The sequence below is a fragment of the Pinus tabuliformis genome, chromosome X (assembly GCF_031772625.1).
Source record: "Pinus tabuliformis cultivar Carrire ecotype Pingquan chromosome X, CPIR1, whole genome shotgun sequence".
In the NCBI taxonomy this organism is placed as follows: domain Eukaryota; kingdom Viridiplantae; phylum Streptophyta; class Pinopsida; order Pinales; family Pinaceae; genus Pinus; species Pinus tabuliformis.
In genome coordinates this window covers 914,684,657-914,756,745 of record NC_142308.1, presented here as the reverse complement: position 1 = coordinate 914,756,745, position 72,089 = coordinate 914,684,657, and positions in this window count along the sequence as shown.

Genomic DNA, 72,089 nt, shown 5'->3' with positions numbered 1-72,089 from the left:
TCAATCATGCACATCAGGACAGAACTTATGATTACAGACCCTTTGACGAAAGGGTTACAACCAAGACAATTTAAGGAACATGTTCAAAGAATGGGTCTTGGTTGTATTAATGATAATTGATGTGTGACATTCTGAGCTCTTTTATGTGTTTCTGATATACAATCATGTGTTTCTTGTTTTAATGTAGTAATACGTATTTTATGTAATTTTAAACAAGAAAGAGTCTTATAAAGATATTATGTTTAATCATTATGATATAAGACATTATGTGGACCATTATGCTGTTTTATATAAATTATGAGTATGAATTGATGGATTGCTGGTATTGTAGTATATGGAAGGGAATGCATTGAATTAATAGTGCACAACCGCCATAACTCTCAGCAATTTATCATAGTATGATGTTCAACACTTAATATTATGAATAGTCGGGTCAAGTGGGAGAATGTTAGAAACTGCTATTAGAAACAGCAAAAGGCTCATTGCTTTTTAACGTTAAAGCAGTTTCTAATCTTAATGTGACCCGATCTAATCTTAAAGCATTTAGATTTTATCCTAAAGCAGTTTCTAATCTAAAGCATTAGATCTTAAGCGTTGAATTGGTATATGATGGACGTACCAGATTAGAGTTAAATAATATATAAAGGATTGGGTCCTCTCTCTCCCATACACAAGAGTTGCATTCTTTAAGAAGCACATAAAGAAAGTGAGGGCAAGAGGAGAGAAACCGAATTCTGAAGAAGAGGAACAGTCAGGAGTCAGATCAAAGTAGATGGCAGCCATTACATCTTCCGCTGTTGATCAAGGTATGTCATCTCATATAAAGTTCTGATTGTGAAATATTCGGTATTGATGATCTTTGGGCTGTAAGTTAAGACTTTTACAGTCCACACAGCTAATTTCCTTTTGAAATTGTTTATCAGCCAATCCAAATCATGTATGTCATAGTTATTAGGTTTCAGATAGAATCCAAGATACTGGAAGCCATCATCCATGTGAATTTGATTAACCCCGAAGATACGGAAAATATCAATTCTCACAACCTCATTCCTAGAATCCGTGATCAATGCAGATTTTATTTTTTTCATGTAAAGTCCTGAAGCCCCCGAAGGAAGAAAGAATTAGGTGAAAATGTCTCTATTCTATAATTTTCACCTCGAAGAGTACATCGTCCATGAACATGGGATGAGTGATGAAGGATCATCTCATCATTCTAACTCTCTTTATCAAGCCTATGGATCGTGCTTTGCCAATCCTCCTGCTCAATTCATCCATAACAAGTTAAAAAAGTAGTGGAGACAACACACAACCTTGTCTAAGACCCTTAAAGCCTTGAAAAATGTTGTTGGGAGACCATTAATGATGATGGCAAAATTAACAAGGATAATACATGCCATAATCCATTCAATACTCTGTATCCCGATGCTAATGTTACGTAGATATTCCCAGTCCACATTGTCAAACGATTTCACCAAGTCAATCTTCGTCAAGTATGCCTCCATCTTCTGAACCTTAATGGAGTGAATACATTCTTGGGTAATCGTAACGACATCCTGAATCTTCCTCTATTCAAGGAAACTAAATTGCTCATATGAAATATGCTTCGAAAGAGTAGCTTTAAGTGTGTTAGCAATGACTTTTGAGATCATTTTGTATTCAGAGTTACAAAGTGAAATGTCTCTGTAATCTACAAACACAGAAGGCTTAGAGATATTTGGAATTAGAGCTATAAATGTAGCATTAATGGATCCACAAACGTGACCTTGTACCCTAGACTCTTTTGCAACCACCAATAGATCAGGGATCATGAACTCCGGGAAATGAACATACAGTTCCACTATCTAGCCATCATGGACAGGACAAACGTGACCTTGTACCCTAGACTCTTTTGCAACCACCAATAGATCAGGGATCATGAACTCCGGGAAATGAACATACAGTTCCACTATCTAGCCATCATGGACAGGACTTTTTTCTTTAGCACATGTCTTTAAAACCTTTGAGAGCTCTTCCTTCAAAATCAGTCTCCTTGTTCATTATCTTCTGCTTCAAACATGTATGGCATAACAGAAATAAACTCCATCTTCTTTGTGAAGTCCTGCTCCTCTTGCTTGAATTGGTTATTGAAATGTCTAATTATTGCTTGCTCGATGTCTGACTGGGAGGAGATATAATTGTCGGCATCGCCCCCCGATACCCCAAAGAGCATTTTATTTCCCCCTACATGTAGCATGATTATGGAAGAATCTGGTGTTTTTATCACCCACCGCCACCCAAGTGGCCTTTCTCTTTAATCTCCATTCCTCCTCCTGCATCATATAGAATGCATCTCTTTCTCGCTTCAAATTCCAGGATTTTTTTTATAGGATTCAGAGAGATATAGAAGTTGCATGACAACATCAATGTCAATCAGTTCCTGAACATTATCCTCCTTTTCTTTCTTTCCCACTTTCGAACCTCATACTTTAGGACACGGAGCTTGGTGAATATAGATTCCATATAGCTACGTCATGGCCAATGGTCTGTTCCAGCAATCTCGAACCAAATCCTCAAACTCTTTATGCTTCAACCAGCAATGGTTGAATTTGAACGGAAAAACCCATCGTTCAGACTCTCCCCCCCACGACAGAAGAATCGAAACGTGATCAGAACAATCCAATCTGTATTCGTTGAAAACTTCAATTTAAAATTATTTTTTAATTGAAAAACATGTGTTAATCGAAAATATTAACTTCGTTGCGCTATAGGCAAAATAATGAAATCATATCATTTTTTCGGAAGCGTAAGATGATCATATCCAACCTTGTTTATCCTCACAGAAAAAATAGGGATTTAAATTAATCAATATAGATCTACTAAGATCATAATTATCCAACCTCAAAAGACATGGTTTTTAATTAAGCAGCATAGATTTACACCTTTCTTTGATGTTTTGCAATATGTTACTTCAAATTTTTTAGAAATTTAAAAAAACAAATATCCCAGTCATTTTAAATATTTTTTAAATATGTAAAATTAAATTTGAAAAGTGTGAATTACATTCTAATATTGTTTTTATTTGGCCAAAAACTAGTCTTTCTAATATGTAAACATAAGTTAACTAGCCAAAGCTGAAAGGTATCTTGCAAGAGTGAAAGCATGTCTTTTAAGGAAACATAAGTTAACTAGTCAAAGTGGAAAGGCATCTTGCAAGAGTGAAATCATGCCCCTTATAGACCACCACCTAGTATTTGGCACAAACTAAAGCGTGTCCTTTAAAGACCACTAGTCGGTATTTCTAAGTGGTGTGGGTTTTATTGAATAATAGAGATGGGTCAATTTGCATAAGTTGATCGTTGTTCCGGGCTCTGCAGTCTTATATGGAAGAGATGTCCCTTAGAGACCTCTAGCCAGTAAATCCAAGGGGTGTGTTTTTTATTGAATAATAGAGATGGGTCAATATGCATTAGTTGATCGTTGTTCCATGCTCTGTAGTCTAATATGGAAGAGATATCAGCATTGATCTATATTAAGTACCAATCTAACATGAGCGTCCAAAAAGATCAAATTTCTCCATGTACAAACTTTTGTAGAGTATAAAATACAATGTGTTGTTTTTCATTGTTTAAGTTGTATTTTTAAATACTAAATAAAGTTTATATAGGACCAAATAAACTTTTTAACCATAAAATTTTAATTTTTTCTTGATATATACATAAACAATTTAAATGATATAAATATATATATGCAATTGATACTAAAATATTGTATATAACATGTAAATGGTAGACATTTTATGACCCAAATTAAAATGGTTTTTTTAACATATTTTTAAGTATATGTCAATATTAATTCCTCTTAAAATATTTTATCAATAACCAAATTATGAGTTTTAAACATTTTACTCACACATCTTTTTACTTCTAATTACTTTACAACATATTTATTTATTTTTTTACTATAGTGAGCATTATTTTTCTATTTAGAACATAATTTTTAACTCTTTTTTTTTTTTGAAAGGGGGACTCCGTCAAATTACATAAAAACTAAATTAAAAAAATGAAATAAAATAAAAAAAAATAGAAGTAGGGAAGAGAGGTAGTCATGTCATGTAAAGATTATAGATTTTCTGGATCCATGGTTTTCTCCATCATATTCTTAATCATGGTTTTTTCCATGGTATTCTTCTCTAATTTAACATATTTAAAGACATAAAATTCTAATGATTTTCCTTTTTTTCCAAAAATAAATATTTAGTATTGGGTTCGAATTAGATAAATACATTTTTCATAAAACACTAAATTCAAACCACTTCACACAGCAACAATAATCTCAACATATCCAAAAATTACTTTAAACTTAAAAACCCAACTTCCAAGCCCTCCGTCCCACAGCACTAATAGATTCAACAAATCTCCTCTAAATTATCAATCTACAAACAAAAGGCCAGACTATCGAAAGAGTCCTATGTCACTGAAGGTTTCGAGCCAAGAGCTTGCAGGTTGGGATTTTAACGAAAAGATATACTAAACCAACCTCTTAATACATGGTGCATAGAATTATCTATATAGACATATAATCATGCTATACGATTGATTCATTATTGTTTGAAAACATTTGCATAGTATGTTATTTGACAACAACCTTATTTGAGGATAGTTTTTTGGTTTACGAGTGTTGATCATTCTGGCCTTGAAGATGCGAAGAGAATGTTTGAACTCATTTTGAAAAAAACAAAAAAAAATGATAACTATTTATTTCTTTGAAGAAATTGGTGGCAATGTAAATGAATGGAAACGTGAAGGGTGAAATAATCATATTCGTTATTTTCAGAGATGTGAGTCTCATTTGGGAAATCTTGTGGAAACAGGAAATGACCAAATTTCGTTTTATGAAATCATGTGATAACATGAGATCAAAGAGGTACTTGTTTGAATTTGTTTTGCAAAGCATGAGGATTTTTGGCGAAAATCTTATAATTCAATATTAAAAGAGTACACAGGCAAGAGGATAAAACCCTAATCTAATAAAATATATTTACACCCACAGTGTTTTATAAGGGAGAGTTTTCCCACTGACCTTCGTTGTAGGTTCAAACCCTATCGAAAAAGGGCACGTGTTTGCACTTTTTATTTTCATCATAGTATTTTGCCATGTTAATCAATGTTCAAGAACGAAAATCGATGTGTGTATTTCATCAACCTATTGCAAATTGGCATGTGTAGTGGAGCAACAGTGTCTTGCAAATTCAATTGACATGTGTACATAAAATTCTATGTGGTTTTTTTGCAATTGCAAGTCAACACACCATACATTTACAATCCTCTGCGGTCTCTTTACAAGGTTTCAGTGGAAATGGAGGAAAGAGAGCTCTCGGATGCAACCAAGAGATATGGGGAACAATAGACAAGTCCTTTCGAGCAACATAAGCAGTTAAAAGATAAAGAATAGTACATGTTTGAAATTTTGAGTGTGTGTTTAACGCAGGGCTGAAGCTTACACTAATGCTCTACAAACACATAGATGTGTGTTGCCTTGACAAGGATGAAACAATGCTATGAAAATTTTTCAGGTAGTCGCAATAGATGCTTGAAATTATGCTTCCCCAATGTCAAGTTATAACGATTTAATCTAACGGATATTGGTGGATCTTATAATAGCACGATTTAAATGAATATATGTTTTGGACGTGCTAACTTTGAACAATATAATGTATATAGGAAGAAAAGAGTAAAATAAAGTGAAGCTAAATGCTTTCTATTTTATGGAAAAAGTGTGTTACTTTATTTCAATGCAGCAAGGAAGTTATAAGCAAAAAAAGCACCACACATAACTAGATGTTATAGGATAATGATGCTAAACAGAGACAAAATAAGAGCTAGGAACCAATATTGTTAGGGCCAACGCGTGCCCGTGATTGTCCATGAGCATGTGGAGAGGCGAATGAATTCAGGCATAGCAAGCATGTTTAACCAAACTGAATTGGAGAGCGCCTTCACACATGACTTATAGTGGCGACCAAGTTGGTGGACCTGTGCACGTTGTAGTGGCCCGCACCATGGGCGCATCTGTACCATGGGGTGCCTGGGCAAGGATGACACGACTAACTTGTGACTGGCAAGCGTTGAACGAGCGATAGTGTGGCACGATGTCCGGAGCAAGGGACATGCCAACTACAGTGACGAGAAATGCGAAGTAAGGGAGCAACTAATGGATGTAACACGCAAGTGAAGGAATAGGCGAGGCATGGGAAAGAGGCATGCTCGCCTAGCAAGGGGCACCTACCTAACTCCTGGCAGGTCGGCCCAAGGGGCATGCCCGCCGATTGATTTGAAATTGGATTATGTGATTTCTTCCTCTTTTCCAAAATCAAATAAAACAAAACTTGGGACTGTGTCAATGCTTTACAAGGTTAAAAAATGGGTCTTGAGACAACACATTTATTCAATGTCTCTTCAAACATGAATTAGTCTTCATATGTAACTGAACATAATGAACATAACACACATAATCCATGAAGGCATAAAGAAGATCAAGACAAAGGTTTGTTGACGTATTTCACCCCTCATGGGCTACATCTCTGGGCTTATCAACATGACTAGACCACTCATATATTCAATATCAAAACGAAGTACATAAAAATTTTATGCAGGTAAATAAGTAGCTATTATCCCTACAAGGTAATGTTCTCCTACAAAGAACTCTCACAACAACAGCAACTTGAAAACATCTCCTTCAAAGATGACTTACTTCAACTAAAATGAGCTAAAAACATCATGTGCATGCTTCAATTCCACATTGAAACATATAATCAAAACTCCATGATAAGAGAATTTGAACCTAAGCTTAACCCTATTGGTTTTAGCTGCTACAATAGCCTTTTGGAAGTGAGAATACACCTACAAGGTCTTCTCCATGCCCAAATACTTTTGAGAACTGCTTCCAAATCCTGACTGATCCATACACCTTTAGTCTCAAACCTGCAAAAAAAACCCTGTAGATGTGCTCAAATCAGAAATTAGAGGTTACCAATGGATTCATAACATCCAAAAACCCCTAAGTAGCCTCTTTCTGAGCTCAATTTGGATAAAAACTCAAAAAGTTATGAGCTTCCAAGCTCTCTCATGAACTTCACTGTTATCCATCCTACAATTTGACCTAAACCTAACTTGAGCGCCCCAAACCTAGAACCAGTGCACAGAACTGGCCTACAACCAGACCTGGTGGGAAAAATTATCGGACACTTTAAATGTCCTCTAACCCCCAAAATTCTGAAAATTATGGTCGTATGGGGGCCACGTGCCCAGTGGTTGGGGCTAATCACCCGCTCCCGTCAGTCGACCCCCAACAAAACTGGCACTTGGACATGTCATGGCACATTGGAGACCCCAAAACCTAAAACTAGGGCCTAAAATTATTCACGCCCAGAAGCTTGAGGACTCGATCATGTGAGGGCACATATCCCTTAGGGTTGGACCACACTATGCATGCCTACGGGCTGGCCCTCACTGCGCATGCCTAGGGGTTGGCCCCCTCTACTACCTTTGTTGCAGTTATATGGCGATGACATGTGACAGTGGTTAGGGCCAAAGCCTAGTGCCTTTTGGACTGAGACCTTAATCCCCGCATTATGGTCACATGAATGGTAAGGTGACCAAGGGTTAAGACCATAATTCCGCCCTGTTCCAACCTGTAAGCATCGAGTTATTTGAACCTTGTTCTGGTGGAATTGTAATGTTGTGTGTTTTGGGACTAAGCGTCAAGGCTAAGCCCTAACCCTTGGCTCCCTCGCCATGGTCCTATGATGTGGAGTGGCCGGGGGCTAGGGCTTAGCCCTAGCCTCTTCCCCCAAATGCGAATTGTGCACCATTTTAAATGTAAGTCAGGTACTATATGGGTTAAGTCCCAACGCGATGGTGTAGTGGTATAGCTCATTCCAACTAGGTGGTAGGTCATATGTTCGACTCCCTGGAGGCCTGTTCACCCATAAACAAATTTTAGAATGCCACGAGGAGGCCACGTGGCAACCATTCATTGGCCCACATGGCTTCTAACAATTGGCTCCCATACAAACATAGTCAACCATTAAAAATATTAATTTAAAATTTGAACTAATCAGATTCCAATATTTTTGGACCAACCTGGAGTGGCTAAATGGAAGCATGTCATTGGCCCAAAATTACAAAGTCAGCCTGTCACCTACAAATTTTTTTACTTGTTTGGGGAAAAGGTCAACGGGTGATAACTTGAGCTCCCGGTGTTGGATTGAGGTGAAATGAATGTCGTTCGATTCAGAGAGACGAATACTTCGATTTGGCACCAGTTTCAATAGATTCAGGGTACTTTCATTTTCGAGCAATAAATTGATCACCTGATCACACCTCCCCACTCGGACCTTTTGGACTCCAAAATTTACTTCGTTATTCAATATAAAGAGGCTAGAACTCAAAAACACAAAAAAACTCAATCCAAACTACAAAATTTTCAATTGGTTCCCTTTAAGACCCAATCAATGCACTTCACTTATCATCCTCAGGAAGACCATTGTCCTATTAAGAATTGAGCCAACATTCTTATCATTGTTGTAGGAACAAAATATTGATGAATGGAATCTAAACATTCTCTTGAATCTCATCTTTGCACGGCTCCAAAAACACTTCATATTGAATTTTAAATATTTGAAGATAAACTTGACTCCATCTTGAAAATCATAAACAAATAAATTTGCTTTAACGTTTTCACGTTGAGCTTGTACATGAAAAGGACACCAGTGCAAAATTTTCCATGATATGATTGACCTTGCCTACAATACATAGTCATCTTATACAATCTTAAAAAAAAATATTCAATTCACACAAGTTTCAAATTGAATACTTATATCAGTGAACATATGACAATTTGTAGATAACTTTGAATGACAATCTTGTACATTCAGAAAAGTCCTTGAACATTTGGGCATATAACAAGTCAATACATGCATCAATGAAAACATCTACTTGTTGAACATAGTGACAATAATTTTCACTTTACAAACGTACCTAATCAGGTATGACAACAAGGGTTTACAAAATTTTACAAAACAACTTTACAATAAGTCTACCCAAAGTTTTCCTCTCCTGGTCTTGTGGGTTCTCTTCTTGCAACTTCTTGTCTTGAAGGTCTCTTAGGATTATGGAGTGTTCTCTTTGCCACTTTTTATTTCCCTTGCATTATGTAGCATAATCTCTTTACCTTTCCTTACACAAAGTTCTGGATGCAACTTGTTGAACCTCAGAATTACCCTCCCCTTAACAGCTTTTCTCACCTTTCTCCCTTTCTTTTCCATAAGATTACAGATCCCAATCAATGATAAATAAGAGGTTTTGTCTTAAGGAAGGTAGTAAATTATTGACATGTTATATTTTTATGTTTTTTCTATTTGAATAAATTTTTGCAAATTAGCTATAGAACGCAGCCTATTCTGCAGCTAACTGTGTATTCCGTAGCTACTTCCATTGTCTAGCAGGTTCTAGATGTCAAATGAAGAATCTGGCCACATGGGCATCTCTAGAATCGTCTCCACATGGATTCTATCCTATTCACTCAACGCAGATCGACAAGAAAGCAAGCTCAAGATCGTAGTCAAAGGTGAGTCAAACGTATGATACCCAGAAGCAACAGGACTCTTCATCTGCTCTTTCGTGGTTAATTACTAAATCTAACAGTTTTGCTGCAAGCATTAACTCAGATCAGACACCTGTGTTAACAATTCTGTTGCAAACATCTCGCTAGAATTTAAGCCACCTGTAGTTGATCAGACATTTACACAATTCTGTTGTAATACGTATAAGCCACCTATAGCTAGTTTTCTTTAAAGACGGTTATGATTATTTCCTTTTAAATATTGGTTGTACAGAACTGAGTTCGGTTCGGAGAACTTTATGTATTATGTTCAGAATTTCAGCTCTGTATTTTGGACTTCATTCTTTTCTATAATATAAGTCATGTGTTGACCAATGATCGTTTAAGAGAGCATTTTTAATTAGTTAGCAGCTCAACCAAGTCAGTTGCAGAGGGCCCCTGCACTGAAGGAGGTTTTCTTTCCATTCATTTTCTGTTTAGTTTTAATTTCATTACTTTTCTTTTAGCAATTTTTCTAACTTAGGTTGATTTATTTTAGTTTTGATCAATAGCATAATGTTAAAACTCAATTGTGTAATCTTGTTCTTCCAACACATTTCATGAAAGGAAACGATTTTGTTTCTAAACAGAGTAAGGTTGAAGTAATAAGAATGCACTGTTGTCTAGCTTACTCATTGTTTTGTTATTTATTTCCTAGGACAAATTTGTCAATCCTCTGTGTTAATGAATGTTTTTGAACACCATTTCAAGTTGATACTCATCCTAAACTAAATGGTTAAACATTCACTTCACACAATGGTTGAAATCAATCAATTACCTTCTGCAGGTTTCAATGATTTCTCTAGATCATAAAGTACAGAAAGTTGCTTGTATCCCATCTCAAGAAGGTTATCTTTCAAAATTGAAGGCTAGAGTAACTAGAAGTACTTCAGTTGATTTCATTCTCTATATTTATTTCAACATGCATTACAACTTCACCCTTAATTTTAAGAAATAGATTCATGACTTGGGATTAATGATGAGATAGAATAGATGCTCTGTTTTTCCTTTCTTTAAATTAGATTTTGACTAGCTTTAGCTCTGGTTCACCTTTATGAAGTTAGATTAACCTAGGAACATTTTTCCCTTAAAAAAAAATCCATTAGATTCATTTAAGTTTCTCATAGTTCAGATTGTACATCATTAGGAATAAAAGAACAGAAACCCCCAAAACAATATAAAATACAAAACAATGAAGTAAGAAAGATTAAATAAGCACATATAGTGCACTACACTTCATCAGCTTACAAACCTCAATTGATAATTTATGTAAGAAATTTAGGACACTAAATTGACTAAACATTTTTGCGCCACTACCGAGGAAGTGTAAATTAGGTAACCACATCTCTTACATCAAAAAAAAAATGATATGCATAGAGAGAGAGACTTTAGGGGTAGATTTATAGCTAGAGGCAGGAGTTCAATTCTTACAACACCACCTACTCCACCAAGACTAAGAAGAGATACACCTCCATCTCAAGCTCATACTCCTAGCCATAGACCTCTTGAAGTTCTAAGGTTAGAAATTCAATCAAGAGGATCTCCTACTTCATCTACTAAGGCAGTCCTAGAGGAGAAAAATATTGGATCTCCAACAGAAGGAGTAGCCTTTCTCACCTCCACAGGGGAACATATTTTATTTTAAGAATTAAGAATACCTAGTGAGGAAGAAGAAGTAGAACCTCTCTCCCACACACCATTAATAGAGGAACTAGAGGAAGAACAATCAACCTTGCATGTTGAATCTTATATTGACTCTGAAGAAGCTCTAATGGTAGAAGAAGGAGAGGATGGAGAATTCACACTGTTTGGGGGAGGAGGAGGTAGAGGAAATAGGAAAATTGATAATTATTTTGGATTCCCTATAGTTGATGAAGAAACAAATGCCACAATGAAAAATATCTCACCTTCTGTCCTCCCAAATTTCCATGGTTAAAAAGTGAATATCGTGAAATTTTTTTGTTTGAATTTGAAGCCTTCTGTAGAACCTATGATTATTTAGAGGACTCTCAAAAACTTAAGTTGTTTCTTTCAACGTTGAAAGGAGCTACTTTATAGTGGTTCATGGGGTTGGTCACTTAGTCCATTAGAACATGGAATGACATGAAGAAAGTGTTTTTGGAGAAGTATTTGGATTATTGCATGCCCATCAATCACAAGGATGAAGTGTTCAAAGTGATGCAAAGAGAGGATGAAAATTTAGAGGATTTAATTGAGAGATTCAACTATAACTTGAAAAGAGAAAAGATGGATAACTTATACGAATATACCTTAAAAGCTCTTCTATTAAAAGCCATTAGAGACGAGTGGATAGATATCCTTAACATGATGGGGAAGGGAGATATCTCTCAACTCCCATTAAGTGACATAGGAGAATTATGTGTTCATATCTCAAGAGGAAAATCCAAAACTTGGAAAGGTCCAAAAGATCCTTCTCTTGTTAGAGTTAATAAAAATGCAACTGGATCAATGAGTAGGGTAGAAATTGGGAATATGATTGATGAAGTCAAAACAGATATTCTAGGGAGCCTTAGTGAACAAAAAGAAACCCTTAAGTTACAAAACAAGCAGAAAACTGAGGCTGATGCTTTAGCTATTTTATGTTCCAAATGCAGAAAAAAACACGCTTTAAGAGAATGCCCTTTGGATGAAAAAATCATAGAGAATTGTGTGATTTTTTCAGAAAACCATGAGACCAAGGGTTTTCCTTCAATTCGAGGTCTTAAGGATGTTTTTCAAGAAGAAACAATTCTAAATCCAGCAGAATCTCTTTGCTTTGTCTCTAGAAGACCTTGGCAGGGGCCACAAAATCAAGGATTTAACAATCAAATGTATATCCAGCCCCCAACAAATTGGAATTCTTGGCAGCAACCTTGGCCTCAACCTTAATCCCAATCTCAATCTCAACCTTGGGCTCAAGGAATACAAAATCCTTATGGAAGATTCTCTCAATACTATCAATATCCTCCATCATATCAGAATTATCCTCCCCCACAAATTCTACAACAAAATCAACAACCACAACTTCAAAATCAGAATCCTCAACTTTCACTACCATTCCCACAACAAAACCAGCAGCCTCAACTACAAAACCAAAATCCTCAACTCTTACTACCATTTCAGCAGACACCAAATCAGCTACCTTCCCAACCATTACCAAACCCCAACAATAAAAATCCTCAGAATACTTACATGGTGGAAGGACAACAATTTCCAACCTATATGATTACTCATCTAGATCTCAATGATGTTCAACTAAGATCTGGTAGGATATTAGAAAAGGAAAATCCTTCTGTTGTTATTCAGGAAAAAGACAATTCTGAGGAAAATTCTCTACAGCCCAATAAAATTTTTGAAGGAACATCTCTCCAAAACCAAAATACTAAAAATGAAAAACAGAAAGAGCCAATGAACTCAACTCCTATCATTGAGCAACCAATATCTACTTCTGCACCTCCTTTTCCTGAAATATTACAAGTTGATAGAGGGGTAGAAAAACATATTATGTTGCCTAATTATGATTTTCTAGATGAATTGAAAAATGTTTGTATCAAAATCCCTTTGTTACAAACCATTAAGGAAATTCCAATTCTAGCTAAAACAATAAAGGAGTTGAGCATAAAGAAACCAGGAAGAAAAACAAAAGAAACAAAAAGAATTCACCTGGTAGGAAAAATAGCAAACATAATGATGGGAAAAATTTCCATACAAAAATATGTAGATCCAGGAAGTCCAATTGTAAAAACACATATCAATGGAGTTGAAATTCTGAATATATTGATTGATTTAGGAGCAACAATAAACATCATGAGCAAACAAACCATGGAACAACTCAAGCTTCCTAATCTTCTTTACACACCTACATTACTGCAATTAGAAGATAGATTTGTAATCAAACCAGATGGTGTGTTAGAAGATATTTCAGTGTCCTTAGATTCTTGGGAATACCCTGTTGATTTTATGATCTTAACCCCCAAGAACAATCTAGGAGGACATCCACTTATATTAGGAAGACCTTGGTTGGCCACAGCTGATGCTTTCATTAGCCGTAGATCTGGTGACATGTATATTTTTTATGGTAATTCAACTAAGAAATTCACTCTATATCCTCCAGCAAGAACAATCACAGAAAGACATGACAAAGAATGGATTGATGATGAAAATGACATTCAACCTCTCTTTACTATTTCAGACATTAGTAAAGATATTCAAATCTTGAATACGATGGAAAATTTTGAATCATCTCTAGAATATGAACATGATCAATTTCAAGAAAAATCCAATATTAAATATTTTTCAACCAGGTAGATGTATCTTTATTCAATGGAAGAATTTGGTAGCTCTACAATTAAAATCTTTCCAGGGAAAAAATTGAACATAAACAATAACTTGGATAAATTACAATGGGAAAAGCTAATCAAAACATTATAACAACATTCTGCTGCATATGCATGGGAATATACTGACATGAAAGGAATTAGTCCTAAGACTTGTATACATCACATCTACATTGAGGAAAATTGTAAACCTATCAGATAGCATCAAAGAAGGATGAATCCAAATCTTAGGGAAATTGTGAAAGAAGAGCTGCAAAAACTGTTGAACGTAAACTTCATTTACCCAATTTCAGATAGCCAATGGGTTTCCCCTCTAGTGATTGTGCCTAAAAAGAATGGTAAATGGAGGGTATGCATTGATTATCGAGAATTGAATAAATATAACCTTAAAGATCATTTTACTTTTCCCTTTATAGATCAAGTGTTAGATACATTAGCAGGTAATAAGTATTTCTCATTCTTGGATGGTTTTAGTGGTTATAATCAAATTCAGGTGGCACCTAAAGATCAAAATAAAACCACATTTACTTGTCTATGGGGAACCTATGCCTACCGAGTACTTCCTTTTGGATTGTGTAATGCACTTGCAACATTCCAAAGAGAAATACTAGGAAATTTTTCTGATCTAATACATGAATGTGTAGAGGTATATATGGATGACTTTAGAGTCTATGGGAATGGATTTGAAGAAGCTTTAGAAAATTTGGAAAATGTTCTTAAAAGATGTAAGGAAGCAAACCTTTCATTAAGCCATGAAAAATGTTTTATGATGTTTACAGAAGGGATTGTTTTAGGACATCACATTTCAGGAGATGGAATTAAAGTTGATAAATCTAAAGTTGAAGTCATCTCTAAATTATCAATTCCAAATTGTCAAAAGGATGTTAGAAGTTTTCTAGGATTTATAGGATACTATAGAATATTTATAGAAAATTTCACTAAAATAGCATCCCCACTCTTCAAATTACTCACCAAGGATTGTGAATTCAATTGGAATCCTGATTGCCAGTTAGCATTTGAGACTTTAAAAGCAAAAATTTCTGAAGCACCCATCTTGAGAGGTCCAAATTGGAAACTACCTTTTCACATTTCAACAGATGCTTCAGATACAGCTCTGGGAGCTGTATTAGGACAAAAAGATTTGATTCCCTATTCCATCTACTATACAAGTAAGAATTTGACTCCCACTGAGTTAAATTATACTGTAACTGAAAAGGAATTTTTATCTATTGTTCATGCTATCAATAAGTTAAAACATTATATAACATGCTATGAAACCTTTGTTCATACAGACCACTCTGTAATTAAATACCTAATGAATAAACCTATTATTAATGGCAGAGTTACAAGATGGTTATTACTCTTGCAAGAATTCAACATTACCGTGCTAGATATATAGAACTGGAAAACAAAACACAGTTACTAATTTCTTGTCCAGAATTCAAAATATCAAAGATGACACTTCAGTTGAAGATAAGTTTCCAAATGAATATCTTTTTGCAGTGACTACTCAGACCCCTTAGTTTGCAGATATTGCCAATTACTTAGTCACAAGAAAATTACCTTCACATTTGTTTCCTGGAGAGAAAAGAAAAATCATTCAAATAAATGCAAGATACTCATGGATCACTAAAGAATTGTATAAAACAGGTCCAGATCTCATGATTAGAAGATGTGTTAGGGAAGATGGAATGCATGAGATTCTTAAGACATGTTATGATGAACTGTGTGGTGGACACTTTGTTGACAAGAGGACAACCTATAAAATCCTTTCTTTAGGATATTATTGGCCATCCATCTTCAGAGATGCCAAAGAATATGTCAAGAGGTGTGACAGCTACCAAAGGGTAGGAAAACTTGCTTCTTCAAATGAAATGGCACTACAAATTCAGGTACTCATTGAACTTTTTGAAAAATGGGCCGTGGATTTTGTTGGATCAATTAATCCCCCATCTAAGCAAAAGAAGTATATATTGGCATGCACTAATTATGTCACTAAATGGGTAGAGGCTAAAGAAATACCTTTTGCTAATGAAAAATTTGTAGTTAATTTTCTTTTTGAGGACATCTTCACTCATTTTGGTGTTCTAAGAGAAATTGTGATAGATCAGAGATCTCAATTTACATCTAAAATGGTGAAAAGTCTTGTGGAAGATTACAAGATCAAACATAGGAAATTTACCCCCTATCATCCACAAGAAAATGGTCAAGTTGAATCTACCATTAAGGTGATTGAAGGAACTCTCACTAAGAATGTGCATCTACATAGAAGAAATTGGGTATAAAGGCTTCCTGAAGTCTTATGGAACTATAGAACTACATGGAGGAACATGACAGGACATACACCCTATGAACTTGTTTATGCGAAACAAGTCGTTTTCCCTATAAAGTTTCAAATCAAAACCTTCAATATGGTAGTCCAATTGGGACTAGATTTATCAGATGCACAAAAACATAGATTGGAGCAACTCAATGAGCTTGATGAAATCAAGAAAGATGCAATTCAAAGAACCAATATAGTCCAATAGCAAAGGGATAAATGGCATGATAAATATATCAAGGAGAAGAAGTTTCAAGCACGAGATTGAGCACTTTTGTTCGATTCAAAATTAAAATATTTTCAAGGGAAGTTTTAGATTCATTGGCTTGGGCCATATGAGATTGAAGAAGTGTTTAATAACGAAGTAGTAAGGATAAGGACAATAGATGAAAAAAAAATACCTCTTCTTGTGAATGGTCATCGATTGAAGATATATCAGAAGCCAATTTCAAGAGAGGAGTTTATGAATATTTTCCAGAATAACACTGAAATGAAGCTAGTGAAGAAGAATTCTTCTTCTCCACTAACTTAGCCTTTATTTTTCCTAGAAATATATATATATATATATATATATATATATATAATATATATATATATATATATATATATATATATATATATATATATATATATATATATATATATATATATATATATATATATATAGTATAAGTTTGAAAACCAATCATTTATTGGCATACTTGTACCAAAAATACAGGGTGAAAATCAGAGATTTATAACATCCTATATCTTCCATTTCCTTTCTGTAATAAGTACTGACAAAAAGCTACATCCATTTGCAGTTCATAGTCTGCAAATTCATAGTCTCATTCCATATCATTCTGTTTTCATTTTATTTTACAATTCCATTTCATATCACTATCATATTCCATTTACATTTTATTTTTGCAGTTTTTCTCCATCTCACCCTATTTTCCATTTTTATTTTATGTTTCATTCCATTTCACTATCATAACCCATTTCCATTTCATTTTTACGCTCATATTCCATAGCCATACTTCACTTTTCCTTCTTTTCATATTCTGCAGCTAATTCCATTCTGCGGCTAATTTGATTCTACAACCAGAACTTATTTATCAGCTTTGGTACAATTGTACAGCTCACAAATAAATCATGAATGCAGGAAATGAAGAATCCATTTTTGGGGACCAAACATGCTAAAAGGTACCTATGGATCAACACCAAACAGGAAGGTTAAGTTCTAAAATTAAAATGCAAAATTTACTTCAAACAGGAAGTTAAAAACATAAGGCACGTATAATATGGATAATCGTATGTCTCCTTAAGAAGTCATCATTTGATTTGATTGCCACTTCATCATACCACATCTCTGCCACATCCTCCATACTCTATACCAAATGGTCCATAATAACTTCATCATACAACATCTCCACCACACTCTCCATACTTTGTACCTGAACAGTCCCTAATAACTCCATCTGTTAACGGTCATGGCTACGATGTGACCAACTTGTCCACGTCTCTCCAAACCCTCACCATCTACTTATTCCACGTAAACTCGTAGTTCTTTTTCACCATACTCGCAGTCAATCCATTTCATAGACCAGGAGAGTAATTCTGAAGGTTAAGAAATTTTGCGAAACATAAGCCATGGGACACATTGTCAGGATATAGCCAATAGGAGCAAAATATATGGAAGGATACCCACAACTCAAGGAAATGTTGTAGAAGGCTGGATGGCTCAACTTCATTGAAAAATTTGATGGTTTTCATAAAGAGATCACAAAATCTTTTGCTAGATTTTTTGATGGTACAAAAGTAGAAATTGGAGACATTAAGTTTGCAGTAACAGAATCCTTCATAACAGAGGCTACAGAACTCCCAAGACATGGTGAAAGATGGTTCAAAAACAAGGAATTCCACAGTGAATCATGGAAAGTAATCCTTAGGAACCCAGGTATGGATGTTTCTGTGTTTAGAAAAGGAATTCCTATTTCAGCTCTTAAAAATAAATGGAGAAGCATGCTTTTGATATTACCGAAATTTATCACCTGTGAGGGGAGATTCAAGTGCATGTATGTCTACCATATACGTTTATTGATGAATGTTCTAGAAAATGGAGAAATCAATCTTCCTTTCTTCCTACTAAATAGTTTAAGGATGGCTTCAAATGTGCAGAAGAAAATAGAATTCATAGACACAACCATGTACCATCATGGGTTGGTAAAGATAATGATTGAGTTTCATTTAAAAGCCATAGGAGATACCTGGGAGGATTTCCTCATTAGAAATGATTTTCAAGAAGCACCAGAGTCACCCAAAGAAGATAATGTTAGAAAAAGCAGAAGGAAGAAGATTGTTATAGTCATTGAAGACAAACCTGAGTCTTCATCATAGAAAGATGATGAAAAATTAATATCTGAAGAACTGACAGAAATCAGAAAAAACCAGAGCAAGAAGAAAGGCAAGAAAAGAGAAAAATATCACAGAGAAAGAGAATGTAAGTCATCCACAACTTAGAAGAAGCTCTAGACTCCGATGGATGGTAAAGAAAATACCATCAAAACGGACAAAATTCATAAAATTATAAGAGGAAACAAGAGAAATTTCTCTTGTTAACATTTCTTCTACACACAGTCCTCAAAACTCTCTTGACCATCATTTTGAAGGTAGCCCAAGTAGAGGATCTCCAAGCATAGACCCAATACAACAACAAATATATGATTATATAGAATCAATGGAGAAGAAAAGTGATTCAATGAATCCAAAATCCTCTGTCAATCGAGAACCCTATGTCAATCCCCAAGAACCTCTAATTGATTCTCTGAAATAGGAAATCTATGAATTAGAGATATTGAATAGACACATCAAGAAGGAAAATGAAACCTTGAGGGAACAAAGTAAATTGGACAAGGATATTCATGATATTACCATTCTGCATCTAGGACCACAGTATAAGAAAAATAGGAAGCTAAAGAGGAAGAATAGATGTCTAAACAGAACAGTCATCAACCTTAAATACAGGCTTCTCATGAAGAAACCTAGAATGGAAGTCACTTCAAAGAAGAGCAAAAGAATAAAATTGGATGTACTAGCAAAAGTGTCTGAGAAAATGCAATAGGAAAGAGGAATTCACAATTTTGGCAAATTTTATGAGGACATGCAATGATTTTGTAGTGGGTGTATTTGAAACCTCAAAATTACCCTCTCCTTGATAGCTTTTCTCACCTTTTTCCCTTGCTTTTCCATAAGATTACAGATCCCAATCAATGATAAATGATAGGTTTTTCCTTAAGGAAGGCATTAAATGATTGACATGTTATGTTTTTATGTTTTTGCTATTTGAATAAAGTTTTGCAAATTAGCTACAAAACTCAGCCTATTCTACAGCTAATTGTGTATTCTGTAGCTACTTCCATGGTCTAGCAGGTTCCAAGTGTCAAATGAAGAATCTGGCCACATGGGCATCTCTAGAATCATCTCCACATGGATTCTATCCTAGTCACTTAGCCCAGATCGACAAGAAAGCAACCTCAAGATCATAGTCAAAGGTGGAGTCAAACGTATGATACCTGGAAGCAATAGGGCTCTCTATCTGCTCTTTCGTGGTTAATCAATAAATCTAACAGTTCTGTTGCAAGCATTAACTCGGATCAGCCACCTATGTTAATGATTCTGTTGCAAACATATCACTCGAATTTAAGCCACTTGTAGCTGATCAGAAGTTTACACAGTTCTATTGTAATATGTATGAGCCACCTATAACTAGTTTTCTTCAAAGACGATTATGATTATTTCCTTTTAAATACTGGTTGTACATAACTGAGTTCGGTTCGGAGACTTTTATGTATTAAGTTCAGACTTTCAGCGATGTATTTTGGACTTCGTTCTTTTCTATAATATGGGTCGTGTTTTGACCAATGATCGTTTAAGAGAACATTTTTAATTAGTTAGTAGCTCAACCAAGTCAGTTAGAGAGGGCCCCTGCACTGAAGGAGGTTTTCTTTCCATTCGTTTTCTGTTTAGTTTTAATTTCATTACTTTGCTTTTAGCAGCTTTTCTAACTTAGGTTGATTTATTTTAGTTTTAATCAATGGCATAATGTTAAAACTCAATTTTTCAGTCTTGTTCTTTCAACACATTTCATGAAAGGAAACGATTTTGTTTCTAAACAGAGTAAGGTTGAAGTAATAAGAATGCATTGTTGTCTAGCTTACTCATTGTTTTGTTATTTATTTCCTAGGACAAATTTGTCAATCCTCTATGTTAATGAATGCTTTTGAACACCATTTCAAGTTGATATTCATCCTAAACTAAATGGTTAAACATTCACTTCACACAATGGTTGAAATCAATCAGTTACCTTCTGCATGTTTCATTGAGTTCTCTAGATCATAAAGTACAGAAAGTTGCTTATATCCCATCTCACGAAGGTTATCTTTCAAAATTGAAGGCTAGAGTAACTAGAAGTACTTCAATTGATTTCATTATCTTTATTTATTTCAACATCCATTACAACTTCACCCTTAATTTTAAGAAATAGATTCATGACTTGGGATTAATGATGAGATAGAATAGATGCTTTGTTTTTCCTTTCCTTAAATTAGATTTTGACTAGCTTCATCTCTAGTTCACCTTTAGGAAGTTAGATTAACTTAGGAATATTTTTCCCTTAAAAAATAATCCATTAGATTAATTTAATTTTCTCATGGTTCAGATTGTACATCATTAGGAATCAAAGAACGGAAACCCCAAAAACAATATAAAATACAAAACAACGAAGTAAGAAAGGTTAACTAAGCACATATAGTGCACTACACTTCATCAGCTTACAAACCTCGGTTGATAATTTATGCAAGCAATTTAGGACACTAAATTGACTAAACACAACTTCCAACATCGTTCAGTGTCATGTCCATGCATTTTGCAATGAGAACAGAAAAACTTCTTCTTGTTTACTGACAGAAATTCTCTCATGCCAATGAAATTCATTATGCTTGGTGCCAAAGTTTTGGTTCATTCATTTAACCATTATCATATGATGCTCACATACATCCACATAATGTCCAAAAGCATCACAAAATATAAAAGGGTATTGATTCCATGAGAATTCAAAATTTACATGCATTGGAAAACACTCTTGAGAGTTATACCTATCTCTAGAGTTGCAGCTTCGACATTCGTCACATGGTGGTAACATCTTATGCTTAGATGTTTGATGTACCTCAAGTTGTTTGGAGCATTCTCCAAACTCCTTTCGGCTATATCCCAATCCCCGATATTTCGGTCTTTCCTCAACCATAATCGGATTGGTAATACCTTAACCATTTTTTCCAAGACCTCCACCTTCATATCCCATCTTAGAAATCAAAGTCATACATGTTTCCTTGGTATGTTGCTCGAATGTTGCAAAAGTGTTGGTATGCATGAAAACGGAAGGATTGGAACTTGAGATACTAATTACCTCCTTAAATTTGTCATTCATCTTGTCATATTTTGATGATGATGATGATGGTCAACTTGTAGATGACTCTAGCCATCCACTCTTATCTACTGGCATATGGTGTGCTTCTTGAAGATATTTGAACCATGACCAGACACTGGCCTCATTCTGGAGGTTTCCCTTACTGGTACAGAGTATATCTTTCTATAACTTTCTCATCAAGAACTTGGTACAACACAAAGCGCATGTATCTCTTCTCCTCTTTAGCTATCTCCAACATCCTTCTCAATTCTATGTTCTCCATCTAAAAAGCCAAATTCTACTCCTCTAGCTCCTGGAGATTATTTTTGTTGCTTATCTTGCAACTTGGTCAACTGTTGCTCTGATACCAAATTGATTTAAAATTGGATTAGGTGATTTCTTCCTCTTTTCTAAAATCAAATAAAATAAAACTTAGGACTGTATCAATTCTTTGCAAGGTTAAAAAATGGGTCTTCAAACAACAGGTTTATTCAATATCTCTTCAAACATGAATTAGTCTTCATATGTAACTAAACATAATGAAAATAACACAAATAATTCATGAAGGCATAAAGAAGAGAAAGACAAATGTTTTTTGACGGAGTTCACCCCTCCTGGGCTACATCTCCAGACCTGTCAACATGACTAGACCACTCATATATTCAGTATCAAAATGAAGTACATAAACATTTTTTGCAGGTAAATAAGTTGCTATTACCCCTACAAGGTAATGTTCTCCTACAAAAGAACTCTCACAACAGCAACACCTTCAAAACATATCCTTCAAGGATGACTTACTTCAACTAAAATGAGCTAAAAACATCATGTTCATGCTTCAATTCCACATTGAAACATATAATAAAAACTTCATGATAAGAGAAGTTAAACCTGAGTTGAACCCTGTTGGTTACAACTACTGTAGTAGCCTTCTGGAAGTGAGAATAACCCTACAAGGTCTTCTCCATGCCCAAATACCTCCTATAACTACTTCCAAACCTTGAATGATCCACACACCTTTAGCCTCAAACATACAAAAAGACCATGTAGATGTGCTCAAATCATAAATTAGAGGTTACCAATGGATTATGAACATCAAAAAACCCCTAAGAAGCCTCTTTTTTAGCTCAATTTCAATAAAAAAATCAAAAAGTTATGAGCTTCCAAGCTCTCTCATGAACTTCACTATTATCCATCCTACAATTCGACCTGAACCTAGCTTGATCCCCCCAAACTCAAAATCTGCATGCAAAACTGGCCTACAATCACACCTACGAGTGAAATTTTCGGACACTTTAAATGTCCTTTAACCCCTAAAATTCATAAAATTGCAATCTTATGGGGGCCACTTGCCTAGGGGCTGGGGCTTACCGCTCGCCCCCGTTGGTTGACCCCCAACAAAACTAGAACTTGGACATGTTGGGGCCCTCGAAACCTGAGGCTAGGGCCTAAAATTTTGTGCACCCAAAAGCTTGAGCACTCAGTCATGTGAGGGCCCATATGCCTCGGGGCTGGCCCCCACTACGCATGCCTAGCGTTTGGCCTCCTCTGCTACCTCTGCTGCGGTTAAATGGTGATGGCATGTGATTGTGGCATGGGCTAAAGCCTAGTGCCTTCCGGAATAACACCTTAATCTCTGCGTTGTGGTCACATAAATGATTTGGTAACCGAGGGCTAAGCCCTTAAGTCCACCCTGCTCCAACCTGTTAGCGCTAGGTTATTTGAGCCTTAGTCTGGTGGCGTTGTAATGTTGTGGGTGTTGGGACTGTGGACCGAGGCTAAGCCCTAGCCCTTGGCTCCCCTACCATGGTGTTCTAGTGTGGGATGGCCGGGGCTAAGGCTTAGCTCTGGCCCCTTCCGCCAAATGTGAATTGCGCACCATTTTAAATATAAGTCATGGACTATATGGGTTGAGTCCCAACACGATGGTGTAGTGGTATAACTCGTTTCTGCTAGGTGGTAGGTCTTGTGTTTGACTCCCTAGAGGCCAGCTCTCCCATAAAGAAATTTTATAATGCCATGAGGAGGCCATGTGGAAGCCAATCATTGGCTCACGTGGCTTCCAACCATTGGAGCCCATACAAACACATTCCATCATTAAAAATAATAATATAAAATTTGAATCAATCATATTCCATGATTTTTTGACCAATCTTGAGTGGCCATGTGGTAGCATGTTATTAGCCTAAAAAATGCATAATTAGCATGTCGATTGCAATTTTTTTATCTGTTTGGGAAAACAGTTAACAAACGATAAGTTGAGATTCCAATGTCAGATTGAGCTGAAATGAACATTGTTGGATTCAAAATGATGAACACTTTGATTTGGCATCACTTTCAACAAGTTCTAGGAACTTTAATTTTCAAGCAATAAATTGATCACCTGATCACCGTTATGGGCACCCACGATAAATGTAAAGTTGGCTCAACCAGCTATAACACATCGGCTCAAATAAATTAGTGAGGTTCGAGCAGATATATATTGGAGGAGAGAAAGTTGACAAAGGGAATCAAGAAATCAAGGAAGTTCGCACCATTTCAGACTGAGTGCAAAGTGTGAAGTGGTGAACGAATAATTCACGGGTAACGTGTGTAAACTAGGATGGCCCATGGGTAGAACAGTGCAACCCACATGTAATAGGTAGCGGCCTAGACCATGCACCCACCTAGGGTGGGTAGGACAGCTGATTTTTCTGTTTAATGTTGACTTCTGTAGTTATGGCTCTATAGAACTCGAGGTTTCTTGATAGTGTCAGAAGTGTGGGCAGAGGTGGCACAACTTGATACTATGGATAGAGCTAGACAATCGGGCCAACAATGTAGGTAGAAGCTGCACAATTTTGACAGAATTGGGTGGATGAATTGTTGGTGCAACCAAGGAACTGTCAAACCTTTGTAAACCTATCAAATACACTTTGATTATATTTTGAAGTATTTGGGGTGAACTTCTTTCGGGAGTTGCCCCCTCCCTTCAAAAACTTGTGTATACACTGTTTATTTTTTCTTATTGGATGTCTCACATTTATGAAATAAATGATAAAGAATATAATTGAATTGAATGTATGATAATTTTGCTGCATTATTGAAGTATAGGAACACTTAAATGAAATTTGGCTAAGTGTTCGATTGTAGGCGTAGTCCAAAATATTTATTAGCATTGAAACAAAAGATTTAACCGATGCCGCATAGCACCTATGGTGGACTTAAGATGCCACTAGCATGGATCCATGACAAACGGTATCGGAGCTCGTTTCAAAGGAAATGGGAAAGTAGTTGGCCCCAGTGAGACATAGTTTGGGAAGGGTAAGGCAGCAAAGTTAGGGCCAATTTGAATGTGTAGAATTATTGAAGTTCAGGTTAGATAGAGGCACACTAAGGGGGTTGAGTCAAGTTGAACAGACTCATAGCAGACATAAGGGTTGTTCAAAAACTCGTAGAGATGGCAAATTTTTGGAAGGTTAAAGGTAAACAATTCTATGAAGAATTTGTGTATGAGTGGGAGCACTTAAACTAAATCAAGGATGAAATAGTGGATTTGTGAAGGGCCTTGAATGCTTTCCATAAGGACTTGATGAAGAACTGCTACAAAGAAACTGTAGACTTCACAAAATCATCATAGATTGAGTTCAAATAAGAGAGGAACAAGCCAAGTTACAGGGTAAAGTCAAGGAACTTGAAGAAGGAATCAGGAGGGACTTTCTTTACTGAGAAGAATATCACATTTTATAGAAGAGGATGAGATTAAATACACTTACATACTTTGACCTTGGTATTGGGCGATGAAGAATTATTTGCAAAGGATTGGAGTACACCAAGTTGAATAAAATGATGTGTGCCAAGTAGGTGTGATTGGGAAGCATGTGAAGGAGGATGAGCTTGATGGAACGAAGACCGTTCGATCTAGACCAGGTTCAAATTTATCAAGTGTGTTGAAAGGGGAAGTAGCATACCTCAAGAGGATGGTCAGGTCAATACATGGGGGAAAGACAATTCTAATGAGGAAACAATGAAGAAGGTTGCAGAATTAAAATGCAAAACAAGATTGTGCAAGATGAAGATGCTTTAGGATTGAGTTTTGTATAGGTGACCGTGTGTGGAAGAATTTTTTTTGCATTGATTGATACAGGAGATACAAGCAGTTTCCTTAGCAAGAAGGCAGTGAAATATTTGAAGTTGAAAGCTGAAATAGAAAGGGAGTTAAGTTATTTCAAAGATATTAACTCAAACATGAAAGTCTTGATAGGTATTCTAATAGATACGCAGGTGGAGGTTGGTTCATGGTTTGTAAATTTGGATCTAAGGGTGATCAAGATGGATGATCATGCTATGATCTTGGGGAAAGACTTCTTAGTAGTAGAACAAGCCATAACAATGGTGGACTGAGACATACTCTTGATTACAGCTGGTGGGAAAGCCATGATTGTGTTGATGGCAAGGAAGAGTCACTTGGGGTATCATCCAAGGATTTATTCAATGAATTTGTATAAGATAGACCCAAATGTGAAGGATGAACATGTGGAACGATAGGAGGTTGCATGTTTGACTCAAGTAACAAAGGAGAAGAGAATGATCAACTTTGTTCCATAATCCATAAAAGAGAATAAGGATGGAGGTGGAGGAATGGCTCCACCCATTACAAAGAAGAAGGATTTGATTTCTACCGTAAGTCTTCACCAAATAAATTTTGAAGAGAGAGAAGGCTTGAGTGCTTCTTCTAAGGAAACCAAAGGAGGTGAGTGTTTAGTCAATTTAGTGTGTCCTAAAGTACTACATAAATTATCAATCCGACAGTCATAAACTGATGAAGTGTAGTGCACTATATGTGCTAGACAACCCTTTTCTTACCTCACTATTTTCAGTTTTTATCTTGTTTTGGGGTTTTGTTCTTGTTGGTCTCCTAAAGTGTTTAATGCAAATGGAAATCCTAGTCTAAAGTTTTAAGAATACTTTTAAATATCAAGTGTGGATGTAGAATTGAAGACAAGTTTTATGCTTCTTATGGTAATTTCCAAACTTAGAACTTCAAATATCTCAAAACATGATGTCTACAAAATCAGAACTTGAACAAGAGTGTAAACATGTAGCTACATAAATTAGGCTAAAATTGAAGTACTGAAAATGAGGTCACTATCTCTGTTGTCCATTCTAATTACAGAATTGAAATATAATAAACTGTTGCACTCTAAACCAAAAAGTAAATAAGTTGGAAACTAGGCAATGATTTCACCCATAATCACAATATTTCATCAATTAACTTCTAAAATGGGGTTAAGCTAAAGACTCCGGAAATATCATCATATGGCATGAAAGAATGACATTTAAATTATCTAATTTGCACTCTAATGAAAGCAAAGTCAATCAGTTCACCTATAATCACAATATTTCATTAATTAACATCTAAAACGGGGTTAAGCTAAAGACTCGGGAAATATCATCATATAGCATGAAAAAACTGACATCTAAACTATCTACTTGCAGACTAATGAAAGAAAAATCAATTACTTCACCTATAATCACAATAGCTTGCCAATTAACTTCTAAAACGGGGTTAAGCTAAAGGCTCCAGAGATATCATCATATAGCATGAAGAACTTATATCTAAACTATCTTAAGCAGTAAACAAATCTCACTAAATAAAAGCATAACAACTGGAATTGAAAACTAAAGTTCAGCAAAGGAAGCAAGTCTCAGATCACCACTTGATGCAAAAACTACATTAAAAAGCTCGAGCATAACCTATTCTGAAATGCATTGATTAGTGTTAGTAGAAAATATAACAAGCTGCAAAAACATGTACAGGATTTAGAATGATTAAAACCATAAGCAAAACATGAGAAATGTACAGCTCAAATAAGAGAAAATATACATGAAAAACTATACAAAACAAAAGAAGAACCTCAGCCACGCAGGGGCCCTCTGCACAGCTTTGGACTAACACGCTGTCACTTCAAACCACGCTTAAACAACCATGTGAAAAATAGAGTTTTGTATTATGAAACAGAGGAATATGTCTCTCGGTTACACAACAGCAAAGTAACGCTAAAACAACAGTATCAAGAACTAACTATCTGCATTGCAAATGCTTATATTTATAGAGGAAAATAGATAACTGTATTTTAGAGGAAATTCTTCAGCAATGGACACGTGAACAAATCAGAATCCGAAGATTCAGCCTCTTGGTTGCCATGAGCAGTAAATCTACGCAAGGTGGATGTTGGATTGCATTATGGAGATCACCTGTAGGTGGCAAAAATGGATCCATGAGTTCAAGAATGGCTTTGGGCTTCTTTTACGTGCAAGAACAGAGTCCTAGTTAACGTAGAACTCTCTGTTGACCACCCTTTGACCGGTACCTTTCCTTATGAATTCGGCTAAGCAAATAGGACCTCATCCATATGTGGATCATTCCTAATCTGTCCATGTGTTTCATTCCTCCTTCTAACACCTGTAACCTACACAAAAATGAAAACGGATGCAGAATTTCACGTTAGCTGCGGAAGGTGGCTACATTCCATAGCTGATAAACAAAACCTAGATCAAATAGCACACACAATGATATAATTTGAAAATCACTCAAATATACTCCTGAAATCAACATGTAACAACTTTTGATAGCTTATGAAGCACTGATATGGAAAAATAGGAGAGAAAAGGGTTAAGAAAATGTGTAGAAGAGAGGTAGTTTTTGGGGTTCAACATACCCCCACTATGAAGATGTTACATGTCTTCATGTAACCAAAACTGTAACTATCCTTTCTTCAATTCATCTGTTCTAAAACTTCTGCTAAGACATCTAACCTTTTCTTCTTCTTCCTTGCTGTCATTGTCATCTTGGGCTTCATCATAAGGCATCTATACTTGAGAGTGATGAGGGCTATACTCAATCTCCTATTTTTCTTGTGCCATAATCCTAAATGCAGCATATTGTCATGGATAATTTTGTCCAATCTGTTTTTCTCTTTTAATGTTTCATTTTCCTTTTGGATATGTCTGTTCAAGACTTCCAGCTCATAAATTTCTTGTTTGAATGACCAGATCAAGGTTTCCTAAGCTGTACCTAGCTGATTAGATGAATTTCCCTGTTCTGTTGTAGTATTTTCCAATGATTCAATGAAATCATACATCTATTGCTGAGTTTGATCAATTTCTGGTGTTGTCTTCTTTGGACTGGTTTCAAAATCTAATTGAGGAGAAGGAGAATACTGTGGACTTTGATCAGGAGGAGTATTTTCTGGTGATTGATCTGGAGTTTCGCCTCCCAGGTCTATGAAGTGAGCTCCTTTGATTTGCGTTTTCTTCAATTTTCCCTTTAATATAGAGCTTCTTCTTAGACCTTGTGAGCTTGTGTCTCCCTTTTTTACACTTTGTTTCTCCTTTCCTTTTTCTTTTGCCTTAGTTGACTATTCTTTAAGATGAATTAGTCTCTTAGAAAGCACTTGCTCTTCTTCTGAAGAAGGCTCATGAGTCTGGTAAATATCTTCAATATTCCTCTTTCCTTTCTGTTTTACTTGTTTTCTAATCTTAGTGAATGCTTCGGAAGGCAATTCTTCTTTACTGGTTTCCTTGGTCACATTAGTAGGAGTATCTTGGATTGTTAAATTTGTTCTTTTCCTCCTACTTTTCTTTGTTGAACTTCCCTCAGGCACTTCAGGAGGGTCTTGGAAGAAATTCCTAACTACGAATTTTTCCCATGTATCTTTCCTCTCTTTCAAATGATTCTCAACCAAGATCTTAATAAGGCCATGATGGTAGAGATGAGGCTCCACATCACCTATATTATTTTGCAAAGTAGTAGACATTTTTCTCAAACTACTCAACAAGAAATAAGGAAGGTTGATAGTTTCATTCTCCATGAAATTCGTTAATAATCTGATATGATACATGTACATGGAGCCATACCTGCCCTTGCATGTAATGAATTTTTGAATGATCAATAGCAGATTAGTCCATTTTTCCGTTAAGACTAAAACAAGAATTCATTATTTAAAAATTGATACGTCCATACCTGGATTACGAAGAATGAAACCATCGCTCTTTAGTTGCGGGTATCCCTCCATTAATTTAGCTCGTTCAGGCTCTATTCTCACTATAAAACCCATTCCTCCTTCTTACTGTGAAGATACCTCTGTAGATGATAGTTTTACAGGAGCAGAATAGTTATGTGAGTGGAAAATGGAAGAGGGCTGTGGAGAAGATCAATGACTACAAAATGGGAAGAATGCAGAACATAAGATAAGAGTGGGTTCACGGAGCAGAAGTTTATGTAAACAAACTATGAACTAAAAATCATAAAACCCAGTGTGAAAGTGTGGAGGTAGAGTATCACTCATGAAACTTGCGAAACTAAATAGAGCTTGAGTTCATAAAAGGTTGCGGAGTGGGCATTAGTGGGTTCATAAAAAGGCTGCGGAGTGGAACGTCAGTGGAAGAGAGCCGTATTCAATCAGCTCATGTCTGCATGATTAGCCATTTTAACAAGTGTAATGAGGATGTACGACTAAGTAAGAGTTAAAATCGGGAGTGGATTATGAGGCCGTTATGATTGATGCGGAGGATATGGTGGAGTTAAGGCAGCCATCAAGTAAAATCATTACACATTATGGAGCTTGTGATTTACAAACTATACAAATTATGTGTTTGAAATGCTATTTGAAAATGGTTTTGTCCATACCTTGGAATCATACCTCTTTTGTTTTGCTAACTTTTAATTGGCTGCCTCTGTAGGTGCTTTTAGGTGCTGATGTCTTCAAAAGATCTTCCTCTTCCATACCTGCATCTTGATTTTATTATTATTTGGCTAATCACTTGATTGTCACTGCAGAGTAACAGAGGATTAGCTGCAGAATCAGCAATCAGCTGTGGAATCAGAATTCAGCTACGGAAACTGACATAGTGAATAACATATGACTTGGTGAATGAATGGAAATGAATGGAAATGAAAAATGACTATATGAATGATATATGGAAAGGTGAACATGAAGATAAACTGAAAGAAATTTTATTGATGGAATGTGGTGGTGAGATGGAGCGAAATGAAATGAAATGGAATGAAACAACTATGAGTGAAATGAAAGATTTTTTGGAAAATATAGGGCGTCAGAAGCTTTTGATTTTCACCCTGTATTTTCTGTATAAGACTGCTAATCAGTGATTGATTTTCTGGCTTATATATTATTATATTTTTTTATTTATTTTTTTATTTTTTTAATTTTTTTTATTTTTTTTAGATGATGATGAAAAGAACAAAGACTAGGCTGGTGGAGAAGAATGATTCTTCTTCACCAACCTCATTGTAGAATTATTTTGAAAGATTTTGATAAACTCCTCCTTTGAGAGTGGCTTATGATAGATCTTCAATATGTGACCATTCACAATGAGAGGAGTTTTATGCTCATCAATTGTTTTGATTCTTACTACTCCATTGCTAAAAAAAAATCAATCTCATATGGCCCAAGCCAATGAGTCTGAAATTTATCTTGAAAATCTTTGAACTTTGAATCAAATAGAAATGTCCAATCTCCTTCTTGAAACTTTTTGTCCTTGATGTATTTGTCATGCCACTTAGCTCTTTGATGCTGAACTATATCAGTTATTTGAATTGCTTCTTGTCTGATCTCATCTAGTTCATTCAACTGCTCTAGTCTATGCTTTTGAACTTCTAATAGATCCATTCCCAATTGAACTGCCATCTTGAAGGCCTTGACTTGGAACTCAATGGGGAGCAGAACTTCCTTCCCATAAACAAGTTCATAGGTAGTGTGTCGTATTGTGTTCCTCCATGTAGTTTTCTAGGCCCATAAGGCTTCAAGAAGCCTTTCTGCCTAGTCTCTTCTATGTAGATGCACAGTCTTGGTAATGATTCCTTCAATTACTTTGTTTGTGGACTCCACTTGACCATTTGCTTGCGGATGATAAGGAGTGGATTTTCTTTGCTTGACCTTGTACTCATCAGCTTCTCCATCATTCTGGATGTGAATTGACTTCCCTGATCTGTCATAATTTCTCTTGGAACACCAAAGTGAGTAAAAATATCCTCATAAAGTAAATTAACTACTGTATTTTCAATAGCAAAAAATAATGTTTTGGCTTCTACCCATTTAGTGACATAATCAGTACATACCAATATATACTTTTTCTGTTTGGATGGAGGATTAATAGATCCAATAAAGTCTAAAGTCCATTTTTCAAAGGGTTTGATGAGTACCTGAGGTTGTAATGGCATCTCATTTGAAGGAGTAGGTATCCCTACCCTTTGGCAGCTATCACACCTTTCAACATATTTTTTTGCATCTTTGAATAGGGACAACCAATAATATCCTAAAGAAAGGATTTTATACAATGTCCTGTTATCAGCAAAGTGTCCACTACACGGTTCATCATGACATGCTTTGAGAATAAAAGGCATTTCATCTTCCCTGACACGTCTTCTGATCACAAAGTCTGCCCATGTTTTAAACAATTCTTTAGAAATCCATGAATATCTTGAACTCTCCTGAATAATCTTTCTTCTTTCACTAGGAAATAAATGTGGAGGTAGTTTCCCTGTAACCAAATAGTTAACCATATCTGCAAAACAAGGAGTTTTAGTAGTTACTACAAATAAGTATTCATCAAGAAAATTATCCTCTACAGGAGAATCTTCTTTGATATTCTGAATCCTAGAAAAGAAATCAACAACTGTGTTTTGTTTCCCAAATTTATCTAACACAGTAAAATTGAATTCCTGTAAAAGTAGGAGCCATCTTGTAACTCTGCCATTAGTAATAGTTTTGTTCATTAGATATCTAATTGCAGAATGATCAGTATGAATAAAAGTTTCATAGCCTATTATATAATGTATAAACTTATTAATTGCATGAACAACAGCTAAGAACTCTTTTTCAGTCATAGTATAATTCAACTCAGTGAGAGTCAAATTTTTACTGGTATAGTAAATGGAATAAGGAACCAAGTCTTTTTGTCCCAATACAGCTCCTATAGTTGTATCTGAAGCATCTATAGAAATATGGAAAGGGAGTTTCCAATCTGGTCCTCTCATGATAGGTTCTTCAAATATTCTTTTTTTCAAAGCTTCAAATGTTGATTGGAAATCAGGACTCCACTTGAATTCACAGTCTTTTGTAAGCAATTTCAAGAGTGGAGATGCTATTTTGGTAAAGTTTTCTATAAATCTTCTATAATATCAAGTAAATCGCAGAAAACTTCTAACATATTTTTGACAATTTGGAATAGGTAACTTCGAGATGACTTCAACTTTGGATTTGTCTACTTTAATCCCATCCCCTGAAATATGATGTCCTAGAACAATATCTTCAGTAAACATCATAAAGATTTTTTTATGGTTTAATGTAAGGTTTGTTTCTTTACATCTTATAAATAATTTTTCCAAATTTTCTAAGGCTTCTTCAAATGTATTACCATAGACTATAAAATCATCCATATATACCTCTACACAATCATGGATTAGATCAGAAAAAATTCCTAGTACTGCTCTTTGGAATGTTGCTGGTGCATTGTATAATCCAAAAGGAAGCACTCGGTAGGCAAAAGTTCCTCATGGAAAAGTAAATGTGGTTTTATCCTGATCTTCAGGTGCGACCTGAATTTGATTATAACCACTAAAACCATCTAGAAATGAAAAGTACTTTTTTCCTGCTAATGTATCTAATACTTGATTGATAAAGGGAAAAGGAAAGTGATCCTTCAAGGTTTCTTTATTCAATTCCCTATAATCAATGCACACCCTCCATTTACCATTATTTTTGGGTACTGTCACCAAGGTGGAAACCCATCGGCTATCTGAGATAGGGTAAATGAAGTTTACATTGAGTAGTTTTTGGAGTTCTTCTTTCACAATCTCCCTAAGATTTGAATTCATCCTTCTCTAAGGTTGTCTGATTGGTCTACTGTTTTCCTCAATATAGATATGATGGATGCAAGTCTTAGGGTCAATACCTTTCATATCAGGATACTCCCATGCAAATGCAGCAAAACATTGTTGTAAGATTTTGGTTAGCTCTTCCTATTGTGACTTTTCCAAATTTTTGTTGATATTCAATGTTTTACCTGGAAAAATTTCAACTGCAGAACTGCCAAATTCTTGCATAGAGTAGAGAGAAATTTACCTTGATGATAAGTATTCAATATCAAAATCTAACTAAAATTGTGTGTGATCATATTCTGAAGATGTTTCAAAATTTTCTAATGTATTCAAGATTTGAATATCTTCACTAACTTCAGAGAGAGTAAAGACAGGTTGTATAGTATCTTCATCATCGACCCATTCATTGTCTCCTACTTATGTAATTTCTTTTTCTGGAGGATACAAAGTAAATTTCTTTGTTGAACTACAATCAGAAATGTACATGTCACCAGATCTGCAACTAATAAAAGCATCAGCTGTGGCTAGCCAAGGTCTTCTTAAAATGACTGATTGTCCTCCTAGATTATTCTTGGCAGTCAAAATCATGAAATCCACTAGATATTCCCAAGAATCTAAGGAGACCGAAATATCTTCTAGTACACCATCTAGTTTGATTACTGATCTATCTACAAGTTGTAGTAAGGTAGGTGTGAAAAGAAGATTAGGAATTTTAAACTGTTCCATAGTCTGTCTACTCATAATGTTTATAGCAACCCCTAAGTCAATCAATGTATTTGGAATTTCTATTATGTTTATGTGTGTCTTGACAATTGGACTACTTGGATCCACAAATTTTTGCATGGTAATATTTCCCATCATGATATCTGCTATTTTTCCTACTCGATGGATTCTTTTTGTGTCCCTTGGTTTCCTACCTGGTCTTTTGATACTCAACTCCTTTATTGTTTTTGCTAGAATAGGAATCTCTCTAATGGCTTGTAGCAAGGGAATCTTGATACAAAATTTTTTTAATTCATCTAGGAAATCATAGTCAGGCAACAAGATTTTTTTTTCCACCCCCTTGTCAATTTGCAATCTCTCAGGAAAAGGAGGTGTGGATGTGGATATAGGTTGCTCAACTATAGGAGTTGTGGGGGTTGATTCTTTTTTCTTTCTTTTTGAATGGTCGGGTTTTGAAGGGATGCTTCTTCAAAACTTTTATTGACTTTCAGAGAATCCTCCTCAGAAGCATCTTGCTCTTGAACATCTATAGAAGGTTTTTCCTTTTCTAAGATCCTACCAGATCTAAGTTGAACATCATTAAGATCTAGAAGAATAATCATGTAGGTAGGAAATTGTTGTCCTTCTACCATGTAAGCATTCTGAGTGTTTTTGTTGTTGAGATTTGGTAATGGTTGGGCAGGTAGTTGATTTGGCTTCTGTTGAAATGGAAGCAAGAGTTAGGATTTTGATTTTGTTGAGGAGGTTGTTGTTGTGGAAATGGCAATGAAAGTTGTGGGCTTTGATTTGGAAGTTGTGGATTTTGTTGTTGGTTTTGTGGGAGAGAATAGCCATAATAGGATGGAGGATATTGATAATATTGGGCAAATCTCCCATAAGGGTTTTTTACCCCTTGTGGCCATGATTGAGATTGATACTAATTTTGAGGTTGAGGCCAAGGTTGTTGCCAAGAATTCCAATTTGGTGGGGGCTGAAAATTCATTGGATTGTTAAATCCTTGACTTTGTTGCCCTTGCCAAGGTCTTCTTGAAACAAAACAAAGAGATTGTCTTGAATTTGGGTCCTCCTGAAAGACAGCTTTGAGTCCTGGGATTGAAGGAAAATCCTTGGTCTCATGACTTTCTGAACAAATCATACATGTTTCTACAACTTTTGCATCTAAGGGACATTCTCTTAGAGCATGTTTCTTTCTACATTTTGGGCAAAAGATGGCTAAGGCATCAGCTTCTATTTTCTTCTTGTTTTGAATTTTGAGGATGTCTACCTATTCACTAAGGCTCCCTAGAATGTCGGTTTTGAACTCATCAAGCATATTGCCAATCTTTACTCTATTTACTGGCCCAGTTGCAGATTTGTTTGCTCTAATAAGAGAAGCATCTCTAGGTCCTTTTCCAGTTTTAGATTTTCCCCTTGAGAGATGGACACATAGTTCTGCTATGTCACTTAGTGGAAGTTGAGAGATGTCTCCCTTCCCCATCATGTTTAAAATATCTATCCACTCATCTCTAATGGCTTTCAATAAAAGGGCTTTCAAGGTTTCCTCATCTAAATTGTTCATTTTTGCTCTCTTTAAGTTGGATGAAATCTTTCAAGCAAATGCTCCAAGTTCTCATCTTCTTTTTGCATCATTTTGAATACCTCATCCTTATGATTAGTAGGCATATAATAATCCAGATATCTATCCAAAAATGCTTGCCTCATATCATTCCATGTCCTAATAGATTGAGTGACTAATCCCATAAACCATTTTAGAACAGCCCCTTTCAATGTTGAAGGGAACAATTTGAGTTTTTGAGAGTCTTCTAGATAGTCATAGGTCTGGCATAAGACTTCAAACTCAAATAGAAATGTTTCAGGATCCTCACTTCGCAATCCATAAAAGTTTGGGAGGAAAGATGGTGAAATGTTTTTCATTGTTGTATGGGTTTCCTCATTGACTATAGGGATCCAAATGAGTTATCTCCTTCCTTATTTCCCCCATTATTACCTCTACCTCCTCCATTGTTACCTCTACCACCTCCATTATTTCCTCTACCCCCTCCTCTAAATAGTGAAAATTATCCATCTTGTATTTCTTCTACCATGATAGTTTCCTTAGAATTTTATGGCTCTTTTATTAATGGCTGATGAGAGAGAGTCTCTACCTCTTCTTCTTCTCTAGGTAATTCTACTAATTTCACTGCAATAGGCTCCCCTATGGAGGTGAAGAAGGGTTTTTCTCCTAGGTCAGATTTAGTAGATAGTGTGGGAGAATCTTCTATTTCAATTGCTGCCCCTTGAATTCTAGGAATCCTAAGGCTGGGAGTATGAGTCTGGGATGGAGGTGTATCTTGTTTATTCCTTGAAGTAGTTGGAGTTGTAAAAATCGAACTTTTTCCCCTAGCTATAAACCTTCCCCTAGAATCTCTTTCTCTATGCATGTCATTTTTTTTATTTTTGATGATTTTTTTTTAATTGGGCTAATAATCCTTTTTCTAATCTTCCAGATCACACTAGGTGCAAGAAGAGAGCATACTCAAGAAATTATTGAACTAATAATTCTCTTTTCTGATCCTCCAGATCACACTAGGTGCAAGAGGAGAGCATACTTCAAGAAATTATTAATTTTTCCCTTTTTTTTTTTAATGTAAGAGATAGGCTACCTAGTTACACTTCCCCGGCAATGGCACCAAAATGTTTAGTCAATTTAGTGTGTCCTAAATTGCTACATAAATTATCAATCCGGGAGTCATAAACTGATGAAGTGTAGTGCATTGTATGTGCTAGACAACCCTTTTCTTACCTCATTGTTTTAAGTTTTTATCTTGTTTTGGGGTTTTGTTCTTGTTGGTCTCCTAAAGTGTTTAATGCAAATGGAAATCCTAGTCTAAAGTCTTAAGAATAATTTTAAATATCAAGTGTGGATGTAGAATTGAAGACAAGGTTTATGCTTCTTATGATAATTTCCAAACTTAGAATTTCAAAGATCTCAAAACATGTTGTCTACAAAATCAAAACTTGAACAAGAGCGTAAACATGCAGCTACATAAATCAAGCTAAAAATGAAGTGCTGAAAAATGAGTTTACTATCTCTGCTGGCCATTCTAATTACAAAATTGAAATCTAATAAACTGCTACACTCTAAACCAAAAAGTAAAGAAGCTGGAAAATAGTCAATGATTTCACCCATAATCACAATATTTTGTCAATTAACTTCTAAAACGGGGTTAAGCTAAAGACTCTGGAAATATCATCATATGGCATGAAAGAAGGACATTTAAATTATCTAATTTGCACTCTAATGAAAGCAAAGTCAGTCAGTTCACCTACAATCACAATATTTCGTCAATTAACTTCTAAAACGAGGTTAAGCTCAAGACTCCGGAAATATCATCATATAACATGAAAGAACTGACATCTAAACTATCTACTTGCAGACTAATGAAAGCAAAATCAATTACTTCACCTATAATCACAATATCTCGCCAATTAACTTCTAAAACGGGGTTAAGCTAAAGGCTCCGGAGATATCATCATATAGCATGAAGAACTGATATCTAAACTATCTTAAGTAGTAAACAAATATCACTAAATAAAAGCATAACAACTGTAATTGAAAACTAAAGTTGAGCAGAGGAAGAATGTCTCAGATCACCACTTGATGCAAAAACTACATTAAAAAGCTCGAGCATAGCCTATTTTGAAATGCACTGATCAGTGTTAGTATTAAAATATAACAAGCTGCAAAAACATGTACAGGATTTAAAATGATTAAAACCAATAAGCAAAACATGAGAAATGTACAGCTCAAATAAGAGAAAATATAAATGAAAAACTATACAAAACAAAAGAAGAACCTAAACCACGCAGTGGCGCTCTGCATAGCTTTGGACTAACACGCTGTCACTTTAAACCATGCTTAAACAACCATGTGAAAAACAAAGTTTTGTATTATGAAACAGAGGAATATGTCTCTCGGTTACACAACAGCAAAGTAATGCTAAAACAACAGTATCAAGAACTAACTATTTGCATTGGAAAAACTTATATTTATAGAGGAAAATAGATAATTGTATTTTAGAGGAAATTCTTCAGCAATGGACACGTGAACAGATTAGAATCCGAAGATTCAACCTGTCGGTTACCATAAGCAGTAAATCTACGCAAGGTGGATGTTGGATTGCATTATGGAGATGGCATGTAGGTGGCAAAAATGGATCCACGAGTTCAGGAATGGCTTTGGGATTCCTTTATGTGCAGGAACAGAGTCCTAGTTAACGTAGAACTCTATGTTGACCACCCTTTTATTGGTACCTTTCCTTATGAATTCGACTAAGAAAATATGACCTCATCCATGTGTGGATCATTCTTGAGCTATCCATGTGTTTCATTCCTCCTTACGACACCTGTAACCTACAGAACAATGAAAACGATAGAGAAATTGTGAGTTAGTTGCAGAAAGTGGCTACATTCCATAGCTGATAAATAAAACCTACATCAAATAGCACACATAATGATATAATTTGAAAATCACTCAAATATACTCCTGAAATCAACATGTAACAACTTTTGATAGCTTATGAGGCACTGATATGGGAAAATAGGAGAGAAAAGGGTTAAGAAAATGTGTAGAAGAGAGGTAGTTTTTGGGGCTCGACAGTGAGTATGTAAGTAGGGATTTGGTAGCCATAGTGGATTATTATACATACACTATGAGAATCTATGATTTTTAGTTAATGAAAGAAAGTCTTGGCTCAAGATTGGATGTACGAAGGAAGAGGTTGTTGTTGTGTAGAACTACTTAAGGACACAACATCAATTGAACACATGGATGGCTCAGAGTCAGGGAGGCAACTTCCTAGCCCTTTCCATGCACTAGAACTTAGGATATGGGTGAGTGTAGTGCCTTGATGAGGAGGACGTGTTTCACCATCGTAACAAAGGGGGATTTGGAGAAGAGATATCACAGTAGAAGGAAGTGATGCTTGGATGGATGTGGTTGTTGGTATATCACCAAAGACAACTCATGGATAATAACATTGATGGGAAGCATATTACATATGATATGATAATTTATTCGTGGACTTGGGTATGGCATGATGAGCATTGGTTGGAGGATTGATGCATGGATATGGGAAGAGTTCTTGATCGAAACTTGAAAATGTGACAAAGTGATAATGAAACAATCGGTGACGGCATGAGGAGGTGCATTCTCATGATTTGGGCATGATAGTTAGACTGATCACCCAACTAGTTTGAGACATGGGGGAGCTCAATGGTTGATTTATGTTGGATTTAAGTTGGAGTATGGTAGTATTAGTTCACATAATGACGATACATGATGGATTAGCATGATATGAGTTGCGTCCATATAATGCGGCCGAGTTGAAGGGAGCAGTGTTCCATGAGATGATGCAGTGTGAAGGCGATGATTTGTGGCTGATAACCATGGATTGAGAAGCATGGATTCACGACCCTTGATGAATGTTTGTATGATGAGAGCAAGGAGTTCATGTAGCAGGGACAGTTGATGTTGAAGTTGGTGACACTTTGCGACATTTAGTCTTGGCGATGGAGTTTTTTGGGATGGTGTTGACGAGGGAGAAAACATTTTTTAAGTGGGGGAGGATGCCAGGGCCTTGATTTGCCACTAAGGCCAATGGGCACCTGTCACCGCACACAAGCATGTGGAGAGGAAAAAAACTGAAGTCAAGCATAGAGGGTGTGTTTAACCGAACCGAGTTGGAGAGCACCCACCCACATGACTTATAGTGGTGACCGAGTTGGTGGACCTGTGCAAGTTGTAGTGGCCTGCACCATCGGGTGCCCAAGCAAGGGCAACACAGCCGAGTCATGACGGGAAAGAATTGAATGAGTGATAGCATGGAGCGACGTATTGAGCATGGGACAAACCAACAGTAGCAATGAGATGTGTAAAGTAAGGGAGCGACCAGCAGATGTAACATACGGGTGAAGGAAGAGGTGAGGTGTGGGCAAGAGGCATGCCCTCCTGGAAAGGGGTGCCCATCCAACACCTAGAAGGTCATCCCGAGGGGTGTGCCGAGCAGCAAGGGTGCCCATGATAGATGTAAAGTCAGTTCAACCAAGTATAACACGTCGGCTCAAGTAAATTGGTGAGGGTCGATCAGATATATATTGGAGGAGAGGAATTAGGCCAAGGGCATCAACCAACCAAGCCATCTCATCATTTCAAAAGGAGTGTGAAGTGAAAAGTGGTGAAACAACAGTTCAGGGGTAGTGCAAGTAGAACAGGGCGACCTATGGGTAGAACAGTGTGACACATGTGCAACAGGTTGCAGCCTGAGCCATGCGTGTGCCTAAGGTAGGTAGGATATGAGATTTTTCTGTCTAAGGGTGATTTTTGTTGCTGCAGCTCTGCAAAACTCAAGGTTTCTTAATAGTGTGGGCAGAGGTTGTATGAATTGGTAAGAAGTGTGGGAAGAGGTGTGTAATAGCCCTAGTGAAAATTTCATGTAATAAAAGGTAATAAAGGCAAAAAATAAGACCACGGTTAAGTGATGCTTATTCTAAGATGAATGTTGGGCAAATATATCCTAGTGGGCATCATTGAATGTGTGTTTTTGGTTAAGGAAATTGGAAATGGAAAAGGAAAAGGCATTAAGGCAAAAATGCATTTTAGGCACATTTATTTATGAAAATAAAGGAAATTAGGAGAAAAGTAAGGTGAAAGGTCACAGGTTGCATGTGACGAGGAAATTGAAGGAAAATAATGGAAAATGAAGAAAATATATACCTCATTAATAAAAAGGCTTCTAAGGATCAATTGGTAACCTTTTTTTAGTTTTAAGTTTGGATCTCTCTCATTATTGCCCCCCTCTCTCTCTCACACTCTTGGTCACTTAGAGTTTTCTTGGAGCACTCTAGTTTTAGATAAACGAAGGGAAAGAAAGCAAAGGGAAGGGAAGGAAACCAAGGATCAAGGAAAGGAAAGAAGGATCAAGCAACTTCAGTAGGAATACTTGCAAGAAGACTTTTGCATGTGTGATTTCGTAGCTGGTTTGGACATGCATGGCTTTTCATGTTGGTGTATGGTTTTCTTGTTGTTGGTGGTATGGTTTTGATGAGTTATGACAGTGGTTTTCAGCCTAGCCTTTCCTTTTTCTAGATGCCATGGTGTTGGGATTTTTATTTTAGTTTTTGAGATTTGGTTTGTGGGATGGATTTCAGAATCCCCGGTGGAGGTGGTCTCACGGTTCATTCCCAAAGGCCTAGGAATCCCTTGACCAGTTTTCACGGGATACACAATAAAACTTGATGCAAAAGTCTCTGTTTAGGGCCTAGTGATCTGAGTTTAGATTGTGGTAATCCCTGAGAGATTGGTCTCAATTTAGGGCCTAGTGATTTGGGATTGGATTGTGGTAAAGACTAAGAGACAAGGACATAGATAATTCCTCAAGGATACTGATGGATTCTAAATGGCATTCCAAGTTCGGTTTGGTTGTGATCGGAGCACCAATTTTGGTGTGATCACAGTTTGGTGAGGGTGGAGGTGGTTTAACCTCTGGATTCCCTTGGTTGTTCTTGGATTGGTTGTTCTATGATATTCCACATTCATTATTGGAATATGGAACGGGGGTGACTCGCTGAAAGAGAGATTTGGTTCAACCATGTCTATCCTCGGGTGGTACGTGGAAATCCCGACCCTGGTCAAATTTGCCTATGATTAATAAAAGATAAGTTCTCTTACTTTTGCACTGGTTTATATTGTAGGTTTTAACCACATACAGAAACTACCTGCATACAAATTCTAAAAAATAGAAAATGGTGAGAGCATAACACATAAAACAAATATACACAAAGATTTTCCCCTCAATCCCAAAACCGGGACTACCAAATTGATTTTTTCATTATGTTCCTTTCAAAGTTAAAATACATATATATACATGTCAAAGCATTTATAAACCCCAATCCATTAACCCTAGATTAGATCATAACCGTAGTTCCCTTGACCGGATCTACAAAATACCATGGACTGAAAACCATTGTGCCCAAAACCATGTGAAAAATCCATGCACAAAACCATAGTTAGGTCCGCCCAACCTAATATAGGGTCCAAAGAAACATTTCCTAGGGCAGTGCCCTGGACCCCGTAGAGGGGGGCTGACGCCCTGCCTATGAACCCCTGATTAGACTATTGGGGCTAGTCGTGGAAAGAATATAACACAACCCAACATTCTCCCACATTTTTTTTTATTTCCATAGGAGAGCTTAGTCATTAATCCAACCCTACAATGCCCATTATTTCTCTACACCAAGAGAACTTCGTAGAGCTCACATATTTTGTCAATGCATCTATAGTATTATTCAAAGTGTCCACCTTTACCAGTAACACCTTTTCGTCTTCTACCATATCCCTCACAAAGTGATACTGAACATCAATTTGCTTTATCTTTGAATGATAAGTAGGGTTCTTTACCAAGAAAATTTCACTTTGGCTATCACAGTCTCTCCTTATAGCGCATTGTACTAACCCCGTACTTGAACACAATCTCTGCAACCAAATTGCTTCCTTTCTTGCATGAGTGGTCGCCATGTATTTTGTCTTTGTAGTTGACAACGACACTACAAATTGTCTCTTACTCATCCAGCTGACTACACCTCCAAATATGTTAAACACATACCCACTTGTAGATTTTCTCTGTTATAGATCTCCAGCCCAGTGTGCATCAACAAAGCCATGGATGTCCAAAACTCTGTCCAATCCTACTCTTCCTTGGTAGCACAAAATATAATCACTAGTGCCATGCAAATACCTGAAAACCCGCTTTATTGTTGTCCAATTCTCCTTCCCTGGTTTTGACATAAACCTTCTCAATACTCCCACTGTATGTGCAATGTCTTATCTAGTACAGACCATCGCATACATCAAGCTACCGACCGCACTTGCATATGGAGCATGGGACATGTCCTCTTCCTCTTCTTATGTCTTAGGACATTGTTCAACAGTTAACTTTAAACCTATAGGAATAGGAACCTTCAATGGTTTATTATTCTGCATATGAAACCTTTACAGTATTCTCTCGACATACTTCCTTTGGATTAACCAGATCTTCCTATTTTCCCGATCTCGTTTAATTTCCATGACCAGAATATAGTTTTCAGCACCAAGATCTTTCATGTCGAATTTGGAGGACAATTGGGTCTTCAAATCCTGGATAATTTCTTTATCATTTCCAACCAGCATCATATCATCCACATATAAGACCAGATAAATAACAGGGTCACCAATTAATTTAAAATATACCCAATGATCTGCTTTGCTTCTGGTGAAGCCAAGTCCTTGTATAAATGTATCAAATTTCTGATACCACATCCTTGGTGACTATTTTAACCCATACAAAGACTTTTTTAACTTGCATACCAATTTTCTCTTACCCTTCGCCACAAATCCTTCAGGTTGCTCCATGTAGATCTCTTTTTCTAGATCCCTGTGAAGAAATGTTGTCTTCACATCCATCTGTTCTACCTCAAAATCAAAAGCAACAACAACATATAAAAGTAATCAAATAGAAGTTACCTTGGCAACTGGTAAAATCAATTCCCAACACCTAGGAATAACCTTTTGCTACCAACCAAGCTTTGTATTTCTCCACCTTTCCTTCTGCATTTGTCTTCTTCTTGAATACCCATTTGCTACCAATGGGTTTCCTTCTAGCCGACAACTCCACCAGATCCCAAGCCTCATTTTTATGCAAAGATGCCATTTCATCAACCATGGCCTCTCTCCAAAGTTTTCTATCCTCTGAATCTACTTCTTCCTTCACAGTTATGGGATCATCATCAGTAATAGATAAAGAAAAATTTGAACAGAGAGGAGATGGACTGTACCTTTGTGGCTGCCTTCTTTCTCAAATTGATCTTCTCACAACCGGAGTTTGTGGCTCTTCATATTCTGATTCCTATTCTGTTGTAGATTCATATTCTTCATCCTTTAGCTCAAACTCTATCTTCTCGGGTTCCTTTGGTAGGACTTCATGTTTAATAACATATTTCACCTCTCTAAACACCACATCTTGGTTGTACACAACCTTCCTTGTTACTGGGTTCCAAATCTTATAACATTTTAAACCATCCTTATACCCATTAAAGATGCACTTTTCAGATTTACTATCCAACTTTGTTCTTTTCTCCTTCAAAACATGTACATATGCATCACATCAAAATACCCTCAGATGTGAAAGAAATGGTTTCTTACTATTCCATACCTCTTATGGAGTCTTATCCTCCAACGCTGATGAAGGTGATCTATTGACTAGGAAACATGCAGTCTCCACCGCCTCTGCCTAGAATTCTTGTCCTAACCTGACACCACTAAGAATTCTTCTTTCCATTTCCATCAACGTCTTGTTCATTCTTTATGCCACTCCATTTTTCTCAGGTGTGTATGGATTAGTCTACTAACGTGCTATACCAAACTTCTTACAGAACTCTTCAAATTCCTTCTTGAAAAAATCTCCACCATTCTTTGTCCTCATCACCTTTATCTTCTTCTATGTTTGATTTTCCACTAGAGCCTTAAATTCTGTAAACCTGTCAAAGATTTCAGATTTCTTCTTGAGGAAATATATCCATGTATTCCTTGAAAAATCATCTATAAATGATACCTAGTACACAGACTTACCCAGTGATGGAACAGGCACAAGTCCAAAAACATCACTGTGCACAAGCTCTAATATTTGTTTTGCCCTCTTATCACTAGAGGGAAAACTCACCCGATTATGCTTCCCATACACAATTTTCAAAGAAATCAAAATCGAGAGAGCTATTAGACATACCTTCTATCATACCTTTACCATGAAGTATTCGAAGGCCTTTCTCTCCAATATGTCTAAGCCTTTGATGCCAAAACATGGTCTTTTCTCCAGAGACCACTATATTTTCTGCTCCACTTTCAGGAACCATAGAACTATTGCACCCATCAATAATAGTGCTACCTTGCAGCTTGTACAGAGTTCCAATCTAAACTCCCTGCATCAATACCAGTGCTCTCCGAACCATCCTACAGGTATCTTTCTCGAACACTGTTTTTACACTTACATCATCCAGTTTACTTATAGAAATTATATTTCTGGCTAATGAAGGAATATGTAGAACACCCAGAAGTGTTATAATCCTTCCACCCGCAAATTCAACTTGACTTTTCCACTACCAATGATTCTAGCCTTCCTATCATCCCCTAAGAAGACATCACCACCATCATATTTCTCATATTCGCAAAACCACTCTCTATGGGGAGTGAAGTGAAAGGATGCACCTGAGTCAATCAACCATGCTTTATGATCTACATGTGTACTTGAAGAAGAAGCCAAGTACACATCCCCACCTTCATCTGAGGTGGTTTTCGCCTCTACAAAATGAGCATCATTAGATCCATTTCCTTTCTCAGGAGCTTTAGATTTACAGTCTCTTTTGTAGTACCCTTCATTTCCGCATTTCCATCACACCTTTACAAGTTTTCCTGGAGATTTAGATCTCCCACTCAAGGAATTACTTTTGTTTCTATTATGGGACTGTCCTCGTACAAACAAGGCATCACCATTTTGGCTCTCCATATTTTTCCATCTTATATCCTCCGTCAGCAAGGCTGAGGCTATTTCATCATACTGCAAGGCAATTGCATTACTACCTATTGCAACAACCAGACTATCCCATGAATCTGGTAGAGAACACAACAAACTGATGTGCTTATCTTCATCTGAAATTTAAATATAAATAGATAATAACTGGCTTACCACAGTATTAAATGGGTTGAGATGCTCTGTCACCGAGTCTCCATCTTTCATCCTCATGTTATACATCTTTTTCCGTAGGAACAATTTATTCACTAGAGACTTAGATTGGTACAAAGTCCCTAACTTTTCTCACAAAGCCTTCATCGTATCTTCCCCTCATACATTTAGCAATACTAAATCTAAGACACACAATCATATTGTGCTTTTTGCCTTCTGATCCAACTTCTTCCATTCTTCATCGAACACTATCGTTGGCTTAGTACCTGGATCTACTGCAATCCACGAATCTTTATCCACAAATAGATCCTCCATCTTAAGTTTCACAAACTCAAAACAATTACCATTAAATTTCTTGATCTCTATCTTTCCATTTCTCACCATATTCTTTCACCACAAGAATCGATCCTGCAGATCTCCCACTGAATAAGGTCTACCACTAACCCAAGAAAAACCCCTCAGTAGCAAAGGTGTCCCCTTGAAGACAAAACAGCTCTGATACCAAATGTAGGTTTTAACCCCGTACAAAAATTACCTGCATACGAATTCTAAAAAATAGAAAATAAACAATGGTGAGAGCATAACACATAAAACAAATATACACAAAGATTTTCCCCTGCATCCCAAAACTGGGACTAACAGATTTATTTTTTCATTATGTTCCTTTCAATGTTACAATACATACATATACATGTCAAAGCATCGATAAACCCCAATCCATTAAGCTTGGATTAGATGATAACCGTAGTTCCCTTGACTGGATCTACAAAATGCCATGGACTGAAAACCATCACACCCAAAACCATGTGCGAAATCCATGCACAAAACCATAGGTAGGTCCGTCCAACTAATATAGGGTCCAAAAAAAAAAAATTCCCGAGGTGTTGCCATGAACCCCGTAGAGGGGGGATACCACCCCCTTCAAACCCCCCGATAAGGGGGGCTGCCAACCCCCTATGGCCCTCTCACTTCACCCAGAGCAACGAAGGGGAGGCTCTACCCCCCTCTAACCCCACGGTTAAACTACTGGGGCTAGTTGTGGAAAGGATAAAACACAACCCAACATATATGTGGATTTAATGGTTGTCATATCTATGATATTTATATGGTTTTATGCTAGTTATAAGCATGGTTATCCTTCTGGTTATGTTTCATAAGTTGTTTTAGTCATTTATGCTTTGTCGTGTATCCTAACCATGTAGGTTACATTAATGCCAAGTGTTTGATAGAATGTCAGTCCTAGTTGGGGATGCTCAGGCCTAGTCCTGAGATTGAATTTTTATTTGTTTATATCGTCATCATGTCTTTGATGGATTCTAAAGGTTATAACAATTTTTGGGAAGAGACCGAGATTGTGGGCTAGAAAATTGGCTCAAATCTCGGGGAGCTTGGCACAAATCTATTGGAAAAAGTCAAGGGATGGTGGCACATAGGTCTATGAGAGTGACTTTGGCTTTTGGTCACTATATTTCCTATAGCATGAGAGCGACCAAGGGTTAAAAGCCTTAAATCACTAGAGGGCTTGAGGGACCGGATGTCTGAGTGGTTGACATGTCTCCTGAGGGTGTTGTTGCTAATGTGGATGGGTTTTTCTGATATGTTCCATCAATTCCATTTCCTTAAGGTCACCAAGGAATTTGAATCCCTTACAGTAGCCACTATCATCCAATGTTTACCCCCACTGGCTAGTTGCTTAGGTGGACCAAGGAGGAGGGGGTGTTACAGATTGGTATCAAAGCGTGGTTGTGCTCTCCTTGGGTGAAGGTGCTTCGTCTTGCATACATGTCAGTTGCATGTGTGTCTCTTACACATGCATTCCATGTGCTTGTTGCATTGCATCATGTTGATCATGATTGTAGTAAGCATTCCATGAGGAACGTGATGTGATTTTCTGGGATGCATCGTCAGAAGTATATGATTGGTTTCATATGGTTATATGTCATTTACATGTTTATTATATGTCGCTTGAATACATCTTTGTATGTCAGGTGCATTCTTGAATGTTTTTATTACATGTATCAGTCTTGTAGGTTGATTACAAGAATTGATCACTTATGCTCGACTACATGCATTCATATGTATGTGTAGTTGATTAGGCATTGCTTATGCATGTTGATAGTTGCATGTGGCAATGTGTGCAATGGAGTAATGGTTTTTGTCATGCATGAGGTCATAGCATGCATTGTTGATATGGCCTTGCATTGATGACTGGACCCTAGCTAGAATGATGTTTATGCATTGATACACTTATTCGATATATGTCTATATGTTGTTATGATTATGTTATACATGTATCACATTGATTTTATGATCTTGCAGACAAGGTATCCTCCCCGAATTATGCTAAGGTATGTTGGTTTATTGTGATTTGGTTTAGCTGACATAGTATGCCTTGCAGGAAAGAGATTAGATGGCTAGCAAGGTGGTAGAATACATAGAATATCCCTATGCATTAGATGGCCAACGTGGTGTGGGGCACTATTCTAACTTGGCAGACACATTGAGAAGCCTGAAGGAAGAAATAAGGAGTTTCAAAGTAGACAATGACAAAATCAGGTAGGCCCAAGAGAATCACGCAGAGTTGAATGCGATACTACTTCAGAGTTTGTCAGATATTCAGCGATAGGGACCACTTCGAAACATCCATGGACATGAGGACAAAACTAATGGGGCATATGGTTGTAGGTCTCATAGTAGACATAAGTCAAATAGATCTAACATAATCAGAGATGGTAGGTTTTTGGACACTCTAGATAGGAGAGGTGATCGACATAGGTACTATTCTAGCTCTGTCTCTGACAGGCATCATGATCGTCATCGTTATCATCCTCATAGGTGGAGTGATATGGAATACTTTCTGGATGAGTTTAAGAAGGAAAGTCCACCTACCTTTGATGGAGAAATGAATAAATCGCAGGATCTAGAAGTATGGTTGCTTGGTATGATGAAATTTTTTTGATTGCATGATTATTCAGAAAACCTGAAATCAAAGATAGCCACTTTCAGTCTCATAGGTAAAGCGGAGATTTGCTGGGAAGATGTGAAGAATTTCAAAGATATACATGAGGAGGATTTGACTTGGCATGTATATTTGAAAGGCTCTTAAAGAAGAAGTACCTGTCTGAGAGTTATTATGAGTTGCAGATGGGTTTTATGACAGATGATGAGTATAACCAGGTCTTTGGAGTTGTTGAGATATGTGCCTTACCTCAGGGAATAGAAGTCCAAGGTTCAGAGATTCATTAGTGGACTTCTAGTTGCATACAGAGACCTGATTGATTTTAATGAGACTAGATCATTTTAGGAGTCCATCTGAAATTTGAAGCATTGTTATGAGAAGTCGAAGCGCAAAGTTGAGCCTAAGAACGACTTGAAAAGAAATGAGAAAGCTAAAGGAAAATGGCCACCAAATAGAGGAAGACCTCAAGATGCAAGTTGGAGATAAAATACAGTTCCTTACAAGAGGTTCAATACAACTAAGAAGGAACGTGGAGAGCAACAAGCTAGAGGTGGTGGTAGGGAACCATTGCAGTGTTGGATATGTGGTAAGGATCAGCGTAAGAGGTGTTTTCCGTAGTATAAAAGTGGTGGTGGACCCTAGATCTACAATGCTTAGGAGATGAATAAAATTGGTGACATTGGTCATAACATTCCTTGGATATATGCACTTGTGGAAAATAAGAAAGTGGACCATTAAGCATCAATCATTGAGATGGATGGTAAGATTTGTGATCAAGTTGTTTCTATTCTGATTGATCCTAGATCTAACTATATATAGATATATATAGATATATATATATATATATATATATATATATATATATATATATATATATATATATCCTGACCTGGTGGATAAGTGTGGTTTGAAAAAGAAGTGCATGTAGAATCTTGGTTGGTATAGTTGGCTACTGGTGCGAAGGAGTTCACCATTGGTTGAGATCTTGTGCATTTGAGTGAAATGGTATGCCTACAACAATAAATTTGAATGTATTTCCATTGGGATCGTATAATATGATTTTGGGTATGGATTGCCTATAACTTCATAGAACCACAGTGGATTGCTTCGACAAGGCCATTGAGTGTGTGGATGAGAGTGGGGAAAAGAGGACTTCGTAGGGGAAGAAGAAGCCTACGTTAGTGAGGATGGTTACCACTATGTAGCCTAAGCATAGTTGTAGAAATGATTGTGTGGTTTTCGCAGTACACATTTCTAGTGACAAGGATAAGGAGGTTGATGTATTAAGAAGGTACCCAATTTTGCAACAGTTTTAGGATGTATTTCTTGCGGACATTACAGATTTTCCACCTCACAAGGAGGTATACTTTTCTATTGAGTTGGTTCCAGGGGTAGCTCCAGCATCAAAAGCACCTTACACGATGAGCACACTTGAGTTAGTTGAGTTAAAGTTGCAGCTAAAGGAAATTTTGGACAACGGATACATTAGGCCAAGCGTATTGCCTTAGGATGCACCAATGTTGTTAGTGAAGAAAAAAGATGGTACTCTCAGATTCTGCATTAACTACAAGAAGTTGAACAAGATAGCTATCAAGAACATGTACCATTTTCTGAGGATTGTTTATTTGTTTGATCAGTTGAAGGGAGCAGTAATGTTCTCTAAGATCGACTTGAGATCAAGATACCATCAGGTACACAACAAGGAAGAGGATATATTAAATACTACATTCAAGACCAGGTATGTGCATGATGACTTTGTCATTATTCCATTCAGTTTGAATAATGCTCTAGCTACATTCATGTGTTTGATGAATAGTATGTTGCGTCCTTATCTGGACAAGTTTTTTATGTTATTCATTGATGACATACTAGTATATTCTAAGAATGAATAAGAACATGTCAAGCATTTAGCAGCAATGTTGGTATTTCTAAAATAGCATCAGTTGTATGCTAAAATTAGCAAAATAAGCTTCTTTCAGACTGAGGTACATTATTTGGGGCATTTTGTCTCTAAGGATGGCATAGCAATGGATCCATAAAAGATAAGGACCATCACAGAGTGGGCATCTCCTAATAATGTGGATGAGGTGAGATCATTTATGGGATTGGCATGTTACTACAGGAGGTTCATCAAGAAATTCTCATGCATTGCATATGATATCACATCATTGCAATGGAAAGGTAAAAAGTTCGAATGGGCAGAAGAATATGAGGCTAGTTTTGAGCAGCTTAAGAAGTTGTTGACACATGCACGAGTGCTAAGAATTGAAGATCCGAACAAGGGGTTTGTAGTGTGTATAGATGCTTGCAAGAGATGACTTGGAGGAGTTCTCAGGAAAGAAGGACAAATAGTGTACTATGAGTCACGGAAACTAAATAATCACGAGAAGAACTATATGATGCATGATCTTTAGGTAGCATAAATTATACATGCATTGAAGATGTGGAGACACTATCTTCTAGGTAGGAGGTTTAAATTGATGAGTGATCCTAGTGTGTTGAGGTATTTGTTTGACCAGCCAAATCTAAATGCTAGGCAAGCTAGATGATTGGCTACCCTTAGTGAGTTCGACTTTGAGATCAAGTACATCAAAGGGAAGGAGAACCAGGTTGCAGATGCTCTTAGCAAGAAGGCATAGGTAAATCATATAGTAGCTATGAACTCTTATGTGACAGAGTTACAGGATAGGATCTTATAGGTAGGACATCGGGATGACAAATACATGGAGATTATGCACAAGTTACAACAGAGCACAGGTACAAGTAGAGGTACAGGTACAGGTACAAGTGATTGAGATGCAGACTATTGTCTCATGGCAGATGGATTGGTGAGATTTAGAGACAGGATTTATGTGTCGAATTACAGTGAGCTCAAAAATTTTATCTTGACGGAGTTTAATGCCAAACCATACTCGAGTCATCCAGGATATCAGAAGATGTTGATGGGGGTGAAGAAGTTCTACTATTGGTTGAATCTGAATAAGGAAGTGGCAAGGTTCATGGCTATATGTTTATATTGTCAGTAGGTCAAGGTGAAATGTAAGCATCCATGTGGTTTACTACAACTTATAGCGATTCTAGAATGTAAATGGGAGTTCATTGTTAGAAAATTATATATTACAGACCAATGGAACACATAAAATATTACATAAATATAAACAAAGAAAACACATAAAACAAGAGAGACACAGATATATGTGGTTCACCCAATTTGGGCTACATCCATAGAGAAACAGGCAGTCCTTCCTTTTATATTATCCAGCAAACTGAAGAGATACAACCTACAACAGATTCGATGTAATTCCCTCTTCACTCTCACACAATCTCCTCTCTTTTTCTCACTCAGAATACAGATCTACAAAGAAGCAATACAATTCCCTCATATATAGCAAAGGGTTGCCTTCTCAGGAAAAAACCCCAAATTAAACATAACTTATACTATCAAATATCTACCTAATGAACGGCCTAGATTGACTACGAAATTACAACATTTTACAAGGCAATTTTACATCTATTTTTAGCTTTGGGGGCGCTGCCCCTAATCCCCCACTGGGGGGGGCTCCAAATAGTTGTTGTCGGCATCCCCTGGACCCCCCTGGCAATGTAAATTTTACGAGTGGCGTTACCGCCACATTACGAAATGGGGTTCAATGCAGAGATACCTATAAATAAGGAAGGTAATGAGGCTCCACACCAAACATTCATTTCCATGGATTTCATCACAGGTCTTCTGAGGACAGTGAGGCAACATGATTCTATTATAGTAATGGTCGACATGTTAAGTAAGGCAGCTCACTTCATTCTAGTAAAGACTACATATTCAGTTAGTGAGGTAGCAGAGGTGTTCATGAGAGAGATAGTGAGACTGCATGGTGTTCCAAAGAAGATTGTGTCTGACAGGGATGCAAAGTTAACTTCCAAGTTTTGGAAGGAGTTATTTGTTGTCTTAGGTACAAAGTTGGCCTTTAGTACAGATTATCATCCACAGAAAAATGGACATACATAGAGGGTTAATGGGATCTTAAAGGATATATTGAGGATGTGCGTGATGCACCAACAGAATAAATGGTAGGAGTATCTTCCATTGGTTGAGTTCGAATACAACAATGGTTATAAAGGGTCATTGAGGGTGATTCCTTTCGAGACATTGTATGGGAAGAGTTGTAACACTCCCATCAACTGGCGTGATCCAATGAGCAGGGTACTTATTGGTCGAAATATGTTGGTAGAAACGGAGCAGGAAATGCAGGTTATAAAGAAGGATCTAAAGGTAGCACAAGATAGACATAAGAGTTATGTGGATCAGCACAGGGTGTTCAAGGAGTTTCAAGTCGGGGAGCATGTTTATTTGCACATAAATACCAAGAAAATCTCTTTGAGGATTGGTTCATGTGCCAAGTTGGCCCCACGGTATTGCGAGCCTTTCGAGATCCTTAAGAGGATTGGACCAGTGGTATATCGACTTGCACTGCCTCCAACTATGAAAGTCCATGATTTTTTCCATATTTCATTGCTTAAGAAGTAGATAAAGGATGTTGATCATGTTATTGATTGCTCTCTATTGTAGGTGAAGCAAGAAGGAGAGTTCCAATGGGAGCCTCAATGCATATTGTAACGAAAGCATCTCATGCTCAGGAAAAAATCCATAGACAAATGTAAAGTGAATTGGAAGCACTTTGGGCCTAAAGAAGCTCCAATACCACCAATACAAATGTAAATACAACCATGAGATAAGTTATAAAGCTCCAATAAGCCGTATGGGTGTCATGTTATTATGGTTGTTATATTGTCATGTTGTCATGATGTTTTGCTTTTGAGCATGTCTTTCATTATAAATACTACATCGAGCTAAGTTATAAAGATCCATGGGCAATATGTTTTCTTTTCAGCGGTTTTACTAAGGTCATGGTTGTCGAGTCGTAAAAAGGGTCTTTTTCACCTCTATTTACCCCACATTAACTTATCAATCTAGGAACGATTTGTTATCTCAAAGAGTGTACTCAGTTTGAGGCGGTCATTTGTCCGAGTAATGCTAGTAGTATAGTGCTCAAAATACAAGAGTAAACAGATGCTTAAAACAAGATCTACTTACAGCAAAACACTTTAAGATTCAAATCATTCATTCAGAAAACTAAGTAAATTATCAGTCAAGGGTAGAGTAACAATAACTCATCCCTCTGTAAACTGATGTAACTGAAGATAATCAAGGAACAAATCATCAACCTGCGTGCTAGACAAAAAATGTCAAGGCTCACTACAGTTTTAGATCGTTCAAAGCAATGACAACGCAATAATAGGAAATGGAACAACAACTATAATTGAAACAGCAACTAGGAAATGGGACAACAACTAGTTCTTATAAACAACAAAACCTTATTCTAAGGAGACAAAGGCAGCAATCATATCCTACAGAAATCAGATAGCAATCCTTACTCCAAGAATAAATCGGACAACAAATGGAAATAGAACGGCAACTGATTAGCAATGAAATATGGAACAACACTTAGAGCCAATTGTGAATGTACAATAAACCGAAATAAATAACACACATAGCACACCTAGATATTGAGAGAAACAATAATCTGACTCCGATACCACAAATATTAACCTCAATTACAAAGGATAACGATCGCAATTCGTAATGGAACAGCAATGTCAACTAAACAACAATCGTGATTAAGTATAAACCATAGATGAATACAGTAATACCAACTTAAGAATATTACAGCCCAGTTACTACATCAATGATTAAAAGAACAACAATGCGTTACAAGGTCAGAATGAACGATACGACATTCCTGTCACAGAGAATGATATTGTAAATATAATAGAGTCATGATACAAAATAACAAAACACATCAGATTACCAAACAAAGCTGATAATGAAAACCACGCATGAATTAAAGATAATGGTACAGGAGCAAGTGTTCAACCAGGGCCGGGCCCTTAGCCTCCATGGATACAACGCTTGAGATTATTCTAGGATCAAAGATGGAACAACGACTAGATTTATATTAAAGCATCCAAGCAAAGTTACAGTGGATCACTTCTCAATGAGATTCGATGATCAAAGTTTTAAATACAAAGAGAAATTACATAAGAATAACAACAGGTCTCCCTGGGCTAGCATTGCTGCCCCTTTTTATAATAGTCAAGCAAAGATATCAATGATGCAAAAATAGTTAAGATTGTGATCCCTCAGGAACAAAGGATCCTGAGGGATTCACCAAACTATTAATTCCAGTTATCACTTTGTTCTCTTGCGCCAATTCGATATCTCCTTTTCCTTTCCTTGCCTGATACACTTCAATTTGGATCGCCTTGTCTGCATATAGTTTCCTGCCATAGGGACAGCAGTTAACTCTGTGCTGTCTTTTCCCTTGGGAATGAAATCTTTCATTTTTCCCTTTTCCTGCATAAGAAAATGGCGATTATTATTTGTTTTGCGTTACATACAAATATCATAGATTTTTCCATAATTTATTATTATTTACCTAGTTCATGATGTAGATGGATTATGAGTTTTTAAGGAAAAGATGACAAAATAATCAATAAAACATACCTTCTTCAGTACTCCACACACCCCCCTGCTTACCCTTATTCATGCCCTCATGAAAACATTGTAGTTGACATGTAAGGCAGTGAGAGAGTAAGCCAGAGACGGGATCTCATGTGGTGGTCTACAGCCATGATGCCTAACTAGGTGTTCAAAAAGATGGCCTGTCTGACCCTCATGCATCTCATACAAGGCTTGGTACCCAGGTGCAAGGTGTCAAATAATCGAACTCCTAAACCTATATCCTAACCAAGATGGCCCTGCCCTCAAGATAAGTTCACCATAGAGGCTCAAGCGATCAGCGACTAACTTAAAGTTTTCATAATTAAATGGTTCCCTGAGTTGGATATTCGGATTAGAGGTCTGATATCGAAATTTAGCAGCTGCAATGGCAAGGTCCTTGATGGTAAAGAAGTGTTCTATCCCTTGCCGATTGATTGCTATATGAATGGGTCCTAATGCTTCAATCATGCCCGGAGTCCTCATGAGATTCCTATGTTTATTCCACAACTGTAATGGATCTCTAGGCTCATCTCTTACCCATAATTCTAATCTGTTTTCTTGTCTTTAGAAGGCATTATAGGCTTTAAGCCATTTGCTTTGATTAACTCCAAATGAAACAAATGCCTGCAGTTAGATATCCCCAATATGTCAGTTTTAAAGTTTTCTAATAAATTTCCAATTTCTGCACGAGCTACTCCTTCTGTCAAAGTTCTGTTATCGCTTGCAAACCGATCATATTCTACTGGTTTGAGTCTTGTGCTGCCTCTCGAGCTCCTGATACATAGATTAATAATGTTAGCAAAATTTTCCTGATAAATATCTCCTTTTCCCATAATATTTAGTGTTTCAATCCATTGTTCCTTCATTCCCCTAATTAATGTTGTTTTTAATACATTATCAGGTAAGGATAATGATGCATAAAGAGATCTTTGAAGATTATATTGGAAACGCTCAACATATTATTCTAATGTTTCATTTGGTCTAGCTACCATCTGAAATATTTCATTTTTTAACTCTCTAGACCTGCAATAGTCCTGATATTTTTTTAGAAAAGACTCTTTCATTTGGTCCCAGTTATTTATAACACTACCACCTAATCCCATAAACCATCTTAGAGCAGCCCCTTTTAATGTGGAGGGAAATAATTTCAGTTTCTAGGGGTCGATGGTATAGTCATATCCTCTACACAGCACGTCGAATTCAAATAAAAATGCATCCAAATCTTCTGATGTAAGTCCATGGAATGTAGGGATATGCTGGAGAGGAATTGCTTTCATAGGTGCATTAGATGCAGTATCCACAATGGGGTATTATAGTGTAGAGGTTTGGGTGTTTGGCTGGTTCTGGGCCATTTGGTCAAATATATACCAATAACCTTCTGGGATGTTTAGGAGGGTATTCCTAGGCTGTCGAGGGGGAATGGATCTAACGGGAATGGCCTTAACAACACTTCCTTTATCTGGGATGATGAGAGTGTCTAACGTTTGGGAGGGTTCAGGCTCTTGAATTTCTTCAACTTCATTATAAATGATTTTTGCAGCACTTCCCTTATCTGGGCTACTTAATGGTTGTATTAACCCAAGAGGAGATTTTGGTTCTTCAGCTTCTCCTGTTTCTCCTCTTCCTTCACAAATATTGCTAAGGTTCCCTTCTTGCAATGATTTTGGGCTAGAATTTTCAATTTCTTGAAAATATTGCTCTTCGGTTTGACTATGCACCTCGACAAAGGCTACAAATGGTGATCTTGTGGCCTGAAGGAAACTAGTAGGTTGTTTAGAAGTAACTTTTCTAGGTCCTACTGAAGGCTTAGATTCTACTTTTTAAAGGATTTCGTCTATAAAGGTCAATCGGCCAAGGGTCACGGTCCCTTAGCTTTATCGGGCTTGGGTAGAGGTTTGGGATTATTTTCAAGCTTTTTATGCTTATTCTTGCACTCAAATCAACTGCTAATTTCTACCCAAACAAAATAGCAACAAATCTGCAGGAAAGTAGGCAGGGGAACAGGGCTATTACATACTCCACAAGCAGGTTCTTACCTTTCATTTTTAAAACCCAGTTCTTTCCTAATAGGTTCTTACACTACTCTGGAAAAGAAATAAATGGCTACACTCTTCCCCGGCAACGGCACCAAAATGTCGAGTCGTAAAAAGGGTCTTTTTCACCTATATTTACCCCACATTAACTTATCAATCTAGGAATGATTTGTTATCTCAAAGAGTGTACTCAGTTTGAGGCGGTCATTTGTCAGAGTAATGCTAGTAGTATAGTGCTCAAAATACAAGAGTAAACGGATGCTTAAAACAAGGTCTACTTACAGCAAAACACTTTAAGATTCAAATCATTCATTCAGAAAACTAAGTAAATTATCATTCAAGGGTACAATAACAATAACTCATCACTCTATAAATTGATGTAACTAAAGATATTCAATGAACAAATCATCAACCTGGGAGCTAGACAATAAATGTCAACGCTCACTACAGTTTTAGATCGTCCAAAGCAATGACAATGCAAATAATAGGAAATAGAACAGCAATTATAATTGAAACAGAAACTAGGAAATGGAACAGCAACTAGTTCTTATAAACAGTGAAACCTTATTCTAAGGAGACAAAGGCAGCAATCGTATCCTACAGAAATCAGATAGCAATCCTTACTCCAACAATAAATCGAACAACAAATGGAAATAGAACGACAACTGATTAGCAATGAACATGGAAAATTTTAGGGGCTAATGTTCGCCCACTGGGCTAATTTTCCATGATTTTTCCACAAAAAAGATTCGCCAATTTCCAATTTTATAAAAGACGATTCGCCCAAATTTTAGAATATAAAATTATTTTACCTTAAAAATCGCCAACATTATATAGAGACTATATATAAAATAATTATAAATTTGAATAATTTTACAAATATACCAATAAACATTTATAATTTGCATATTAGGGATTAGTGAGATTCGCCAATGTTTTAAACTTCAAGAAAATTTTCCATCCTTAAAATTTTCCTTGGCAATGAAATATGGAACAACACTTAGAGCCAATTATGAATGTACAGTAAACCGAATAACACACACAGCACACCTAGATATTGAGAGAAACAGTAATCTGACTCCGATACCACAAATATTAACCTCAGTTACAAAGGATAATGATTGCAATTCGTAATGGAACAACAATGTCAATTGAACAACAATCGTGATTAAGTATAAACCATAGATGAATACAGTAATACCAACTTAAGAATATTACAGCCCGATTACTCTGTAATTGAATAGCAATAGCATTCTATAAGGAACAGTAATGTTACATCAATGATTAAAAGAACAGCAATGCGTTACAAGGTCAGAATGAACAATACAAAATTCCTGTCACAGAGAACGATATTGTAAATATAACAGAGCTGTGATACAAAATAACAAAACACATCAAATTACCGAACAAATCTGATAATGAAAACCACACACAAATTAAAGATAATGCTACAGGAGCAAGTGTTCCTCCAGAGCTGAACCCTTAGCCTCCAGGGATACACCGCTTGAGATTATTCCAGGATCAAAGATGGAACAACAACTAGATTTATATTAAAGCATCCAAGCTAAGTTACAGTGGATCACTTCTCAGCGAGAGTCGATGATCAAAGTCTTAAATACAAAGAGAAATTACATAAGAATAACAACAGGTCTCCCTGGGCTAGCACTGCTGCCCCTTTTTATAACAGCTGAGTAGAGATGTCAATGATGTAAAAATAGTTAAGATTGTGATCCCTTAAGATTGGATTCGCCAAACTGTTAATTCCAGTTATCCCTTTGTTCTCTTGTGCTGATTCGATATCTCCTTTTCCTTCCCTTGGTTGATACGCTTCAATTTGGATCGCCTTGTCTGCAGATGGTTTCCTGCCATAGGGACAACAGTTAACTCTACCCTGTCTTTTCCCTTGGGACAACAATCTTTCGCTTTTCCCTTTTCCTGCATAAGAAAATGGCGATTATTAGTTGTTTTGCATTACATACAAATCTCGTAGATTTTTCCATAATTTCTTATTATTTACCTAGTTCATGATGTAAAGGGATTATGAATTTTTAAAGAAAAGATGACAAAATAATCAATAAAACATACCTTCTTCAGTACTCCACAATGGTGTGGTTGGACATCGAGGAAGGGGTTCCCGAAGGGGGAGGGTTTTGTAACAATCCTGGTGAAAATTCCATGTAATAAAAGTTAATAAAGGAAAAAAATTAGACCACAGTTAAGGGACACTTATTCCAAGTTGAATGTTGGGCAAAGATATCCTAGTGGGCATCACTGGATGTGTGTTTTTGGCTAAGGAAATTGGCAAAGGCATTAAAAGGAAAAAAGGCATTTTAGGCACATTTATTTATGAAAATAAAGGAAAATAGGAGAAAATTAAGGTGAAAGGTCACAGGTTACATGTGAGGAGGAAATTGAAGGAAAATAATGGAAAATGAAGAAAATAGAGGCCTCATTAATAAAAAGGCTTCTGAGGATCAGTTGGTAACCTTTTCTTAGTTCAAGTTTGGATTTCTCTCGTTATTCTCTCTCTCTCTCACTCTTGGTCACTTAGAGTTTTCTTAGATCACTCTAGTTTTGGATCAAGGAAGGAAAAGCAAGAAAAGGGAAAGGAAGGAAAGCAAGGATCGAGGAAAGGAAAGCATGATCAAGCAGCTTCAACAAGATTACTTGCAGGCAACCTTTTGCATGTGTGATTTCCTAGCTAGTTTGGATATGTGTGGATTTTCACGTTGGTTTATGGTTCTCTTGTTGTCGGTGGCATGGTTTCGCTGGGTTATGACAGTGGTTTTCAATCTAGCCTTGCCTTTCTTTGGATGCCATGGTGTTGATATGTTTATTTCAGTTTTTGAGCTTTGGTCTGCTAGATGGATTTCAAAATCCAGGGTGGAGGTGGTCTCAAGGTTCATTACAAAAGGCCTAGGAATCCCCTGACTGGTTTTCATAGGATACATAGTAAAGCCTGAGGGAGAAGTCTCGGTTTAGAGCCTAGTGATCTGAGTCTAGATTGCGGTAAAGCCTGAGAGATTGGTCTCAGTTTAGGGCCTAGTGATCTGTGACTGGATTGCCATAAAGACTAAGAGATAAGGAGATGGATAATTCCTCAAGCATAGTGATGGATTCTGATGGCATTCCATGTTCGGTTCGGTTGAGATCGAAGCACAGGTTTTGGTGTGATCACGGTTTGGTGAGGATGGAGGTGGTTTAACCTATGGATTCCCTTGGTTGTTCTTGGATTGGTTGTTCTATGAGATCCCACATTCATGCTTGTAATATGGCACAGGGGTGACTGGATGAAAGAGATATTTGGTTCAGCCATCTCTATGGTCGGGTGGTACATGGAAGTCCTAAATCTGGTCAGATTTTCCTATGATTAATAAAAGCTAAGTTCTCATGCTTTTGCACTAGTTTATATATGGATTTAATGGTTGTCATATCTCTGATATTTATATTGTTCTATGTTGGTTATAAGCATGGTCAAATGATTAGTTCAAGTCATGGTTATTTCATGTAATTACTTGTTATTGGTGAATGGATGGATGCAAGACCTAATTGATGATATAATATTTCAATGGAGAAGGAGGTGATCATTTTGGTTAGGTTTCATAAGTTCTTTCATTCATTTATGATCTATTTATATCCTAGACCTATAGTTTGCATTGATGCCAAGTGTTTGACAGAATGTCAGTCCTGGTTGTGGATGTTCAAGCCTAGTCTTGAGGTTGATTTTTGATTTGATTATATCATTATCATGTCTCTGATAGATTCTAAAGGTTATAACAAGTTCTAGGCAGAAGCTGGGATTCTAAGCCAGAAAAGTGGCTCAAATCTTAGGGACGCTGGCATAGGTATACTGGAAAAAGTCCAGGAATGCTGGCAGACAGGCCTATGAGAGTGACTTTGGCTTCTGGTCATTGTCTTTCCTATCGCATGAGAGTGACCAGGGGTTAAAATTATTAAATCAATAGTGGGACTCAAGGACAAGATGTCTAAGTGGCTGACATGTATCCTAAGGGTATTGCTGCTTATGTGGATGGGTTTGTTTGATATTTTATGTTAGTTCCATTCCCTTAAGTTCACCAAGGAAGTTGAATCCCTTATCATAGCCTCTCGCATCGCATGTTTACCCCAGCTAGACGGTTTCTTGGGTGGACCAAGGAGGAGGGGGTGTTACAAGGTGGCACAACTTGATAGCGTGGACAAAGCTACACGATCAGGCTGACAGTGTAGGAAGAAGCTACACGATTTGGATAGAATTGTGTGGATGAGTTGTTGGTGCAACCAGGAAACTGCCAAACTTTTGTAAACTTGTAAAATACACTTGTATTATATTTTGAAGTATTTGGGGCAAACTTGTTTGGGGAGTTCCCCCTCCCTTCATAAACTTGTGTGTACATTGTTTATTGTTGTTTATTGGATATCACACATTTTATGAAATAAATGATAAAGAATATAAGTGAACTAAACATATGATAATTTTGTTGCATTATTGAAGTAAAAGAACACTTCAAAAAAATTTGGCTAAGTCTTGGATTGTAGGCATAGTCTGAAAGATTTAGTAGAGTTAAAAAAAAAGAGTTGGTTGGTGCCGCATAATGCCCGCAATGGACTTAAGTCGCCACTAGCATGGGGTTGTGACAAATACCATGCCATTTGTTGTGGCTCCATTTCCATTGCTACTGCCAAACCTCCAAGCCGCTCTAGCTGCTAACTTTGTTGTATATTCTTATACCTTGATACATAAATACACAAAGATTGTTCCTAAAACACTCCTTCTATGAGGGAACTGTGGTTGTTGAACAGTATAAATGCAAGATTTACACCAACATTTAAATTTTGAATCCAAGTTCATAAGCTTAGAGGAGTAGCACAATATATGCCAGAAGAAGATCCCAGGGATATGTGGAATCAAGCTCTTGAAAACAATTCAAAAAGGCATCATTCAGGAAAAAGGAACAAGACTCTTCAAAGCAAAGTAAACACACTGTGAATCTACTTCTCACTCCTCTTCTGGGTTGATTTGACTCCTAGAGAAAGTCTTCCTCAGTTGTCCAAGGGACAAGGGTATGTAGATTCCACTCAAAAGAATGTGATTCAGTTTTCAAAACCTCTCTAAGGATTACATGCTATGTTTGCAAAAATGGAAAGGATGAAATAAAACTAGGAAGCATAAAGCAACTTCATTCCAACTAATCTAAGAAAATAATTGAATGCTTTAAGAAGAATATAGACTATATATGCACTGCTTCTCTGGAGATAATTCAGTACTCAACTCTAAGGAAAGTGTGAAATAGAAACAAATAAGATAAATACATTTCTGCTACTTTCAAGCTCACCCTAATATTATAAAATCATTACAACCTTCCCTGCAAAATAGAAATACTCTATATGATAATTGTATTGGTTAAAGAAACAGTCAATTATGATGAGAGGAATACCAATCACAAATTTCAGTCTCAAGACATTCTAAGAATTCTGTGAGAACTCCACTTTGGCCAAAAAAACACAAGGTTGCAATTTCTCCTCAAGTTGATCCTGGAATTTAATTATTTAGATTTCAAGGATGAATGCTATTTTTTTCCCAAAGTGCAGGGATTAGTTTCACATCTCAAATAAAAGTTTTCAGGCAATCATGAATGCTCAACATGATGCATAATGAGTTAAATGAACCAGAACTCTTAATAAGCCATAGTATCCTTATTATGCAACAATTGAGATCAGGGAAAGTATCACACATAACTTGTAATAAAAAAGAGAGATGCAGTAAGGAAAAATTATTTACCTACACTTTGTCTCAGTCTTCATAGAAATACATTCCAAGAAAAAAATGACATCATTAATCAAACTCAAATGATTAGAGAAAATGAAAAAGAACTGTGGAATGAAATTATAAATCTCAAATGATCAAGGCATAGGAAAGAACTATGAAATGAAATTGCGGAGCTATATTAAATCACACTAACACCATGCAACTATCAAAATAAAATGCAGAGAAATCCTAAGTGGTATGGGGCAATAGACTAGCTGGTGAGACCAAACCACCCAGCTCGTTTCCCTTGCAAGAGCTAAATTACAACACCAGAGGATTTAGAATCACTGAAGACATCAATCGAATGCCAATTTTGATTAATGATGAATCTTGTTACATAATCATTGAACAATGCAGCACTGGGCTCCAGTGGTCCCCTCCAGGTATCATACCACTAGGCACATAGGCTCATCCCTTCCCTGCATAATGAAATTAATCACCTTGTTCTACAAAGAATGCGACCTATAGGATATAATTCAAGATCCCCTTCCAGTACACAGCCCTTATGCTTATAACAATAGTGTTGCCTAATTACTCGAATCACATGGATACAAGTTTAAAATGGACATGAATACAAACTGATTTAGAACCAAAATAAGGAGATTCAATTTTGACTGGGTTCCAATTGATGCAGGACGCATTTGCTAAATGTATGTATTTTAATCCTCACATTCTGCATGTGTCAAATCAATTTTATTTCTCTCAGGGTCCACCTTGCATCTATTAAATTGTCAAAGGCATTGGATATTTTTTATGCAACTAGCTCATTGGTTTCTTCAGTGCTAAGCTAACCACACCGTATGCTCCTCGTCCAATAACGATGCCTCCCAGCGACCCAGACCAAAGGTTATGGCTACATATATTTTTAGAGTTTGAAATCTGAATTATGTATAAGAAAAATAACTTTTAGTTGGATTCGTATTGATCTAGAGATAATCACAATGACCAGTGTCGAGTCATGAGATCTTCTCCATGAGAGTATCACTCTGCTAATGACTATGTGCCTTCTAGAAATAGTTTGACCATATTATTTGACTTTCACTCTGTGCATTATCTAGAAGACCTGGGTATGATCAAGGGAACACATCACCATCTTGAGCACCTTCTCCTCAAAACCCATATGCTCATTTTCCATCATGAAAGCCTGAAGTATGAAAATCATAGACGTGAGAACAGGATTTGCATTGCTAGTAGAGGAACTGCACTGTTAAAATAGGAATTATTCATCTGCCACAAGGAAAGCCTACTATTAATGACATTTTCAAATTAAATACTTTTCAAATTAACAAAACAAGAAGAATTCGTAGATCAATAACTGTTACCTATTAATGCCTCTAGATAATAGCCCAATAATATATAAAAAGAATAAAAATGACTATAAACACCCATTACAGCAAAAAACATGAAAATATGGACAAAATGGAGGCTTGTCACTCCCCCACGCTGACCTTCTTGCATGTCCTCATGCAAGGCAAACCATAAGATTATAAAATCATGGAAGAAGGTAGGGGGAATGCTTAAAGATTACTGATCATACTATGCTTCCTGATAAAAGTGTCAAAAAAATCTCCAACAAGGAAATATTAAGATACCTGGTATTTCATCATTTTTAAAGCATTCATCAAGTCTGCAACATCACTATTGCAGTGCCAACTAAACCATGTTACAACCCTTATGAAATTATCGAGTGCAGGAATGATAAAATTTCAATGCAACAAGATCAGGTACACGGAAGCAATACTTTGTACAAGACATTACAAAAAAAAGAGTATTGCACCTTTATGATAGATATTATATAAATGTTGTCCTATCTCAAATGAAATCCCTACTTTTCATAGATTTCTTTTTCAGATTTCTTTTTTCTACCCATAGTCTTATTAACATCCATGATAAACAAATCAAATCTTTGTTGAAAAGGTACAATTTCAAGAAGACTACCACAAGATTCTTGCACTTATGATATCAATCTTGTACCTAGGCCATGTAGTTCTTATGTAGAGACAACCATAATAAACACACATTGTTGTCCATCAACACCTTGTGAGTAACCATCACTAAGTAATTCATGTAGTGAGTTATGATACCAAAAAAGGAAAATAAAAATAGAACAAGATGACACCTTCCTGGACCAATCAGCAACTTCTTCATTGAACACTCTAAATTTTGTTGTCTTCTAGATGAAAAACTAATCTTATTCTCAATCTTGTACAAAGAATTACCTTCACTAAGGGTACCACATCATTAAAGGTTCCTGATTTTTTAAAATGGAACTCAAAGCATCATGCTCAAATCATCTTAAAACCAATGTCCAAGAATTAAAATGATGAATTTTATGGTAAGAGAAAGATAAACCGAGTAAATCATAGTGTGTAATTAACTTTGATACCATAAAAATAGCCCTGCAGCTCGCAGACATTTATAGCCTCAGCAGGGATGTCTTTTAACCCATCGAAATGCATGTGTCCCACTCACTTGATATAGATTCAAAGTCATCTTATTTAATTTTAAAATTTAGATGAAGGCCACCGTCCTGGCTTGGTAACTAACTGATGGTAGTACCACTCACAAGAAGAAACATGGATGAACACACTGACTCGTGATGAGAACTCATGTCTTCCAGTGTTTCGGCTCAAAGCCATTACTCTGGTTTGGTGACCAGTCGCAATAATGCCATACATGCTAGATTTCATGATCGTGGTAGGTGATCTCATCCTGAGACCTCCTATCCTCCAATAAATCCTTTGTAAACTCTGATTATGATTAACTTCAAAGGTTACTTAATAAGTGTTGAGGTCGATCTACTCCTTAAGAGTATGGGATGGCGTGAAATTTTTTTTATGACTAATCATTACTGGCTAGCTCCTCTACCTTAAAGACTCCTAGATAATGATTGAAAGATTCTTTGAGTTAATAATGCTAGTATTCTCATGAATAGCTAATTGTGATATTTACAAGAGTGGTCCACCATTGGGGGTTGTCCAATGGTACCTTCTAAGGGAAATGAAAAATATATATCTAAGATGAAAACTCATTAGAGTGATTAAAATCATGCTCACTTTTGCAAAATCATGAGGTATTAGGGTGAATCATACTAAAAAAAACTTGCCACAGATGTGTGTTTTAACAACCAATGTGGATCAAAAGTAGTTTCAGTGGCTATTCTTTGGAATTCAAATCCCTAGTAGCATTGTTGTAACATCTTTATTCATGGCATTAATTTATTCTTCTACCCTACTTTACCCTAAAAAGTGGAAGACTTCCTTTTAGGTATAGGAATACTTACAATGAAACCATGTGCGCAAGAAGAGAATAATCCTACTCATGTTCAAATTTAAAAGGTATATTCAAGAAAATACCAGAACATGAGGAATCAGCTGAACTAACTGATGTGATGCTACAAATTGTCGAATGATAAAGGAGGAGTGGGTACTAATAGTCATCTGAAACCAAGATTTTATGGGATCCATATACTCTTGGTCACTTGATTCATGGGCAACATCCAGTGCATCATGCAAATCCTCCAAATTTCTTTGTTTATCCCCTAAAGTGCAGGTTGGATCAGATGGATGTTCTTTAATCTATTCTTCTAATGGCTTCTCCTCATCAAGCATGATCCATAGCTTCTTGATTTCCCTAGGAATTTCTTATGGATCTTCATGAGTCTTTTCTTCCAGAGGAATAGACCTATCTATAATTGATACCAAAATGTGTTCTTTTTGTGAAGCAGAGACCCCAGCTTCTACTAGAATTTGAGATAGTTCTTGGAATAGCATCACACTTCCTAGAATTTTCTTGCTAGTCGGAAGGTTTTGTTAGCACATGGATTTAGAGCGAGGGATTATTTTAATGCCAGAAAAATAGAAACTCACTAACTCAAAAATTCAAATGTAGTTAAAGGAACAAACCAAGATTGTAAGCTAAGAAAATCCCACTTCCAAAAAAAATAAATAAAATAATCTCAAATGCAGTAAAGAAAGCAACCCAACAACATACTTTGCAATAAAGAAAATTACTCTTAAAAACTCAAATGGATTAAAAGAAACAAATCAGTCATCACACTTTGCAGTAAATGAAATCACTCATTCGGAGTAAAGAAAACCTAGCCTGTGAGCTCTCTGGCAATACCATACAGTATGCTTCAGCAAGCAAGGGGAATCTTATTAATATAAAAATTCAATTGTGAAGGAAAGGGAAAAGCATGGCAAATCGTGAGGCCTTATCCTACAACGCCTCCCTGGCAACACCCCAAAAATATTGGGCCGTATAAATGCAAGATTTACACCAACATTTAAATTGCCAATCTGGGTTGGTAAGCTTACAGGTGTAGCACAATATATGTGAGAAGAAGACCCAGGGATCTGTGGGATCAAGCTCTTGAAAGCAATTCAAAAAAGCATCATTCAGGAAAAAGGAACAAGACTGTTCAAAGCACATTAAACACACTGTGAATCTACTTCTGGCTCCTCTTCTAGGTTGAGTTGACTCCTACAGAAAGTCTTCCTCAGTTGTCCAAGGGACAAGGGAATGTAGATTCCACTCAAAAGAATGTGATTTATTTTTCAAAACCTCTCTTAGGATTGCATGCAATGTTTGCAAAAATGGAAAGCATGAAATAAAACTAGGAAGAATAAAGCAACTTCATTCCAACTAATCTAAGGAAATAATTGATTGTTTTAAAGAGAATCTAGAGTATATGTGCATTGCTTCTCTGGAGATAATTTAGTACTCAACTATAAGGAAAGTTTACAATAGAAACAAATAAGATAAAAAAATTTCTACTACTTTCAAGCTCACCCTAATGTTATAAAATCATTACAACTTTCCCTGCAACACATAAATACTCTATATGATATGTGTATTGGTTAAAGAAACATTCAATTATGATGAGAGGAATACCAATCACAAATTTTGGTCTCAAGACATTTTAAGAATTCTATGAGAACTCCACTTTTCCCAAAAGAAAACACAAGGATGCAATTTCTCCTCAAGTTGATCCTGGAATTTAATTATTTAGATTTCAAGGATGAATGATATTTTTTCCCAAAGTCCAGGGATTGGTTTCACCTCTCAAATAATAGTTTTGAGGCTGTCATGAATGCTCAACATGATGCATAATGAGTTAAATCAACCAGAACTCTTAATAAGCCAAAGTATCCTTATTATGTGGCAATTAAGTTCAGGGAAAGTATCACACTTAACTTGTAATAAAAATGGGAGATGCAGTAAGGAAACATTCATTACTTATACTCTGTCTTAGTATTCATAGAAATACATCCCAAGAGAAAAATGGCATCATTAATCAAACTCAAATGATCAGAGAAAATGAAAAAGAATTGTGGAATGAAATTACAAATCTCAAATAATCAAAGAATAAGAAAGAACTTGAAATAAAATTGAAGAGCTATATTAAATCACACTCACACCATGCATCTATCAAAATAAAATGTAGAGAAATCCTAAGAGGTATGGGGCAATGGACTGACTAGTCGGCCCAAACCACCCAACTCGTTGCCCTTGCAGTAGTTAAATTACAACACCAGAGGATTTAGAATGACTGAAAACATAAATCGAATGCCAATTTTGATTAATGTTGAATCTTGTTACATAATCATTGAACAAAGCAACATTGGGCTCTAGTGGTCCCCTCCATGGATCATCTCACTGGGCATGCAAGCTTGTCCCTTCCCTACACAATGAAATCGATCCCCTTGTTTTGCAACAAATGTGATCTACAGGATATAATTCGGGATCCCCTTCCAGTACGCAACCCTCATGCTTATAACAGCAGCACTGCCCAATTACTCAGATCACATGCATACAAGTTTAGAATGGACGTGAATACAAACTGATCTAGAACCAAAATAAGGAAATTCAATTTTGACTGGGTTCCAACTAACACGGGACTCTTTTGCTGAGTTTATGTATTTTAATCCTCACATGCTGCATGTGTTGAAGCAATTTTATTTCTTACAGAGTCTACCTTGCATCTATTAAATTATCAAAGGCATTATATATTTTTTAATGCAACTAGCTCATTGGTTTCTTCAGTTCTGAGCAGGCCACACCTTATGCTCCTCATCCAATAGCGATGCCTCCCAGCTACTCAAACCGAAGGTTATGGGTGCATATATTTTAGAGTTTGAAAACCGAATTGTGTATAAGAATAAGAAAATTAACTTTTAGTTGGATTCGTATTGACCTGGAGATAATCACAATGACTAGTTTCGAGTCATGAGATCTTCTCCATGAGAGTATCACACTACTAACGACTCTATGGCTTCTAGAAATAGTTTGACTATATTATTTTACTTTCATTCTATGCATTATCTAGAAGATCTGGGTGCGATCAAGGGAACACATCACCATCTCAAGCACCTTCTCCTCAAAACCCATATGCTCGTTTTCCATCATGACAACCTGAAGTATGAAAATCATGGAGGTGAGAACATGATTTGCACTGCTGGTACATGAAGTGCACTGTTAAAATAGGAATTGTTTACTTGCCACAAGGAGAGCCTAATATTAATGACATTTTCACATTAAATACTTTTCAAATTAACACAACAACAAGAATTCATAGATCAATAATTGTTACCTCTGAATGCCTCTAGATAATATCCCAATAGTGCATAAAAAGGATAATAATGACAATAAACACCCAATACATGCATAGAGTTATTCAACAAAAAAATATGAAAATATGGACAAAATGGAGGCTCAAAACTCCCCCACACTAACCTTCTTACATGTCCTAATGCAATCCAAACCATAAGATTATAAAATCTTGGAAGAAGGCAGGGGAATGCTTAAAGATTAATGATCATACTATGCTTCCTATTAAAAGTGTCAAAAAAATATCCAGCAAGGAAATATTAAGATACTTATGATGTCATCATTTTTAAAGCATTCATCAAGTTTGCAACATCACTATTACAGCGCCAACTAAACCATGTTACAACCCTTATGAAAGTATTGAGTGTAGGAATGATAAAATTCCAATGCAACAAGATCAGGTATAGGAAAGAAATACTTTGTACAAGACATTATGAAAAAAAAGAGTATTGCACCTTTATGATAGATATTACATACATTTTGTCTTGTCTCAAATGAACTCCCTACTTGTCATAGATTTATTTCTCAGAATTCATTTTTTTCTTCCCAAAGTCTTATTAACATCCATGATAAACAAATCAAATCTTTGTTGAAAAGGTGCAATTTCAAGAAGACTACCACGTGATTCTTGCACTTATGATACCAATCCTGTACCTAGGCCATGTAGTTCTTATGTAGATACAACCATAATAAACACACATTGTTGCCCATCAACACTTTGTGAGTAACCATCATTGAGTAATTCATCGCTCTAAATACCATAAAAAATTGTAGTGAGTTATGATACCAAAAAAGGGAAATAAAAATAGAACAAGATAACACCTTCCTAGACTAATCAACAACTTCTGCATTGAACACTCTGAATTTTTTTGTCTTATAGATGCAAAATTAAATTTATTCTCAATCCAGTACAAAGAATTACCTTCACTAAGGGTACTACATCATTAAAGATTCCTTAATTTTGAAAAATAGAACTCAAAGCATCGTGCTCAAATCATCTTAAAACCATTGTCCAAGAATTAAAATGATGAGTTTTAGGGAAAGAGAAAGATAACCGAGTAAATCGTAGTGTGCAATTAACTTTGCTACCGTAGACAAGGCCCTGCTGCCCGAAAATGTCTATATCTTGGCAGGGATGTCTTTTAACCCAGTGAAATACCTGTGTCCCACTCACTAGATATAGATTTAGAGTCATCTTATTTAATTTTAAAATTTATATGAAGGCTATTGTCCTGCTCGGCAACCAATTGATGGCAGTGCCACTCAGAAGGAGTAACATGGATGAACAAGTCGGCTCGTGGTGAGACCTTCTGTCTTCCATATTTTCAGCTAAAAGCCATTACTCTGGCTTGGTGACCAGTCACAGTAATGTCATACATGCTAGATCTCATTATCGCAGTATGTCAACTCATCTTGAGACCTCATATCCTCCAATCAATCCTTTGTAAACTCCAATTATTAATAACTTCAAAGACTACTTAATAAGTGGGTAGGTAGATCTACTCCTTAAGAGTATGGGATGGCATGAAACATTTTTAATGACTAATCATTATTGGCTAGTTCCTCTACCCTAAAGACTTATTTTAATAAGAGATCCCAGATAATGAATGAAAGTTTCTTTGAGTTAATAATGCTAGTGTTCTCATGAATATCTTATTGTGATCTTTACAAGAGTGGTCCACCATAGGAGGCTCTCTAATGGTACCTTCTAAGGGAAACTAAAAATATGTATCTAAGATGACAACTCATTAGAGTGATTAATCATGGTCACTTTTGTAAAACCATGAGGTATTAGAGTGAATCATACTCAACAAGACTTGCCACAGATGTGTGTGTTACCAACCAATGTGGATCAAAAGCAGTTTCAGTGGTTATCCTTTGGAAGTCAAAACCCTAATAGCATTGTTGTAACATCTTTATTCATGGCGTTGATTTATTCTTCTACCCTACATTACCCTAAAAAGCAGAGGACTTCCTTTTAAGTATAGGAATACTTCCAATGCAACCATGTGTGCAACAAGAGGATC